Source organism: Vespula vulgaris, chromosome 11, assembly GCF_905475345.1.
Source record: "Vespula vulgaris chromosome 11, iyVesVulg1.1, whole genome shotgun sequence".
Lineage (NCBI taxonomy): Eukaryota > Metazoa > Arthropoda > Insecta > Hymenoptera > Vespidae > Vespula > Vespula vulgaris.
Window position 1 is genome coordinate 7,577,677 of NC_066596.1, and position 72,089 is coordinate 7,649,765.

The 72,089-nt window shown below is 41.5% G+C and overlaps 1 protein-coding gene and 1 long non-coding RNA gene across 12 annotated transcripts; one reads left to right on the forward strand and one right to left on the reverse strand.

Moving 5' to 3' along the window:
• Positions 1-2,536: 2,536 nt before the first annotated feature.
• On the reverse strand, positions 2,537-29,852 carry LOC127067542 (zinc finger protein Gfi-1b-like). Of its 4 annotated transcripts, none has more exons than XM_051002584.1 (6): positions 28,994-29,847; positions 22,856-23,161; positions 22,497-22,715; positions 21,090-21,307; positions 16,802-16,952; positions 2,537-6,577 (listed from the first exon to the last, which is right to left on the reverse strand). In XM_051002584.1, exons 1-6 carry the CDS (start codon positions 28,998-29,000, stop codon positions 6,177-6,179), a joined length of 1,302 nt encoding a protein of 433 aa, XP_050858541.1. In that variant the 5' UTR covers positions 29,001-29,847; the 3' UTR covers positions 2,537-6,176. The 4 variants fall into 4 exon arrangements, with proteins under 4 accessions (XP_050858541.1, XP_050858542.1, XP_050858543.1 ...); XM_051002585.1 differs by lacking the exon at positions 28,994-29,847 and adding an exon at positions 28,012-28,097; XM_051002586.1 differs by lacking the exon at positions 28,994-29,847 and adding an exon at positions 24,852-27,992.
• Positions 29,853-56,888: 27,036 nt separating this feature from the next.
• Positions 56,889-67,414, forward strand: LOC127067846 (uncharacterized). 8 transcript variants are annotated; one of them, XR_007782765.1, is made up of 10 exons: positions 59,221-59,361; positions 59,465-59,550; positions 59,719-59,869; positions 60,654-60,733; positions 60,816-62,123; positions 62,302-62,387; positions 62,486-63,537; positions 63,631-65,402; positions 66,877-67,083; positions 67,163-67,414. It is a non-coding gene; the product is annotated as an uncharacterized LOC127067846 (long non-coding RNA). The 8 variants fall into 8 exon arrangements; XR_007782764.1 differs by having other exon boundaries at positions 59,245-59,550; positions 62,486-62,771; positions 62,848-63,537; XR_007782763.1 differs by having other exon boundaries at positions 59,245-59,550.
• The last annotated feature ends 4,675 nt before the right edge of the window (positions 67,415-72,089 follow it).

Sequence of the window (72,089 nt, forward strand, 5' to 3'; positions counted from 1 at the left end):
TTCCGCGTTGTCGCGGATCTACGAGCACCTGTCATCGACTAGACGATTCCGATTGATTCTTTTCAGATTTATGCAGCAACTCCTTTCCGAGATTCCATTTTCTCCTCTGTCGGACAATCATGAGAAAAGTTTCGTTCGTTTAAACATACGTTACATCTATGCATTCCTATTACTTTTCTTCCTCTTCTTCTTCGTGGAAAAACATCGCAGGTGGATCGAAATTTCGGTCTTCCCACCGTCTATTAATTTATCGCATTATCCTTCGTATACATGCCGGTATTCTCACGCATCATCGATTTAAATAGTCACGGGAAAGCGAGGGGTATTTGACTCGGCTAAAGACGCATACGTACGTAAGTACGTACGTACATGCATGCATACGTACGAGTATGTTGGAGCGATCTAAGGGTGCACCTGCAGAAGCCTGCATGTAATTATAAACGTATCACTTGAAACGATCCTACTATAGATCTCTTTGTATTCCGTATGAGTGAGATCGAATCTCGTCTTTCGGCCAGTGTTCTCCGTTTTAGAGAAAGAGAGAGAGAGAGAGAGAGAGAGAGATTGACCGAAATCTCTCACGTCATAAAATATTCCTATTCGATCGAGGGAGTCGCTTGTATACGTTTTATGATTTTTCTTCTTCTCCTTACCAAGTTATTCAAACGTAAACAGATTTTATTCGTTTCTTATTGCGTATCTATGTACATTTATTATTGCTCAACGCGTTACGCGCGAGGATGCGACAATAGCGATTCGTTCGCTTTCTTTACCTCCGAGTCCTTTCTGCCCCCAATCTGCATATCGATTGAATTATCGTCGTAAAAAACAAGTACGGCGTAATTTCGTTATACGATGAGGATTGTAAATTAAAAGGTTTTGGTACAACTACCTGTTTTATTTAATTATTCTCCTCAAAAAAGAAAATATCAACGAATTTTCTCAGCGCGATCGTCAGACATAAATCCTCTATTATCTCAAGTATCTCATGGCAAAGCGCACGTGTTAAGGAGAAATTACTCCTTCTTGTCTATTGTCGATTCGTCGGACAAACTGGGGTGCATTTTAACCGTTAAATATATTAACACTATCGAAGACAAAGACGTTTCCTATCGTACTCGCGTATTAGTCTTCTTCCAAGCGAGGGTAGCGTTTCTCACGCACGTGTTTCCAAAGAGAAGCAAAATTGTCGGGCTTTCGTTATAGTTCCTCTCGTGCACCTGCGAATCCCACGCCTTCGAAGCATCTCCAACTTCCGCTTTCGACTTACTTTATTATCATATGAAACGAAACGAGAAGAAGAACTTTTTCGTGTAACTCAATTGGATGTAAAAGCGTCCGTCTAATTTATTCCGAACGACTGTCATGTTTCGAGCATTGCTTCTCTCTCTCTCCTCCCCCCCCCCTCTTCTCTCCTGTCAATCCAAATTTAAAACAATGAGAATACTTGTAATTCTTTCTACTTGAAATTAATTAAATCGTTATCTTCGATTGTTCCACGTCCTTAATTCGCCAATAGTCTTAATCCCAAAAATGTATATAGATACACATATACTACGTACTTAAGTACGTACATACCTATTTCGCTCGAAATTCCTCGGCATTTACCGTTTCTTAAATGCGTCCGGCTTGCGTTCCATTTACCGAGAAAGAGTAACATTTTGTTTTAAAATCAGGCCCGATTTGGGATAAACCGCACGAATCGTCGTTTATAGTAATAAAAATCTCGAATGCGAACCTCTCCATCGGGATTACTGTTTTCTCAAATAAAATAAATGACCGTCGAATAATGTACTTCTGTAATATATTCTATCGAAATCACTTATCGCCAAAAATTGCGAACGTGTACTACTTTCTCTCTTTGCATTTTTCTTTAAAGATTATTTTTCTTGGTATAATATAAATCAATCATATGTATAATCTAAATCATCCGTCTCTTTTGCAGATACCTGACTCATTGCAAGTAGTTGACTTATCTTTGAATTATTTTCATATATTATAATTTCAATCGCACTTGTGTATATGTATGTATACGCATACACGCGCACACACGCACAAGTGTTAAAAAAATATATGTATATGTATATGTATATGTATATAAATATATATATATATATATATATACAAGTATCCACGCGCAGAGTATATTTCTCTATACTTATATCCCTAAACTTATATCCCTATGGTAATAAAATCCCAATGCGATGATATCTAGTATTATAGTCGTTTATGTACTATCATTAGTTTCTCTGTCATTATTTTTATATATGCAGTTGACGTACATATATGTAAACATTTAGATCTGAAACACTTAAATCCTTTGAATGTTTCCTTTTTTTATTATTATCAAAGCATAGAAAGAAGATAGACATAAGATTACGTATGCGATTAATGCATACGAGAAATATTGAAAATCATCTTGATTGATACTTTATCCGTTTGGAATAATCGATTCGATATGTAACTTCGATTAAATAAACAATGGTAAAAGTTTAGGAAAAAAGGATATAAAAAATATAAAACGAGTATGCGGATATAATGGAAAACGGATATATAAGAAAACATTTTATTCAATCAATATCTTCTTTTAGCAATAATAAACATATTTTTGGTTTATCAACTAACGCAATTTTTCCATTCGTACTTGCACTTACTCTTTCATCTCGTAAAACTTGCTCATCTACCGTCTATTCCCTTTTTTCACATTTTCTCGCTCTCAAACATACACGCGTGCATGCATACATTTTTTATACGACAAAATGATATACTTATTTATCTATTGGTTTGATTTCTCTTATGTGTATCTTCTTATCGAGTAATTATACACAATCATTCGCATATAAAGAACGCGTATCAACACACGTTCGAATTCTCCTTAAAGATAAAGAAGGAAAAGAAGAAATTTCGAAGCAACGACGACGATACCGTACCTATTATCATAGATTCGCTCATAAACAAGCATGCGCGAGCACTGTACTAGATCGACTTAAGACGAATCGATTTAAGTCGATTCGATCGTAAATAATACTCTAATTAACAAACTACTTATACTAGCGCGTAAGAAGGACCTAAGGCTTTGATTTTTGTTTCGGGTTCTTAAAAGTACTTTCAAAGTACAAATAAAACCATCTTCTTCGTTTTCTCTGTAAAAACCCGAAGATTACCAATCAGCCGGGTCCATTTTATACTATCTTTGGTCCTCTAGCCGCTATGATTTTTCTCTTATACATCGAATTTCGAAATGTGAAGCTTTTCGCGTTTCGACTCTTTTTCTTTTTTATATTTTCTACAATCGATTTTAGAGAATTATTCGTATAGAGTAAATGTGTGTGTGTGTGTATCTTCTTTCGTTAATAAATTCAAAAGTACTTACATATATAGAAATTTTCAAATGTATCATACATATACGCAGAGATGTACGAGATGCTGATTATAGTGAAACGTGGACACAAGAAGAAGAAATGTACAGATGCGTAACGAGTTAAGTTTCGTAAGTTGAAATTCACGTATTTGTACGAATAATTGTGTATCGATCGTTAAAAGTACATTTGCACGCTTATATATCTATTTTATACATGTATTCTTTTTTTTTATACATTCTCGGTTTTATACAATCGACCATACGAAAGTTCTTCTTTCCATTTTTATTTCGGCGTAAAATTTTGCACTTGTTCTCACCAATTCACAAACAAGCGCGCGCGCGAGCGCGCGAGTGTGTGTAGTGTGTGTGTGTGTGTGTGTGTATGGTTTGTTTATATATATATATACCTATATATCGCGGAAATTTATTAGATCGTTGCATAATTTCTGACGTATTTCCTGCATCAATATCAGAATTGTTACGTCCAACGGATAAAACTTTATTCGCGTCCGTAGAAAATATGGCAGAAATAATGAAACGATCTAATATTTGTTTCATTCTCGTTGCTTCCAAAATTTAACTATTAACCGGTACAAAAAAATCTCTCTAACCGTACGACTTTGGCTTTGATAGACTATGACATGTAATAGATAAAGAGCGCTCTATGTTTAGTATTAATAACATTCATTTGCATTAATCACGTGCACGATCTTTCAAGAACATACTTATATATAAAGATAATAAAAAAAAAACGACGATTCAAATGAAATTTTGGTGAAAAATAATATCCAATGAGATTTTATAAGATGAAATCATAGCAATGCCTTTATCTCGATACCGTTAAACGTTTTATTTGAGAATATCTATGCGTTCAAACAGAAATTTATTTATGAATTGTTAGTAGCAAATAAATAATTTTCCGATATATGCGATGGCAACAGGAAAATCCTCATTTACGTATTTACGTGTATCGAATGAAGCGAAGAAATTAATTAAATGTAGGATAAGTTGTTTAATTCTTATTTAAGATTCATAAAATTTGTCAAAATCAGGCAACGTGCATTAATCAGGGCATTGAACGTTCTTGATGCCATCTGCGTACACATCTCGAGATGCGTGTCATACTTGTATAATAAATTTTCGCTAAAGCATAAAATACATATTTTATATGTATAACCGCACGTACGCACGCACGCATCCACGCATACATACAAATGAATCAACGAAACGAGTGGACGGTTCATGTTATTTCATTCATGATTAATCTTTGCTACATTATAATATAATTTTCTACAAATAGTATATATAAATTTGTATTTTATTCAAACTTTCTTTATATATGTATAATATTTCGATAGATATCTCGATACAAATAAAGTCATGAATTCATTATGGTGTTTACAATTTTACACGAATTATCGTCAAGACAGTAAATACGTATAAATTAATTGAACAAACAAAGCGACATTCGGGAATGAAACACCGATTCGATAACAACGTTCCTTTCAACACTCCTTATTTCAATTTCTCTTGAAATATTCGTTATTAGATAGATTCGTTCGCAGAAAAGATAAAGATAATTATAACGCTGCGACCAATAGAGAAATTTCTTCTTCCGTTATAGCTTGGACGTTAAGAGTACAAACTTGTACACTGATATACGATAATTGTTAACGCCGTTCTATATAATGGCAAATTTTGTGTGTGAAAGTTGAATTCGAAGAGAGAGAGAGAGGGGGGGCGGGAGGTGGAGGGAGAAATCTACTTTTTCTACTATCGCGTGTGTTCGTTTTCCTCGATGAGTTCGCGTCGATAGAGAAGAGACAAACGCAACCCAAACGCAAAGAGTCGTATACGCGTGATCCATGCTCTTCCCGTTCAAAATCAAACGCAGCGTCAAAGAAGAACACGGTGGTACTCGCGTGTTATTTCGAGCCAATCTAGCGTCCATCCATCACATCCAGTTGCACACGCGAATCTGCTTTTACGACGATTTCGTCGTTCGCGTTTCACGATAATACGCTTCCCTACGTACGTTCGTTCGTTCGTTCCTTTCCTTCGTATTAACCCGTGTATTTATTATGTAATACATACGAGTAACGTACGAAAAAGTAGTCTTGCGAGAAAACATCGTTTAAGAGACAGCATACGTTGTCCCTTCGCCACGAGAACAATCAACGTTAATGCGTCGATCGATATCAAAGAAGCGCTACGACGAACGAATGACAGAAAATCGGCCATTGTTTTTAAGATAATGGCACTTCCACTTTAGGGACCTTTGTTTTCTTTCGAGCTTTTTAATGTATTATGTTCGCCGAATACTTTCGTTTTCATTCATAGAGAACGCGTGTACATTTACGCGAAGAAACCGATGCATTGGACGATCGATAAGACATCGCTCTCTCTCCCCCCCCCCCCCCACCTCTCTTTTTCGTCCCTGTTTCCTTTTCTTTCTTTTTTTTTTTCAAAAAATTGTCATATATCAATGCGACGAAAAGATTGGGTATATTAAACTTTACTCACCAACGTTCGACAAGTCGAAAACTTTTCTCCGTCTTCCAAATATCTAAAACATCCTCGAAATATGTATGCTGTTGGATAACGAACGAAGGAATGAAATACCTTCTCGTAATCATGGTGTCTCCGTTAGCAGTAGCAATTCGTCGTGGATTATTTACAAGGCAGAGATTCGAAAGGTGTGAGACTAAGTAAAAAGTGTAGTCGAATTAGAGTGCGACGCTTGGCGCGCGTTCGGTGATCCCGTGGAATCGTGCGTACACCTGCAAGAAGGAAAGGACGGTCGGTGAGACGAATCTCAGCTGCTGCTGCTGCTACCCGGAACCGGTATCGTTCTGTACGGGGCTGTGCTGCCGCTGGCGGTGGTACCGGAGAGCGGCTGTGCTGGTGGTTGTTGTATCGCTGCTTGTGACGGTGGTGGTGATGGCGTGCACCGAGGTTGCCGGGTGCTGTTACGTTGAATGGCACTTTGTTCGCCGACACCAGCCGACGCAACCTGAAGCGAGCGATAGTCTAACGCCGGCGCCGCTGGATGCTGACCTTCTCGATGCCTTCGAAGATCGACCTTTCTTTGAAAGGCCTTGTCGCAGAGGCCGCATTGGAACGGCTTGTAGCCCGTGTGCTTGCGCATATGAGTGATCAGATTGCTGCTCTGCGAGAACGCTTTACCGCATACCACGCATTTGTGGGGCTTCTCACCTAGAACACGCGTTTAATACCGTGATTACGATCTCTCTCCCTCTCTCCCTCCATCCCTCTCTTGCGCCATCTTCACCGTCGTCGAGCATAAACGTGTGATCTATCTAGATACATACGTATGTACATACGTAGACAGACCTCTCGAATCTACTCGTAGATCTTACATCTTTCTCTTTTTTAATGACTAATCCGAGGGATAATCGTTGGAGGGATCGCACGATCGGGAATCGGAATTGCAAACTCATACTTTGCGCATCGGTCGGCGATCATAAATTCGATTATCGACGGAGAAGACGGGACACGGTTTGGAATAATGAAGCAAGGTTAATCAAACGCAGCTGTATAAACTAATAAATCGTACGGTTGGGCGCGCGTCGATGGCGCAACTCGTAAGATGTTGCTTTGCGTCAATGCGACGAGTAAAGATGCTAATTCGCTTGAGACGATCTTTCTCTCGATATCGAGTCGAGTCGAAAGATTCCATTGTGCGAGGATGGTACGACGACCTGCCGATTATATCTACTAATGTTGATTCACTTTCAAAACCGTCGCGATGAATCGATTAATCTTTATTCCTTTTTAATCGAAAGACCACGTAAACGAGACCGGAGCATCGATATCTTGGTAAGGACGAAAGAATAGAATTACGCGTCGTAAGTATAATCTTTCGATATGGTCAACGTAGAAGCGTACGTTGAATTAAATCGACTTCTCTTTGAAATTGGCGTAATAACGCTTAGGATGCACCCGATCGAAGGTATAGGAATAAGAGTTAGCGACAATGGCATCTCGAAGATAGAAATAGACCTACCAAATAACAATGTTATTTCCAGACGATCGATATAATTCGATGAAAAAAAAAGAGTAAAAAGAAAAGAGAAAACGTCGTCTTCCTCCGCTCATACATAAGAAATGGAGAGGATTGATCGGGCGATCGCGCGAGCCAATAGCTTTGTCTCTCTCTCTCTCTCTCGAAATGTGTGTCCAAGGTTTTCCCTCTAACATCGATAGCCACGAACGAACCGACGAAACGCAATAAACGATAGGGTGATATTAAAAAGTGTGCTTGCTAGCTTTGTCGCAATCATTTCGACGAATCTTGACGCACATGTATGTAGGATACTTGGGCCTACATATGATATATGTACCGGCATGTAGAAAAAGGAGGTTTCAGACGAGTCGCACGAGTTAATGACAATAAAAGAGAGAGGTGAGAGAGAGAGAGAGAGAGAAGAGGGAGAGTAGAAAGAAGAGGGTCGAACGGACAACTCGCAAGCCTTTTTCTAAAAGTCCTTCGGTCGGACGTCTAACGTCGATCGTGGGGTTGCGATAATAAAGGTAAACAGCTGTTCCTCCGTTACGTCGCCATCGAAATTCCGAGCAAACAGTTTTGCGATTATAAAGCGACGATAAAAACGTGTATCCCCGACGACGAGAACGACGATGGCGGTGGTGTTACACCGTCGTCGGAAGGCGTCGCCGTTAAGATTCTATCGAAAAGGAATTAATTCTGCCTCGACTCCACTTGCCACCACCGCCACCATCGCCGCCACCGCCACCGCCACCACCACCACTACCAACAACAACAACAACATCGCTTTGTACGTCCCGCTAACTGGTGCCAATAGTTCGAGTGCTTGCACTTTCAGTATAAACGTTTATCTCATTGGCGTTTAAGACGAACCAAGAGAGAAAGACGGCAGAATTATTCATCGGATAGAGTATATTTACGCGAGCGTGCACGCGCGCGCGCGCGCGAGAGAGAGAGAGAGAGAGAAAGAGGGACACTTTCTTCGATATCGCATATACGTACGCATACATAGCGGCAAGTAAATTTTCCACGTAAATTGCCCGAAGTTACGTGCCGTATAACGAGCGATATCGGCGAATAATATTCTCTGGAGAACACGGCCCCTTGGCTCGGGGAATGAAAAGTATACTAAAACGGTAGAAAGATACGCTACCCGTCAGGACGCACACGAGGATAAACTTATAACTCTGGTCGTACGACGTGACGTGCTCGTTGTATTTCACGATGAGCTCCTACGATAAGTCGTTCGTTTCTGATATCAAGACGATTCTCCATTTCCGTCGTAAATTTCGACGCTCCTCCGCCTATCGTTCGTTTCGTCTTACTTAAGATAGAAATTTTAACCGAGTTACTCGTTTCGCGCCATTGCCGAAACTCACGTTATTCTGACGAACGAAATATGTAAGTAGTCGCGCTCGCCTATGCGTTTCACATGTGTAGCGTATACCCGTCGATCGATGACAAATCGATATCAGCATGATTAGACATTCTCTCTCATCTTCATCCGTCTTTTTCGCTCTTACCGTCTCTTTTTTAATTCAGCGTATCGGCGATCATCGCATTATCGGATATACCATTACAATTATTATCTTTCGCATGACAGAACGAAGAATGGTAGAGTCCAGGAGGACTATTGAATATTGTTGTCGCACTGTTCCGCCACTTCGTTCCTGTCATCGCTCCTATCTACTCGCTTGCGCGAAGAAAAATACAATTATAGTAATTGCCGTCTAGGATTCGATCACCATAACTTTGTCGAGTCAAGGCAAAGGGAAGGAACGAAGAAAGGAACGAAGGAAGGAAGAAAAAGAGAAAAGAGAAATACGATACAATAGAAATTGAAGCTTTTCGTCGCGCGCTTCTATTTTCAAAGAGAAGAAGAGAGGCGAGCTTTACGAGATAAATTGGACGTAACGCGTGCACAACTTGGACGTGTTTTTGCAATCGATTTTAGCTAGGGAACCTCGCGTATAATCAAAGTAAGTAAAGAAAACGAAGAGAGACGTAGAGTCACGGACTACGGGAGGGACGGTGGGAAAAAATTGCAAATACCGAATTTATTGGGGAGAATCGCGTCGAGGAGCGCCGATGGGACATTTTTTGAAAAATCACGAAGAATGACCTCGCTGACTGGGTCCAGAAGAAAAGTATTTATCGAGTGTGTCGGCGAACGAGACGCGCGCATATACGTACGCGCGAACCAGTATATCGATCCGTCCCGACTCTCATTACCAGCCCCTTACCGACCGACTTAAATATTTACCGACCGAAGCGTTCACTCGGTGGCCGATTTTAATGATAGGAGAGGTAGAATCGTATCTGCGACCACGCGCGTGTACGCCTGTGTCGAGTCTGTGCGCGCACGAGTTCGCGCCTATCACTCGGAGCATGCGAGAAGCGGCGATGCGAGAAGCGGCGATGCGAGAGAGAGAGAGAGAGAACGGACGGACTGGGATGACCGTCGGGGGTGGTTCTCGCTTAATTATGCAAAACTCGCCTAACGAACTTGATGTAATAACGCGATGTCGTATCAACGACGATGGTGAAAGAGAGTCGGCAAATCGATCCGCCTTGTCCGGTTATTGCTCGATAGAGATCGCTCGGAAAAGACGATGCGACTTTTTTGTTTTACGGGAAATAAGGATCTTCCGCGATAGTAAAAATCGATCGAGCCTAGTGTGACTTGCCGCGTGCCTTCCCGGCTCTTCTACCTGTTTTCGATACGAGACGAGAGTCTTTAATATCGTAATACTTCCTGTCTCTTTGATGCATCGTTCCTGATAACGATCGCGTTTATAGCGCGACTCCAAAGTTTCTCGTCATTTGTCTTGGCCGTAGCGCATGTATCGTTCGATAGTAAAATAATTTTTGTCGCCGTAACAGAACTTATGCTCCCAATCGTTCTCATTGACTCGTTCGTGCTTTTGCGCCGTCGTCATCTACCACTGATAATGTACTTCGTCGTATCTTCGGTAAGCGAAAATAAGATGAGGATAAGTGGGAACGACGCGACGATATCCGATCGTTTCTCTTTCTCTTTGCGATAAACGATAAACGTTCCCGCCGTTCTTCTACCGTCGGCTAGATCTAACGAGAATTATTTGACAGGCTATCGTGACGACGTGGCAGAGGAGTAACGCGCGCTCGTTCGATCAAACTATTTCCCGGAAATGTTCGCCTCTTTCCCCTTACTTTTCTTTTCGTTTTCTTTTCATTTCTTCTACTTCGCCGTTAGTTCTTCTTCCACTTCGTAGCTGATGTGCCGAAGGACAAAGAAAAACGAACCGCGCATCCTCTTTCTCGTCATTCTCGATAATGCACATTTGTGAAATTTATTATTAACCCGAAGCGTCGAAGCGTAGGTAACGTAATCGTTGAAATTGCAGTAGACGGAGAACGCGCGTATATTCCGTCGATGGTTGCTTTCATTTTTTAGGTACGATCGCAAACAGTAAACTTAGCCGCGCGTATACTTTGCGGAGGAATTCCTAAGAAGAAAAAGAAAGGAAAAGAAAAAATAGCTCGCAAAAGGGAAATCAATTTCCGATGACAAAGATCGGTGCGCGATCGCTCATACGTGCCGATCCATTATTGATCGTTCGATGCCCGCAAAAATGTCGTGTTGTACGCAAAAGTAACTTCATAATGCATCGTGCACCGACGATCGAGACTTTGCTGGAATTTACTTACGACGAGGTTTTATTTGAAATTATATGGTTTCTCTCGTAACTACGCGGGATTTACACATTTTCGTTCGTCCTATACAATTTTACGCGACATCCTATGTTCCGGCGAAGACCGGCTCATCGCTAAAATTTCTATTCGACCGTGGCTGAGATATTATAGCCATGGTATCGAAAATCACAATAACGCGGATCGATTCGTGACCAGATTTCAGCGATAATTTACGATTAGAATGCGAAGGATTAAGGGTTTCGTGGACTTCGTTGCAATTCATTTTTCATAGCACCGTAGCGAAGGTACGTCGGACAGCTCGTAGATATCATTTCTATTTTTCAGCATAGATCGTACCAGCCTGTCACGTATTCCGCGAGAATTATTTATAGAGCACGGTCTTGCAAGGGAGGGAAAACTCCGCGGAGTGTCTACGAATGGATGCGCTGAAAACAATATACCGCCTCGGAGAGAATTGCAATTACACAGCGCAAAACCTCGAGGGGTTATTATCACGCCATTCTTCTCCACGGAGGGTTCGTCCCTTAGGACTCGCTACGTCGAGTCTATCGAACGAAGTGCATATAAAAGTGGCCGTATCGGTTAGCGAACATAGCGATCGCCAGGAATATAAAGAGGATCTATGCTGGCATTAACTTTTACGCGATACGAAAAATACGTCCTTTCGCGTCGAACTTGCTGTTTCAATAAAGTTGCACGAAAACTTTGATTTCTCGGTCCCGCTTCTTATGTCGGAAAAAGAGGAAAGCCATGTTGTTGTTCGTTCGCTGCTTCGTTCGCTCGCTGCTTTTAAAATGACGGATAGCGGTAGAAAGGGGCGAATGAAAAAAAAAAGAATCGATTCCCTCGCGTTTCCTTCTTTTTCTTCTTCTTCTTCTGCTCGATCTTTTTTTTTTTTTATTTTGTATTTGTAGCAAAGCGAAGTAACGATCGGAAATGGGGACGTACAGGAGGACGGTGGACAAAAGAAAACGTAATTTTCTAGGCGGAACGAACAAAGAAGGATGAACCAAGAAAAGGTATTTACGTTAACAGATGAATACGATGAATATGGACGAATAGGATGGAAATATGTGCCAATACCCGAGCAAAACGATTTCTACGGATTAAGGAATTTAACGGATCGCGAGATCGCGATCCCTCGACGGAACGATGAACGGATTGATTCCAAAGCAAAAAATCCTTCGAATTTTCTAGTTCTTGCCAAGAAAATACACGTATTTTGATCGATATGTGAATCGTTCTCTGTATCTAACCTTGTACGGTTAGAACATACGTTGTCATACGACGACGATATCAATGTAATTATCGTTCGCACAATCGTACATGGTACATACGTACGTAGATATGTATTGCAGAGAAAAGTATTTTTCCGCTCTTACGAACGGACGAGCGTCGTAAACGTCAAAATCGTTTGTTAAAAACGATAAAAATGTTACAAAGAATGAAAGGTTCAAGAGTAAGCAACGAAAACGTCGATAGACTTTTTCAAAGTTTCATCAAAACGATAATAAATCGACAAATCCTGTAGGGAGTAAATCATAGCGTAGCGCGTATATATTGTATATACGCGTATACATACGTAGGTATACATATACATATATAGGTCCCTGCACGTTAATTACCCGCATTTCAGTTTGGAACATTTATCGCCTGAAACGCCTTAGAGTTACCTTAGAGTTACGTAGGAACGTAGAGTAAAATGAACAAGACGGGGTTGCGTCACGATAATCGAGGTCGGAATCTGTCGAGTCATAAACAATAGCGATCACTTGGTCGTTATCCTTCGTTCGATACGCATGGAATAGTATAGATAAGACTGCGACGCACTTAACTGCGAGTGCAATCGTTCCTTCGTTCGTTTAGATACTCTAAGGCTTACGATTAGACGAGAACGTTTAAACGTTTAATTTAGATTGGTATTTTCTCCATATCTCTCTCAGTGCACCAAGAGGGAGATGGAGAGAGAGAGAGAGAGAGAGAGAGAGAGAGAGAGAGAGAGAGGGCTTCGAATCGGGCAGAGATCGCGTGAAAATAGAATTAAGCTCGGTATTAATCGTCCGTCCTCTCGCATTTAGCTACTTTACCGGTTAGAACCGTTCCCGCGCGGAAACGATGAAAGCAAAGGACTAGGGGTCCTCCCCACCTATTAGTAATTAGCACGCAACACCACCTCATTTCCCCTCGGTGGCTCGTGCCACGGTGGCGCGTGTCGTGCCGGAAACTCACTTAGTGCGCGGCAAACAGACCGTTTCTCATCGTACAAGCGCTCCTTCCCGTTCGTTCTCAGGAGAAAATGTATTCTTCGCGCAGCTGATTAAATCGACACGTTAAAGCGTAATCGACCTTATTTTCTACGTATTTCGAAAGAGAAAGCGACAACGAAGAAGCAAATTATCGAACATTCCATCGCGCGACCGTTCGATAAATAAATAAAAATTCCGAATCGAAACGACGCGGACGCGCTCGCGGACGAATCTCATGGGAGTTTCGTTCGGATCGCGTCAGCTGTTGAGCGGACGTCAGACATCGGACGTCATACTCGCATCAATAAAGACATGTGTCCGATTCGTATATAACCGTTATTAGGACACTGCGCGATGCATGACACACGCGCGATCCTCCCTGTGCCTGTGCGCGCGTTACGATACCTACGATATATTATATGCCTATCTCCCTCACCCTCTCTCTCTCTCTCTCTCTCTCTCTCTCTCTCTCTCTCTCTCTCTCTACGCACACACAGAAAGTTAGTAGGTACCTTCTGGCCGCGTGATAGCAACTTCCTAGCTCGTTCCCGGAAGGAAGAGATTTGGGGAAGTTTGCTATGCTCGTACTTAACAACGACGATCGATATCACGTTCCTCCCATTATTATTATTAAGCGAAGGAAAATATATCGCCGCTCGCGTTACTCTTCGATATGAATCAGATAGGCATTATCGTTAGTTTTTAATAGACATGCAGAAAAAAAGTATCATCCGGCATAATCGTACAAGATAAGGAACGAACTAACCAAGTTCCTTCAAAGGGGATCCTTTGGCGTCGCGGTAACCGTGTCTTTTAACCATCTCTCGTCAAGGATAACTACTTGCGTGCGAAGTGGATTACGTCGTCGACGCTTCGATACTTCATTCGTTTCAATTAAGTGGATCAAGTTGAAATTGGTCCCCGATATATCACGTTACTCAAAGATACAAATCTAATTGTAAGCGAAGGAATATGTTGGAAGGGCTGTTGGCGAAACTAGCAGAGCGTTTGAATTAACCACGCTATAAGGTAGCGTGGTTGCGGTTTAACCTTAGTCGTTTACGCTTCCAGTAGAGTTACCCTTCTAGGGAACATAGCTCGTGGCATAAGGGATCGTTCTTTCATTGGATACGAGTCGCGAGACGCTATCCTATTTTCTCGATAAACTCTAAGAGAGACTTAATTGCTTCGAAGCAGTAGCAAATCTCATCGTCAGGAAGGATCTTTTCAGTCGAAATTTTATACGTACGACGATTGATATAAAATTTTCTTAAAGAAAATCTCTTCTTTTATCCTTTTCGTTTATTTTTCTTCTTCTTCCTTTTTCCTTCTTTATATTTTCCACAAGATCATAATATTTTGATTTTTCTCTTTTTTTTTACTTTTTGTTTTGTTTCTTTTTTTTCTTATTATTAACAAAATATCGACCCGACAGTCGTGTCATACCTTCCTACCGTACCGTGCGTGATTCGTTTACGTGCTACGACGGACATAAAAGAGGCTATGCAGACAAGCGGCTACGGTGCCACGATCGCGAATCTAAACGTCCAATTAAGTACATCGATATTCGTGCATCCTTTTTCGCATTTGTCATCTCTTGCAACGTAGGCAACGTTGATTGCAACTTCAAAAATTCTTACGTTCGTACGCACAATCCTTGTTCAAGTTTAGAAATATAATGCGTAATTCAAGCATCGACTAATAATAAATGATTAAACAACGACGCGTTCAACCTCACGTATCGTCCAAGTCTGGGGTCATGCTCGGAGGGAGACTAAGGTAATATGAAAAGTCTCGTTAGAAAGAAATTAGGAAGTCTAATGGTAGAAATTATGAAGTCTAAAGGAAGAAAGGAAATGTAAAAAGGGGGAAAGGATCGTAGTCACTTTGGATCCCACTTTCCATATAAAGAGAACTATCGACTTTACATACTCGTATAGTACTTACTATTATACGCCGTATGCGTGATTCGCAAACGTGTGCTTACGACAGAAGTAGCCTAGAAGCATTATTGTGTATATAAATGCGCGCGCGCGCGTGTGTGCACACACATATACATGTATACGTACGTACGTACATATGTATGTATGTATTTATATATACATGTATGTATGTGTATATATATATATATATATAATACCGGACGGTGACCGCGACGATGTTAGGACGACGATGCGCTCCTTGTATGCGTCAACGTGCGCTAACATCGTGATATAACCTCGATTGTATGATGCCGACCATGATGCCGAACGCAAATGCCCAATGTTTCTTCCTCCTCCTCTCTCTCTCTTTTTCTTTTTCGTTTTTTTTTCCTTTCTCCTGTTCGGGCTGCATGTTCGACCGAGTAAACGCACGCGGCTCACCGTCTACCTAATTCCATTTGCGCGATAACGCGCACGAAACGGATTCACCTTTCGTTGCGATACGAGACGACGCGATGCGGTGCAACGCGAGCTCCTCTCGCTCTTTCGTCGGATTTTTTCCCGGAACGAAACGCACGCACTTTTTATCTTCTAATTGAAATTAATCGCAATTGATTATTCGCAACGTTTCGTTCGTCTCGATCGTAATTAAGTAACAACGAAGAAGAGGAACATCAACGTTATACCTCGACGTTGCGCGTAGGTGCGCGCCTATCGATAAAAGCGTATCCTTTTATCAAAAGAGAAAGTCGAATCAATCGAGAAGAACGTACACGCGCGCGCATACAACGTACAACGGGAGGTACCGAGACTTCGTAAAACTACGTCTAGGAAAGATACGGAATTATTTCTGTATTATCGGAAAACACGATAAAGAGTATCCTTTTTCTCATTTATTCCTTCGGTCGTGAAACGCACGGACTTATGTTGAAACATTTCGTCGATCGTACGGCAACAATAGGAACTCTGAATAATGTAACGTAGTGGCAACAAGCGGGCTTCGTAAATAATTCGTAAACCGCTCTAGCGACTCGATCGTCTTGAACTTTGTCGTTGGGCTCGTGCCTACGACGCGGGGTACTTTGGATACCCCGAAAACAATGAGCGATAAAAAGAGCGAAAATGGAGAAGCTCGTGCGATCGAACTCGAACGGTAACCAAGAACGGAGAATAGTTTGCCCTGTCGCTTCTCTCTTGTTACGAACCGTTGGAATTATTAAATACAACGGACAGGGCTGTGTGTGCGCGCAAGCGAGTAAGTATGTATCGACCAAAGTGGCAAGCTTTCGCAACGCTTTCGTCCTACGATAGAAAAAGCTTTCCAACTCGGATGAATATTAATTGAAAAATTATCCGTGACTCTTATCGGAAGATAAGTTTTCCTCTATAACGTTAATGCGCAATCGTCTGCATTATGCATTTTCATTATTTATTCGTGATATAATTCGAGTTATCGATTTTCATTAATTTCTCGAACCACTCTGGAACATCAATCGATCTGCTAACTCATGTACGTACGTACGTGCATATCGGTATATAGGATACTCACCGGTGTGAATGTACGTGTGCTTCTTCATGTCCGATTTTTGGTGAAACCTCTTGCCGCAATATTGACAGGGGTAGGGTCTCGTGTCGGAGTGAATTAGAAGGTGAGTGCTGAGCGTGCTCGACCGTTTGAATGCTTTCCCGCATTGTTTGCACTGTAACAAGGATTTCGTGGTTTTTCGGGTTAATACTCCGTTCGAAAAGTCGCGTTAAAACTTTTCTTTCTCTCTTTTCGCTTTTTACGCGCTCTCCTAACGTAACCTTTCTACCTCTAACGATCGTTATCTATGGACAGAGATAGGTATTACTTCGTCCAGAAATTGGAAGAAAAATCTACGTCTTCGTAGCCGGGACAGGTGCCTTTGGCACTTGCGACTCGGTGTACTTATCAAGCCAGAGAGAACAGGAATTGCGTGTCGAAGTAAGCATGCAATTATAGTTTTGTCGATTCATCCCCTTTGTTCTTATATCAATTCAAGAAGGAATTAGAGACAGAATGAATTTCCGTTCTCTTTGTACTCCATTTCCTTCGTTGCCACTCGTCGGATATCCGACGAATCGCCCGCGGCCCATTTTCGCGCACGTGGAAGAACGCAGTTTTACCTAAACAACGGAATTTTTATCCGTCCATGTGTGCTCCATCGCTCGGAGAATAGAGCGTGTAACGATCTTCAACGTTCGCTTCGTCAAATCTATGTAGCTTCTCGCGTATCGGGACTGCGTGTCCTCGCTCTCTCCGAATGTGTCGTTCAAATATCGTCGATTCTAGAGACGCACTGCGAATCTACGAGGAAGCGTAAGCAAAGACCTTTCGGATTGTAAGATGAAACCGATCGTCGAGTCGAGGAAGGGAACGAGAAGAGAAAAAGGGAGGGGAAGAAGAAGGAAGGGACACCTTCAAGAGGGCCGCGCCGCGCCGAGACGGGACGGCCGACGCACCTGTGCTCATTTTATCTTTCTCGACTCATTGTAGCGGAGGCGCCAGTCGTCACAATGCTACGCGCAACACGCGTGTCTCTTTCCGGACAATATACGTAAGTAAGTACATATGTAGGTTTGTAAGCGGCTGGGTAGAATCGTGCGTGATCGTAACCAACTCGAAACACTACTCCCGTATGCGCGCGCGCGCGCGCGCGCGTATCCTTTTGCGTTTCCAAACTCCGCTTTTTTCAATTTCCTTTCGTTCGGTCCCGACGATCGATTTATGGATTGCGCTTTTAACGCTAAGCCCCGAAACATCGACAGGCACGAGGGGATAGCTTAGCTGATACTTCGGCCCGATATCTTTCGGACGTAATCGTGGCTCAGCCCCTTTTGATCGCCCACCGTGCAAATACATTTTTCCCGCTTGAACGCGAGACGGGACTCGTCCTGCATCGTCGGATAACGTTCGATGCTGAAACACCAAAACCCGTTCTCGCGCGTCCCCGTGGGACGGGAGCGTTGTCGAACGTGAAACGACTCGTAAAGGGATGGAGGCAGGGGGTGTCCCCGATTTTGATCGTTGCTTTCATACGTGCGTCCTCGACGCAAAGGAGGCAAACGGAGGAAAGAAGAAAAAAAGAAGAAACAAAACGAAATATAAAGGGAAAAGTCGACAAAGCCGGTTCAAAGTCGACGAAAAGCATCCGAGTCTCGTCCTTGCTGTTCGCTTCTTTCGTCACGAACGCATCCTTCCTAAGCAGGAAAAAGAAACTTCCTCTCGGTGGAAGCTTTTGTCAAAAGCCATCGTTTCTATCCCGTCGCGCCGAATCGATTGCGGTTCTTCGACTTATTACGAGTTTACGATTCTTTGTGATAATCAGCGATCGTCGTCAACGACCACCGCCGTTGGAGATCGTCGTTCGTCGATTCGTTAAAATTTATTAACATCCGTATTGACCTCCTGTTGATTTTCAAGGTCGATAATAATCGCAAGACAATGGCAATTACGTTGAATGATAACGGAAAGGTGTACGGTATCGATAACGGTTGGACTGTTTTTTTCTTCTTTCGGAAGAAAAGGAAGGAAATAAATACCCCGTTGCTTCGGTACACCGCGGAGAGGAGTCGCTTCGGTGAAAACGCCCGTCCCGTTTGTGGATCAGCGGCAAAGCTGGCGGGGACAGGGGGACAGGATTAGAGAGAGAGAGTGAGAAAGGAGGAAGGACGAAGGAGGTAAGGGAGATCGTTAATAAGCACCGCGGCACTTCGTTCAAGAGTCGCAAAGGAAGCGATGGATTGTGGGAATGAAAGCGGGTAGGGAGTGGAGCACGCCATTGTAGTCGCACGACACGAAAGTGTTCGCTTCCGGTGGCGCTTCGAGACAAAAGGGAGACGTCCGCGAGCGTTACGAGATGCTGCTGCTGCTGCTGTTGCTGCTGCTGTCGCTGCTGCTGTCGCTGCTGCTGTCGCTGCTGCTGTCGCTTGACCTGACCGAGACTTTCGCCAACGATCGACATCGATACCTTCCGTGTGAATTTTCCATTTTAGTTTCCTTTCTTTTTCTTTCCGTTTTTTATCCTTTCTTCGAATAACACAGTAGACAAGGAGCCAGCGTGAAAATTCGAAGCGTTGACCTTTCGAGTTTGACCTTTCTTTGCAGAATCAACGATTTTCTTAATCCAACTCTCATACCGTCACGGCTATTCGACGCGATAGAACGGATATGAGTTTATTTGAGAAGCACGCATTGGAAACACTCTTTGTCGAGCGAAAAGCGGTAAGAGGTCGCGTTTCGTTCGCCGATCGGGAAAGGCCCAGCACTCGGCAGGCAACTCGGGTCGAGTTTGGAAAAATAAAATCAGTCCTCCGAAATAAAAACGACGTGACGCGTCTGGCCCGCATATCCTAATATGTCCGCATTACAGTTACGTGTCGGACGTAAAACCACTGCTGAGAGAGTTCGAGAGCTCCCATCGAATCGGGCGTAATTACGACGTAGCCTCACCGATACGTACGTTCCTACGTATGCACACGTATCCATACGTACGACGTACGTACACGTCAAAACGTTTGACCCGTTTCCTCGGCACCGACTCCTGGGGGGTACTTATATACTTTCGCAGGAATTTCAGATCGCGTGACTCCTGAAATCGGCGTAATCAAAGACACGTCGTTTCTTCTTTCACCACGAAATCGCGGATTTCGTTTGTTTCGTTTACGCTCGAGAATAAGATGAGAAAGGGAAGTGGAGGATGGGAGGGAGGAGAACTTGGAAATTTTCATTTTCTCTTCCTTTCCCGTTACCACGGATTTGCCTGCGCTACGTTTTTATCTTAAAAACTGTTCAAAACCGTTCAAAGGTACATAGTATAGAACATATTGGTGTAGACATTTTTTAGCGTGCAAGTCTTGCGTCAGGTCGATATTTCCGCGCGGAAGCGATCGAGTATCGGTTGTTTCGCGACTACTTGGAGATGTAAGAAAAGATGCTGGAGGGAAGCTCGCGCGCACGGGAGAGAATTTATTCGCGCGGCTTCGCAAATTGATCGTAAAAAGAATCAGGTACGGCGATTAACCTCGGCAAATCGGCGTTGCGACGGAGTCTTCATTTTTTGCGGAGGACGCTCGGCGTGGAAGATCGGGAGGGGGAGAGAGAGAGCGGTTGCACGCGCACATACATATGCAATGCTACGCCGAGGGTCTTGATCTTTGATCGTCGAGATCCGCGGTTGCTCTCGCGGAGAGTCATGTGCCGCGCCGTGCCGGATGGAAATCCAAGTTGCTTTTTACGTTCGCGCGAAAGAAGAGCGCGCCGATAAAAGTCTCGAGTCGAGTGTCCCAGTCGAGCTCGTAAAATCGACTTCGTACGGTAAACCCACGCACGAGCCACCTAAAGGTGCACATTCGCTACAGAGAAAGAGGGAGCGAGAGAGAACCCGTGTGTCTTTGTGCACGTGTACGCGCGCGCGCGCGCGCGCGTGTCGTGGAAGGTAACTTCGAGATTTCCAGGACCGATACCACTCGACTTCCTCGAAGGCCTATCGTCGATCTTTGGCGTTCGACGATTCGCGCTTCTCGGCTACTACGACGTTCGTTTCTCGATCCGGATAAGTTAGGACGTTTCGAAAATCCAATCGTATCTGTCCTCGTAATCGATTAGAGAATATACTTCAAAGTGTATCCCTTCCTAATCGAGATGTGACTTTGACGAGTAGTTACATGCGCTATACGTACACTGCATCACATACACGTACTCGAGTAATGTACATCCGTAGATTTTCAGTTTGCACTTGTTTGCTAATTGATTTGATAAAGCTCGATGAAATATATCTACATAAAAGATGATATAGAAAGAGAAAGCGACTTACTTGAAAGCTTCTTTCGGACGACGACGATGGAGTGAGGGGTGAATGATGAATTTGCCTGTTGATTATAGAAGTCGCCAAAGGATTTTTAGAAGACGGTGCTTTCGTTTCTCTGGCCTCTCTTTCGCAAACTGATCCAGGCGACCAAATTTCATTCTTCCTGGTGATGTTCGACGAGACGTCGTTTGGTTTCGTGCTAAGATTCAGAGGTACTTCTTCCTCTAAAACACGTGGTGCAAATTGAAATTAGATGCAACCTTAACGCTGCGAATACCGCGCGAGCATCCAAATTCTCTCTCTCTCTCTCTCTCTCTCTCTCTCTGATCTCACGTTTAAAGTCGTTACCAAAAAGTGCGCGCATTCTAAAAATAGAATTTCTAGAATTTTAAAATTTTCAGCTACTAAAAATAGAATTATCGCTTGATTACTGCGCGTATACGCTCACGTGATAGTGCAATCTTTTAGCAAAAGAGTATCGTCCTAACGAGTCACCAACAAACACAAAATTTGCCGTGCTTCGCATCGCATTTCCTCTTCTTCGTCCCGTATTTACGTATAAGGAAAAAGTAGTAGAAGAGTATCGGCCGTTTATTCTTATCGAGTTGGGTATTTAACTATTTGCTATCTTTCGCGAAGACACCGTAAACACGTTGCTACGTCAGGCGCGTTTTCTTGAAGAACTTTCGAAACGATCGCTACCAAAACGAGTTATCAAAATTGTACGGACGAGTATGAAGGACTCAAAATAGATAGATGGGTAGATAGAGGGAAAGAGAGAGCGAGCGAGAGAGAGAGAGAGAGAGAGAGAGAGAGAGAAACGCAAAGGACTCGCGTAAATGAATTTAATCAGACTCGTGAACGTATTCGCAATTCGATAAGATTGAATTCTGCCGAGATACCGAGACTGCTCGAAATGTCGACTTGTCTGTAATAGCAAAATGGAATATTCTATTTCTTACGCGATAAAATTCGCACGCCTGAAACCGTTTAGCGACCTAAAATAAAGCGTAATACCGCTTCGTCAGCTTGAAGAGCATTATCGAAAATAATTGATGACTTGTAAGAACCTCGTCTATGTACGTTCAACGAAAAATGACGCTTTTAACGGTAGCAGCTGCGCGATTAGCCTTTGTTCTAGCCTCTTTTGCCGATCGTTTTTGTACGACCATTCGTCGCCATTTACGAGCTTATGTTTGTTACGGAATTGTCCTCCTACATATCGTCTCGTTATCCGATTCCTCGTAATCACGCGACGATAGGTCGAACGATAGGTAGTCGTGTCGTCACAACTCTTAATTATTCCTATTTGAAGCGGTCGTAGAAGAATTTCAAAAAAACATATATTAGGAAATTTAGAATTTACGGAAACGGCAACAGTCGCAAATTACAGAATCAGGTGTAGTCTCTCACCGATTGCAGCTTTTTCCGTGGTGCATCTCGGCGAGCCTGGTTTGACCGGGCTTAGAGGTTCCGGATGGATGGGCGAACAATTGGCGACCGGTGTCGTTTGCTGAGCTGGAATTCTTAACGGCGGCAGAAGGGAATGCGGCAACAGAAAGCCTACGTTTCGGGTCCACCAAGTGGTCCCGGACGTCGCGTAACCACTGTACATCAGACCGCAACGCATCTCTAAAATAAAAATATCCTCTAAATCGTGAGAAATGGTATATGTCGTAGTTCGAAAAATTTCTTATCAAGTTATACACCGATCGACTCGTGGAGAAAGAAAATGGAGAGAGAGAGAGAGAGAGAGAGGAAGAGGGTCTTACCTCGCGTAGCTACGTTCGCGGTATGAGGCAAATTTTGTAGTCGCAGGTCCGAACCATATCCGGACACGAGAGTAAAAGCGCTGAAACGGTCCGGAACAGGTACGCAGAAGTTAGAGGCAAGATTCGAGAAGGCAGCGCTGCTCGCGCTGCTTCCCGGAGCGCCTGGGCTCCAAGGAGAGGGTGGTAACGTCACGTTGGGGCTACTGGGAGGCGATAGGGTGGCCGGGGGCGACAGCGCTCCCACCGGAACTCCTACAGGATCGCTGTGAAGTTCCGGTTTCATGTGCCAAGTTCGTGGAACCGCTTCTGAAATTTCACACGAATGCGATCAACTCCCTGCTAAAATGAAAATCCAAAGTTTTCTTTCTTTTAAGAGACGATCGCTTGGCAAAGATGGCTGAAATTAACGTTACCTTTAAACGTGCTTCGTAGTTTCTTATCAGACCGTAATTTCGGTCGATATTCCAAGTACTTACCTATTATGTAATTGCATGCGACGAACGAGGATGATCTATCGAGTTATTTCGTATTACGCGATCGTGCTCGCATTTATTTTACCTCTACCTCATTGCCGATGATCTCCACGATTCCTGAACCTTCGACCACTTTTACTACTTTTACTACTTTTATGCTCGCGGTAATGTCTGTCATTCACGCAGCTTTTATAATGGCTCGCGCATGAGCCATTATTGCGAGAGATAGGAGAACGAGCAATTTTAACGATTTGCTACGGAAACTAATTAAGATGATAACAAATATACAATAGTAAACGTAGAACGAGCTCCGACTAGAGCTCCTTCCTTAGAGCAAAGCTGCTTTTCGTGACAATCGCGTTTCGACAGTTGGGAACGGAGAAGATGGTTAGTGCCATATCGCTTGCTACTTAATTACGATTATACCCGATTCGAAAGAAAATGTTTCTTCTTTTCAATCGGACATGTTTCCCTCTGACCGACGACTGACCGAAGGCGGGTAGAAGCGAATGTGTGACGTCACGCATGATAAATCGACGGAAGACAATCAAACTGGGCTATCTTCTCTGGGAAGAAGCACCGAAACGTTGCTCGATATACGAGCCGGTTAACGATAGTCGAACGTTCGAAAACCGGTATTGGATACGCTCGATGACACGAGCCCCGCCAAGTAGATCGTACGCACGTACGCGTACGATCGTTAATTCCGCGTAACCCCGAAAAATTCGAGTTCGGTAATATCTGGAGCGGTAGTAATTATCGATAATTCGAATATCTCGAGGAAGAAGTGTCAGCGAAACGGAGAAGATGCCAAGAGAAAGTGGCGCTCGGAAAGTGAACGAGGGAAGTACTTCTCGCGCTCGGCTCTGCTCGAACGTACTCGGTGGTCCTACCGCTTTCGATATCGGAGCTGCCCGAAAATATGATATATCGTCTCTCGCATAGACGACCCTTTGGCTTAGCCTACTCGCACGAGCGAGTCCCTTCTCAGTCCCTAAGTATTGAAAACTCGGCCGACCTAAAGAGAAGTGGAAAAATCGGGTGCACGCGCGATCACTCGCAGATTCATGACGCACGACGTTCCTTGCAAATCCAATCCCAATTTCAAAGGTTCGACGTGTACGATCGCTCGTCGCGTCGTCTCCGAGAACGAGTCTCTCAAGCTTTCCCTCGGACGCGCCGCCTTAATTCATCGGCCATCGTAGAAATTCGTTTCTCTCCTTCTCGCAAGATGCTTCTCTCCGCGGAAGCGAAATGGCATCTATCTTTGATACTGCGACACAAGTCAGTCGATTTCTTTTTCTCGAAGGGATAATGTCGCACGTCGACGATGAAGAATCACGACGTTGTACGAGGGCCGTCTTTTCGAATTTAAGAAAAGATCGATAAAAGATATACTTTCGAATGGTTTACTTTACAAACGGTGTGTCTACGTACGTAAGCACATATTTCTATTGTCTTCGCCATGGACCTGGCTAAGTTTTTCGTATCGCGCGTATTTAGGTAGTATTTTTCGTTCTTACCAAGCCTACCGTCAAAATCTCACACCATGCGTTCCTTAGTTTGCCATCGTTTCGAAGGCTGCCAGTCAGCCGACGATGCCAGTCAGCGTTTTTACAAATAAGGACTAATCCGTTGGTGCGAGGTGTCCGTTGAAGGATGGGTGAAAAATGATTTCAACGTTCGAACTGTTCGAACTGCAGCATGAGGTCGAACGTTGTCGTTCCTCGAAGACGACGTGGGCGTCCCAGTGGACAGTGACCCACGTCTTTCACGTGTCGCGCCCGTGAGCCCGGCAACGTTGTCTCTGAATTTCAGTTTAGAAAACTATTATTTTTTACTAACGAAAATCTGACGATAAGACGAACTTGACGGTAGACGAGATTATTTATCGCAACGCCCCTTGTAAATTATTGACAGGCGTCGATGACAAATACGAATCTGACCAAAGACATTCGTCGCCGACGGCAATTAAGGAGAGTTTCTCTACTTCGTAAAACGGACGACGTTTAAAAAACACGCCTCGTACGCGTAATACATAGCACTCGGATATATATAAACGTTCCGCTTGGAAAAAAGACGAACGAGCGAATGTTTTGTTTTCTGCTGAAAGATATCGAACAGGTAGAATATGTATTTAGCATAAATCGGATGACGGCGATTAAACGAGGAGTGTGGTATTTAAACGTTGCTCGATGCGTCAACGGTTCTCGCGTATCTACCCCATTGGCACAGTCGGTCGAAAACAAGGCGACACGTAAGTACTCGCTATATCGGCCAAAGAGCGGAATGAATTATATATGTCGCATGGTGTGCGTGCACATCCTGTATCGTCCTAGCTGACTCGTCGGGAGACGAGATTCTAATCTTGGGTCGACCAGGCGTGATTGCTCGACGAGTGAGAGCGTAATAAAAGCAAGTGAATACATACGTTTCACGTGCATGCGTGCGTGCGGGCGACGTGCGTGCGTGCGTGCGTGCGTGCGTGCGTGCGTGCGTACGGACGACAACTTTCGAGCTCTCCTAGGGTTGCGTCCTGATCCTAACTTCGTAAAAAAAGCGATCTCGAGAATTTTCATTATTCTCTATCTCCCTACAGGAACTTGCTCGTATGTCCTGTTTCGTTTTTATAAATAAAACTAGGCGAATCGTCCGTAATAAACGATTTTTATGATTAACGGGTACCAACGGGAAAGTCTCGCGTGCAAGACGGGATCTATGACGTTTCATGTGATTCCGGAATATATTTAAAATACTGACGTTCGAGATGATAGGTATCGTGAGCGTGTTCGCGTTCAAACCGAGTTAGTCGTTTAACGGAGACAATAACGTTCGTTCGATGCACTATGCGCTTCACGATTTATAATCTTATACAGTTTCAAATTTGAAGACAGAATATACGTACGTACTTACACACGTATGTATGCATAAGTATCGTATAACGCGAAACGAAGGACGTTTTCAATAGCGTCGTCACATTCTATATACGATGAAGGCGATTTTTGCATCAATTACACATCGATGCTCTTTCTCTTTTAGTTTAGTAGTTCGTAAGTATTTATATTCATAAGTATTTAGTTAAGCAAAAAAGCAAAGCGAAGGCAAGAATATACGTGGTCACTTTCAAGGTCTAATTAGACTAAAATATTCAACTAGTCGATTCTCTATGATTGCGTCGCATCGCGTCGCATCGTTTAGAACGGTCTGATAGCGAATGTGGTGAAGTGTCGTCTTTTGTTTGTCTCTCTTAGGAAGACGCCTGAATGTAAGCGGGGCGTGAACAATGAAAGTAAAATAAAGACGACACTCGAAATATCAGAACGTGTTCCTTACTTGAAAATGTGTTATCTACACATTGTCGAATCATTTCTCCAATCAACAAGAATGAATTTAATTATCGCCGATTCGACGATTGTGTGTGTGTCTATATACATACACACACTCACACACACACATGTATGATGTATGCATGTATACGTATATATACACGCGCGCGCGCACACGTATTTATCTAAAAGATGCGTAAAAGAATCTCTTTAAAGATTCTTTAACCTTGTTCCAACTCGACATCGAAAGATGTTTGTATTGACTCCATCGTGATTCAAATGTTTCGTGTACGTACGTACATATATTTGAATTTCTTCCTTATCTTCGCGATTACTCGCGACCTGCGTAATTTGTTTGAATTTCGGTCTGCGCTATTTTTACATTTGGAAGATTTTCTTTGTTATTTTTTGCAAGCCCTGTTCACTAATTATCATAAGACTCGCGACGAGTGTTACTGCCTTGCGATAATATCTGTTTCGCGAGAGTGTTATGGCAACGATTATCATCGTCGTTGTCATACGACATCCAATGCGATATTTACGCAATCGCAATTATTAATCCGCCGACCGAGCATGTTACAAGTGTTTATATATAACTCAATTACGGTTTACAAATAATTACTACGTCGGAAAAATTGTAACAACTGATCAAACACATCGCTATCTGCATAGTTGTAAATGATCGAGCATGATCGAGTAGAAAAATAATAAGACTTTCAAGGTTCCTCGATAACAATCGTGTTCTCGGCCCTTTTATTCGTTCATGCATTCGAAATAATTCTAATCGCAATTCAATATCATCACGTCGAATAAATCTGTAAAGATTTGCGCGTAAAATTCTTGCATAAAACATAGCCCGATAAAATGGCATAACGAGTCGTCGATTGGTTTGCATAGATAAAGTGTTTAATTAATACGACTCTCGCATTGTTATTACCGGATATGCTAATTATTTATGAGATTAAAAACACATACACTTAGCCCATTGCGACGTTGTTGGGTCGAAAAGTATATAACATAGGTAAGGTAACGACCAAGGTATCATACGAGCGGATTTCATCGTTCACGAACCACTACAAATTTTAATGTAACTTGTTATAATCGTAATTATCATTCATATCATTCATATAGTCGCTACAATCTTCCGACGTTTTTTGCTGTTGCATAATGCACAGTACAAAGCGATAAGCAAGAGAGAGCAGAGACGAAAAGAGTTCGTTCCGCATTGAATATTTCGAAACCATCGATCAACGGCTAATAGAGAATCCGTGATCGTTCTAACAAGTACTAAATACTCGACCAATTGCAAGAGAGAAAACAAAAGAATATAAACCAAAGAATGTACGCGTGTACTTACGTGCGCGAATCTCGAGCTAGCTCATCCCATACTTAAGTACGTGTGCATTTACTTAATTAAACTTATCGCGATTGGCACGAGTTCGATGCGCTTGAAGAAAAGAAAAAAAAAAAAAAAATACTTGAAATAAAAATCTGGATAAAAGAGAATGTAGCGGCGAAATCGACCAAAGCGACGTGTGGCTCCGAGCGAAAAGAAAAACGGAAACGTCCTCGATAAATGATAATAACGAAACGATTGCGTTATCCGTCCAATGAATATTCATGGAAATCTCGAAATAATCATGAATCGACTGCGATTGATAGGAACGTATTGACATTGCGACGTCGTTAATAGCCCGAAATATGTGTACTCAAGTGTTTCCGATCGCTTTTCGACAACTTTTCGGTAAAGTTACGAATACACGGAAGAATCGAGAAAGCAGAAAGCAACGATACGATGAAACGTTACGTATGATACCTTCAAAGGAATGAATTCTACCTTGTGGCATAATCCGAATATTTTTTACAATATCTAAACTACACAAATATATACGACAACGAGCTATACTAAACGTTACCAGTCGGCGATGACTTGCTTTCATCGACGTACGTATAATTTTATTCGTTAATTATCTCAATAATTGCTGCCACCACTTTCGATTCTTAAAAAACGTTAGTCGGGTCCTTTTTTCATATTTTCCTATGTGATCAAATTTTCTTCCCTACGAGAAGTAACTCAATATCACTATCTTTTTCTAATCAAACGACAAATTTACCATTACGAAGTTTGGAAAAAATCCCATATAGTTTACGCATTGATATAATTAGAAGTAAATCTATTTTCGTGCAAAACTTTAATCTTTTTTCTCTAATAAATGTGCACACAAAAGACTTCAATGTACGCACGTTTGACCTATGACGATTTCTTCGCTAGCTATCTCATTATTATTCATTTGAATGTAATGAATGCGCGTTATCGTTCATAGACGTTCATTACTCACCACACATCACGTTCCTAATCGCAATCTCAACGGCAACGGCAACGGCAACGGCAACGGCAACGGGATCAGGGTTACTTCTCTCCGCTCATGTATAAACGTTGAACGTTCGTCCAACTTCTAGCTCGCACTCTTCCAGAAATTGTAGAAACGTGTTCCCAATGCGCTTGTATTATCAAGTATCCTTTCTTATCTCTTCTTCGCGATCCTTTCCTCCGGAGAGAAGCGAGCTTCTATAGAGTTATCACGTGGTTGACCCAGGTCGGGCTGCTAATTCGTCCGGTCGATCGGAATTGATTCGCCGAACCAAGACGAAAAGGTATAGCGAACAAACACCAAAATTATACCATCGACTGTTGCTTTACTACGTCGCTAAAAGTGCAGCAAAGAAAGCGAGAGAAAGGCGTACAAATTTTTAACGAAAAAATGCAAAATTTTCTTTCAATTTCTCCCTCTCTCCCTCTCTCTCTCTCTCTCTCTCTCTCTCCCCCTTTCTTTTTCCTTTACTGGCCACCCGGTGTCGTCCGCGTGCGCAAGGTCTTGGAGCGTCCTGGCTAAGAGCAGGACCCTGACTGACCCCGGTGTAGTCGCGGAGGGTACGAACGGTCTCGCGTAGTGGCGTGCGCGCCGTATAGTCGGCCCACCGCGCCGGTAGCTTCCCCTTACCTGGTCGGGTTTCTCTCTTCTCACCTGCGCGCCCGTGCGTGCCTTCATGCGTGTGCACACGTATAGATACGTAGACATGTAAGCGAACGCCACACGAGTTATCCAAAGACCACGCCTACCACTCCACTACGAGCTTCTCAACGGGACGAGACTTGTAGTAGAGGGGCAGAAAATGTTTTTGTGTGGATGCATCAACGTTTCGGTCGTGCACATTTGCATGCGTGTCCGTGCTCTATCGGGCGCACGATTAAATGAGTCTCACTAAATTCGTGAGAAGAAAAAAAGAAGAGAGAGAGAAAAATGTATCATCGCCTACTCACACCTCCAGAATCATTTTCTCAGCGTTCGTGCTAGGAAAAAAGTTGCTACCACCGCGACTTGCTCGTTCGATCGATCGTAGATGGATCGACTTCATTCTGATTACTTTTTTCTCCGATGCGTTCTACTTGCAAACGGGCGGGGAAGGGCTAGGGGTATACTTTGGAATTTATCTCAATTCTCTATTTCTCCTTTCTACGACTCGAAACGTTCCGCGTCGTTTCAATATCATCGAAGAAACTGATAATAACAGTCGCTCTCATTCTTTCGATAATATATGCGATTATCTGTCAAATTATCTGCTACTCGCTCTTTAAAAATCAGCGTGAGAAAGAGATAGGAGACGAAAGATTAGAAATTTCAAATTCATCGAGTGCGAACCTCATTTAATATCGATTTAGAATTGTTGACCGTAGAAATTACCTATTTTGTTTTTTCTTGTTGTTTTTACTTTTCTTCGAGACTCGAGAGAAATTGATTTCGTTTTTAAAGAGACGGTTGAAAAATGAACGTAATCTTGATGATTAATCTACTCTGTCGTTTGCGTTAATCGCTTCTTGGTAGGTACTGATTGATTCGAAACGGTACATTGGATGCAATGATCGTTCAATTACGTTTCAAAAATAACATCGCGACGGAAGCAAGCACCAAGCACTCGAGAGAGCGCCGACTCATCGAGATTCATCTTGAGCTCTCAATCGACATATCATATCGAAGAGAGATACGTCCGGACGGTTTGGGAGATCGAAATCGTGAGCACCGCCGCTGGTAAACGCCGATCGTCAGGGGCAAACGGTTGTCTCTCTCGCTTATCCTTAATAACGCTCTACGATTACATCTTTGGACGAAACGATCGAATTGTTTCATCGACGATTCCCAAATAACTTTCGTAAATTTGACGATTCACCGGTAGTGGATGAAAAGAAAGAAAATAGAAGAAAATCGGAAAAAACTTGTGGCGGATCTATCGGAGAGTTCGCGCATCCATCTTGAATACGTTTCATCTCGCGAAGCTGATCGGCCCACCACGCCAATGAGCACGAGCACGAGCACGAGGCTCTAGAGAGTCTCCGAGTGCGCGCGCACTCGAGATCCGCGAGCAGATTTGATTCGGCGCGGCGCGGCGGCGCGGCGGCGCGAGAAGTAGGAGAGACGGGAGTGCGTCGGCGCCGCAACGCGCAGCGAAAGAACCGCAGAGACAAGGCCGCCTCCTCGTTACCGGACCGCCTAGTTTTAGATTTAGATCCCACCTTCCTTCGATCGAGCGCCCCCCGTATCACCTTCTCTCCTATATCTAACACCGACACTTACGAAGTAGTAAGCAATCTATGTATTATATCTCAGTAGTACTCATATCTCAGAGTACTTACTTACTCAACCGCGTAGAGTCGGCGCTGTTCGAATGGTGTCTTATTTACGGCGTTCTTGTTATAGAATTCCATTGGGATTAAATTAATTCGAATTAACGCCTCGGTACCTCCCTCGATTGCTACCTGCTTGATATCGAACATAGGTATAAATAGATATATTTATGATACTGTACTTACGCGGATCGTCGATCATTGATTTTGCCATTGAAAATCAGCTAACGGTAATCTTTGCACGACCTCCTACGAAAAGTCGTGCTCGTTCGTCGTTATTCGGTGGACGGAGATATCGCCAGAAGCAGTAGCTACACGCTCCGACGTAGCCGACACAATACACCGACGAAATTACCATCGCAATGGGACGAGCTGTTGGAAAACTGGGTGAAACAGCTGTGCGAACAATACTCGTGTATAGCTGAGCTCTTTTTCTTGCCCTCTTCCAGCCGTCCAGTATTGCTCATGGTCTAACTCGTTTCATCTGGCTTTTTTCTTCTTCTTCTTCTTCTTCTTCTTCTCCTCCTTCTCCTCCTCCACCTCCTTCTCCTTCTTCCTGGCCTCCTCCTCTTCTTCCTTCTTTTTCACCTTCTTCTTCGAGGTTACTTTACATCGAGGTTACGCGATCCATATGTGTGTAGTTATAGAAGCACTGCAGGTGCACTTACCTACCTGCTGGCCTCGCTTATGCTTCATCGTCGACTTTCCGACGACGACGACGACGACGACAACGTTCGTAAATGATTGTGCAAGTTTCACTTATCAAAGCTTGCCAGGTTGGTCGATGCTACCGCATCGTTATCGTTCGATAAAAGAAGCGTATTACGGGATTTGTCAAAAATCTCAGGTCAGCGTTATTTTCCTAAGGAAACTTTTCCTTTTTAGGAAAGAAAAAAAAGGATTTACTGGAATGAATGGCGTGGCACGTTACGAAAGGAAAAAAGAGCGTTCGGTGCTAATCTTTAAAACGTTCTAATCTAAAGTTACGTAAATCATGGTTATCGGTGTTTTTAAATGACGCTTTAAGCTCTTTAACGGACTAGATCAAAGATTTGCGATAATTTTCGTCGTGTCCCGTCAGATAGCTTCTGACGTAGTAGTTTACGTTAGTAGACAATAAAAGTATGCTCGCCCGCAGTGGCCCATTTCTAACAGGAAAGAATTTCTTCCTTCGAACATCTTGTAAAAACTGTTATTACAGTTTGCACAAAGTCATTAAATTATCTAATTATGTTCGTATATTTACCTATATATGTATATGTATTAATTGAAATCGTTTAAAACCATTTGTTTCACCGTCTTGCGTCGGGGAACCATAAACTGTCTAGCCATGAGCGATAAGATGAAAAAAAAGAGAAATGGTGCGACATTGGCAACTTTACGGGGAATATATTTTTATTGTTCGAAGAAATGCGCGAAGTGCTATGATTTAGAACGATTTAATGATTTTTACTTCGTTTATTCGCTCGAACACCGTGTCGTTAAAAAAAAAAAACGTATCGTCAAACGATAAAAAAATTCCCGTAAACGAAAGACCATAAGTGTTTCTTTATGCGAAGGACAAAGAATTATAAATGAGAGCAGAGAAGAAAGAAAGTAGGGAAAAAAGAGAAAGAGATTGACTCTCGTCTTTTCTGATATCGCACGCACGTTGCTTTTATACATACCTATAGGTACCAAATGTGTACTTAAAAAGATTAAAGGTGGTTAATATAGAAAAGAAAGAGAACGTCACGAAAGAGAAGTTATCGGTACGCCGCAAAAAAACTTTCTCGCCATTCAATCGAACGAGAAAGGATACGAAATCTCTCTCTCTCTCTCTCTCTCTCTCTCTCTCTATCACTCTTTGTCGAAGAAGTCTACAGTTGCACGTAGTATTTCATACAAGCGTTTACTTACACACGTACTTATGTACTTACTCGCTCCGCATAGTCGATCCTTCGTTCAACTTTATCTACATACGTTTAGAACGTTTCGTTAATGCGTTGTCAGATTTTGAGAGCGTTTACGTTTTACTTCGTAATTGTAAGGATAAAAATGTTTTCTGATTATATTTGTCGACTGCACTCATTCAAAATCATCCAAGTTCCCTTTTTTCTCTATAAAGAGAAGTCTCGATGTTTAAAAAATCGGTAATTAGGAAGCACGCCTGTAAATCACGTTACATCGATCGTATTTAACTTTAAAAGTTTTTAATTCGATCGACTCTTTGTTCAGTCTTAAGACGAATAAATTCATATAAATTTATATCTACCTACGTGTAGATACGTAATTTTGCGAAATTGGACTCCTGCGGATATGAGAAGAACACAACGTATCTCGCGAGCTATGCGTGATCCACTTGGCCTGCCCACCTTCCTTCGACGTCTTCGAGATCGACCGACTCGATTCCGGCCCGTTTTCGTAATTCACGGGAAGTTTCGCAATCCCCAGAAACGACTGTAAAACGGCCGTAGACGCCCACCGTGCTGATTCTTTAGACTCTTTACCCTTCGTCTACCTTCTCCGGAGGATGACTCTCCCTATAATCGCCGGAAATTACGGCAGGGAGATCACCTTTTGTTCCCTCTTCTTGCTCTCTTTTCTTTTTTATATTTATAGAGTCTCTCACCTCTGATAACGCGACTCACACGCGCATCTTCTTTTCTCTTCGGAGAGGTATACAAAGATTTCTTTTCTAAACAAATACTTTTCTAAATATATTTAAACTTGGAAACGAAGAGAGCTTTGTTTCGATCCCATCTTATTAATATTGCATAAAAATTCAATTTCCAAATTATAAAATGATTCCCAATTCATCTCTGCTTCGCAAAGCTAACGAGAGAAAATCGATGAGTCCTATTCTGCCCAAGTAGCTACTTACTTACGTATCAAAATATCAAAGCATATGCTTGTAACATTCTTGTTACGTCGATCATGAGACATAACCAAGGAAGGATGCGATTAATCGTGCAAGAGGAGGGCGCAGAGGTATGAACGCTTAGCCGCTTTTGCTCTCGTTTCTTCGTGGCACGAGCCGTGGGTCGTGCACGTGAGAGCATGCTTTCTCTCTGTTGCTCCATCGCGTTAAAAATATTTTCTTTCGAGCGAGGGCTAAAATCGGTACTCGAGCGCGATCAAGAAGAAGAGGATCTCTCTCGAACGAAACTCCAATTGCAGGTGCAAGTAGAAATGTCTAATAAGCGAGGGTTCGAGGAGCGAGAGAGGTTGAGAAGGTGACGCGAGGCTCGGTCAAGAAAGGGCCAAGAGGGTGCTTTCACGAGGAGGGGAGTAATTAACAAGAACGGAGTAATTACCGGCAGACGGGCGTTCTGGCGGCCGGACGGTCGGGCGAATGGACGGGCCAAAGATGCTGACACCAAGAACTCGAATCGCGTGTCGCCTTCGCCGTTTCCCATTGAGAAAGACGGCATCGCATTCGATTACATCGAAGTATGTACATCGAAGATCAATTTCCTGTCATCGTCAGGGGATAGGTGCTACTTACGTACCTAAATAGTACGAAGCATGGCCTTCGATAATTATATGATACAAAAACGATTAGAAACACGAAATGCTAACAAGCCTTTAAAGATCAATGATTTTCATAATAGAAACGCGTTGGCTCCGCCATCGAGTTCGTTTTTGACCAAAATTCGATCTCGAAAATCGGTCATTATGCAAAGAAGAACGCTTTACACACAGATGGGTTTATTTTTAGAGGAAGTTATCTTCGGCAACGATCTCGAGCGTGCGTTCGTTACACTCGCGCACTGTTCTACCGGGTTTGACGAACCGAGAGATCCGCCGCACGAAATCCTTTCTCCCTCATTTCAATTTGTAATTTTTTATTTGTGCACGAACCCTCGGCGGGGGCTGGCCACCTGCGCTCCTCGTTCGTAGCCAAGATTAAGTGGTTTCGTTAATCTTAATCCTTAAGAGCCGCGCGGCCGTAAGCGAGTGCGCGCGCACGAGATCCCGCCGTTCTTCGATACACAAATCCTTTTCGAAATTGTTCGTTGAATTAGAAAATTAATAGGAACACGAAGCTCTACGACGATCGAGCCGCAAGTTGATCCGAAGGCGGTTAAACTATATTTTTTTCTTCTTTAATCGCCCGTTTCTTTAGACTCCTTCGAAACCGCACAATAGGACGAAATAGAAAATGAGCCCAGCCACGATATTTCTTTCTGTCTTATTATTTATATCACTTCGAAATGTAGCTAATAGCTGTCCATCTCCGATCGGGAAAAGAACAATATTTATTGAAATACCTAATCTTACCTGTTTGACAATTAAACATTCAAGCGAAGAAACATTTGAATCGTCCACGGTAACGATCAATTAAGCAAACGCATCTTTTTTGTTGTATTTTTCCTATCCTCTTTTTGCTTTTTACAGTTCCGTCGATAATCCGTAATCGGCGCCTTTCTTTCGCAGTACCTGTAATTTCGTGACTGTCCTCTTTTTCTTCCTTGGTGTAAATTCCTGAGGATATCGGAAACGAGCATTAAAGTCATCTAAGAGTCGTGTTCGGTCAGAGGCGAAGGTGTACCAGAGATGCACCCACGGATGCATCGAGCGGAACGCGGTTCCCTACGGGCGGCCGAGTTTGCGCGCGCGCCCTCGCGCCACCACGTCCGCCTTCTCTTCTTCCCTTTACGGGCAATAGGCGGATCGTCCATTGGCGTACAACGCCAATCTTATCTTTTTTCCTTTCTTTTCGTTTCTCTATGATGCCGAGCACCACATGTTATCGCAGAAGGTTAACTTACCTACGGTTCCGTTTACCGAAATTCTTGCCGAAATCCGAGATGAATTTACTTTCTTTTATATATTTATTTCGCAACGCGTACGGTTTCATAGAAAACTAATTACCAATAGAAAGTGTGATTAGAAAGTACGACTAGACAGTATGATTTGGAGGGATAAGAAAAAAAACACAATACCCATACTAGAAAAATTGTCTATATACATATACACGCATATGTATGTATCTGCCCAGGTATATATATGCCATGTATAGGTATATATCTGCCGTTTCTACGCAACACAAGTTCTTTCATTTTTAAAAATGAACTCGTAACACGAACCTTTTAGATTTACTTCGTCGTTACTGCGTAGTAAGTAAGGCAGTAATCGTACAAACGTGTCTAAACGAATATAGAAACGTGACGTGGAGAAATTTGAAGGCAACGGAATATCAGCCGGATCCTTGTGCGATATCATTTTAACCAAGATAAAAGAAAAGTCGGCTAAGATATAGAGTTAAGAATTAACTTGTACGTAACAACGCTAGGATGTTCACCAGCGTATAGCTTTCGTTGTTTCCCCTTACGCCAATGACGGCAAGGAGCACGTGACTTTCGGGCACGTGTCGGCACGTGCCACCTTTCCCACGGAGAGCACGCGCGTCTCTCCTTCTTTTACCCCCACCGCTCGGATACGTTCTCCACTTTGCACGAGCGCACGGGCGCACCTTCTTCCTCTCTTTCTCTCTCTCTCCTCCTTACTTGGCGCGTTTAGCTCCTTCTACTATTAACCACCACAAGCACCAACCACGGACATTCTACCCTTCCCGAGTTCCACTTACCCCCACCCCTTCGATCGTAGTCTCCCTAGGAGAGAGCGAGAGACTGCTCAACGACTTTTCCCGCTCGCGCAGCCGAGCGTGCTACGCTAAAACGAAGATGCGAAGCCTCGCGCCGTGCGGCGCTCTTGCTCGTCTCTTTCGTGCAGCAACGCGTAGGGGCTGAAAACACCTGTGCATTGTCGTAGCGAGTAACGATACTCGGCCTTAAGCGAACTCCGGATACTTGTTTCTTTTCTTTCTTCTTTCTGCTTCTTTCTCCTCAACGCTGGAAGTAGATACATATTTTCGTTAGTTTACTTTCAAAACGCGCATCTATTGGTTCGTCTAGGTATACGTATGTATACTAATAACGAATGTAAATCCGAGCGTTTTCTTATAAATCTCCGTTTCCCAAAGAACTCGGGGAGGTTAGGTAAAAAGTAATTTTCCTTCGAAGGTGACGAGTAGTAACGACGTTCGATTCTTGATAAAAGTTGGTCAACTTGCCGTGCGAAAATCTTCGATACGCACACTCGGTCCGCGATGCATTATTCAGTAGCCGAGTTCCGGAGCAACGCGTAACACGTTCGCTAGGATTGTCTACGTATGTATGTAATAACCCGTCCATCCGATCGTTCTTTCGTTGCGAACTCTCACGTACAAGTGACTTTGTACATAATTCAGACGGAAACATTCGATACGACTGGCGCGCGCTCGCCTGCGTGTACAGGGACCGAGGGAGGGAAAGAGAGAGATGCAACGAGTGAGAGTTTCGTTTCTTTAGATCAGTATTGGTATAGTGCACGTACAACATCGACACAGCGCAGCGCGAAGATGCGTGCGTGCGCGCTCGTGTATGAAAAAGCGAAGCAGCTGCACCAACGGTCGTATACGCCCGCACACGCTCCGCCAAAGAAGGACGATTAAAACGACCGACACGCGGCGAGAGCTCGAAGAGGAAGAGTAGGAGGAAGAGGAAGAAGAGTAGGCGACGCGCGAGGACCGGTTTTCTTCTCCGATGTACGGGACTTGTAGAAAATATTGTATTTCTTCAAATTACCAACGATGGCATCATTCCGTTTTAGTCACCGGTCAATGGTTTTAAATCAACGACGACTGAGGTTGCAGCGATTTGTAGATATTGAGTAAGGTATGTTCCGTCATGGACATGTTTTTCGGATGACATGCGCGATAATACTTGGCATTATTTTATACGATCTTAATGAACGTATACTTTTTTCTATTTCAAGTTTATTCGTCCTTTCTTCTTCGTAACGAAAAAGGTGTTGTAGGATTTAACGTAGCCTCGTCGTAACAACGAAATGGCAAATTAACGATGAGCTGTTAAGTATTGTATAAACCAGAGGGATTCGGCCTGTGAAATTCCAGGACGGGGGAGACAGTTGTCCAATTCAAAACGGACTTTAAGTCTGTCGAGTTAAACCACTTATAACGTCGCCGGCAGCCGGTTAGAGTCAGTGTCGTTGGCCGAACACCTGGTTTAAAGCCTGCGGGAGGAGGATCTGGTAAGCGTGTATGGTGGCCGTTCATCCCTTGTAGGCTGATCAAATGAAGCACTACGATTCATGAAGGAGACCGACCGTAAAACACTGTTGCGCTCTCCCGCTCTCCACTTGTGAAACTTTAGACAATCGCTCGTTCTCGGTACGCGTTTGTCAACGGCTCTTTTAACGGCTGATTTAACGAAGCCTACGAGCAAGCAAAAAAACACTCTTTGCCATCTTCGTCGCGTTAAAATAAGATTCGCTATTCGATGTCTTGGCCCAAAAATTTCATTATACGTGTAATACATGTGCGAACGATCAGCGACTTTTTTTTGTTTTTTTGTTTTTTTTTTCAAACGAGACGCGCATTTCCGGTGCTGCTTCCTCTTATCATTTATTCCAGATATATAAATGTGAAAGTGCAGCAAGTAGTACGACTCAAAGACAATGCCTTCGGCTATGATTTTAACTTACGACTAACGTAGCGTTTTAAACTTGTATCTTTCGATCGAACATCGAAATGTATCAGTGTCATGACATTCAAAGTCCGATGGGTTTCGATTTGGTAACGAGGGCAACCTGCGCATTAATAACGCGTAGATCAAATAAAGAGCGTCTCGGGGAGAAAGCGCATGCATGCCTCGTTAAAAGCGGAGGTGGCCGGAAGAGAGAAAGACGTCTGTTCTTTGCCTCTCGAGATACCTTTGTTCTTACCCTTGCTGTCTGTCTTGGTTGAAATCGATTTCGAAATCGATATGTCGACGTACGAAGCGTCGGTTCGTTTCTCTTCGCGAACTCAATTACGTTTTTATTTATTAAACTCAATACGTAGGAACACGAACATCGCAAAAATCCTATGTTTTTCTTACGCAATTACGCAAATATTTTATCCAACCGTAAGTTAATGCATTAGATTTCATTTCGTTGTAACAAATGTCACATCGTTTCGATACGTTTGACTAATTTGTACGTGATGACGCGACATATTTGCGTAGTACACATATCGCATACGTAACGCCCTGTCGTTTAACTGCATTCGCAAACAGCATCGGCCTCATCGAGAGACCTTTCCACGGGACGAACGAGGAGAGATAATCGTAGGAATCGTCGATGGAGCGTACGAAAAACGCAGATTCCATTCATCCGTTGACTGCACCGAAGAGAAAAGACATAAATGCGTGATACGGCGACGTTTTAATACAGAAATAACGTGAATCGGTAAGCACGGTGTCGTGTGCAGAAAACGCGTACTACGTTGAACGTACGTATATATACGTAACATGTCGTACTCGGCTCGGTGTATTCGCAGGCAATGCATTTTGCGGGCACGCTTGAACGCACGAACGACGAAAAAGCTGCTCGCAAGTCTACTCGATGCGTTCGCGCTTGTCGCGAATAAACGAGACCGTCTTTTATACCGAGTCTTTTTTGTACGTTGTACGTAAGTATGAACCTCGCGATATTCGCGCGTTGTCTCTTAAACGTTTCCGTATCTGCTTGCATCTTTTTTATCTTACTTTATTATGACGAGTTAATGCGAGGAAAGTTGATACCATCCGGTCGTTTTAAGTTTCGTCGCTCGATGCTCCTTTTCTTTCATTTTCTTTTCTTCTTTTTCTTTCTTCCCGTTTCTCTCCGTTCTTTCAATCTATATAAGTATGTAGGTACCTACTTACTTAATAATTATTACTTGGTTCAATTAAGATTTAACCGCAATTACATAAGATGTTTGTCAAGCGGTCGATATACAATCAAATTGTTTGTAATCTTCGTTCATACCAATACACGTATGTATAAGATAATCAAACTGAAAAGGACGACAGTAGAAAGCAAGCGATGAAGATGAAAGCGAAACTTTGCAAAGTATGTACCTATCTAATATGAAATTCTAATCTCGTAGCTCCAACTTCCTCGCTTCTCTTTCTTAAAGTCAAAGCAGTTTAGTTTCACTTCAAAAGGATAGTCCCAAGAGGATCTTTTTTTATACGTATAGGTACGATGCGACAGGCTGCGATCGAACGAGTTCTTGGCGCAGTTGGTCGATGGTTGAAATGTCTTACTTTTTCTTTCATCTTTATCAAAAATTCAACCAATCGTAAATCGAATTCACACTTTTCGTATACTTTTAGATACGTCCTAGACGATCATCATTTGGTTATCGCAAATCTACGATCGATCGTAAAACTGGCAGTGATGAATAGAGAAAATGATCCTTGATAATAAGAACGAATCAATTAGCAGTAAAAGTTACTATAAAACCTTCAATAGTAAGATCTTACAAAGATAATTATAATAAAATCAAATAAAATAAGTAGATAAGATCGGAATAGTATTTGTCACGTTGTAATTATCCATTTCCGATCTGTCCATAAGTTATGCCGACAATTAGCGATCGTTCTCCTTTCGTTAATCTCAAACGAGACCACGATGGAGAAATCCTGAAAGGGCGAATCCCGTAAGGAAGGATTCGAAAGGCACGCGACGGACACGCGCCACGTGCTGCGAGGGAGCACCCAAGGTGGGCTCTTTTTTACCTTTCTCTCTCACTCTCTCTCTCTCTCTCTCTGCGTATCTATCTGTTTCTATCTATCCCTTTCTCTCCTTTTCCTGCTTTGCGCGTTGCGCTCGTGCGTCGTGGTATTCGAAACACAAGGATAGCTACGATCGGAGAACGGTCGGATGGTGTCATCTGGCAAGCAGAAAGGCCTGCAAAGCCGAAAACACATGGATGCTTCGGTTTCCTCCTAGAGTTCGCTCTCTTTCTCTCTCCTCTTTTTAGGGCGTTACCGTATGCCCCCTGTATAACGGTCGAATGTTTTTAGTGGACGTATGTCGAATGATGACATTCAAAATTCATAGAGTTTTATGCATTGTCAAGTTTCTATGATGTTCGTACAATATTAGCAACTTTTGAATAATAACAAATCTTGATTTACGATTGTTAACGCTAGTGTTTTTATTTTAAATTGTTCTAGTTTTCAAATAATAATTCTTTATTCGTTTACCTAAATTATTTCTTTTGAGAATGTTTGTAAAGATATAATTAAAAATCGATAAATATGATTCAGTTATTCTTTTTTAAAGAAGGATGCTCTTTAAATATTCGTACGTATATACTTACGTAGATAGACTTTTGGTTGAATTCCATAGCTACATGGACCATATAAAGATCTCGATCATCGATTCGAGTGAAAATCTTTTCAAGCTTGCCGATGGAACCGGCTTAACCGGGAACGGATTCGGGCAGTTCCGTGCTTTTCTTGCTCCACTTGAGAGAAAGTTTTTGTACACACGCGTAAAGCAGAGCGGGTTCTCTTGGCGTGCCAGCACTTCTCCAAGGCGGCTATCAGCCGGAGGCAAAGCCTCGAAAGAGTTAATGCGAGTACATCCCCGCGAGTAGTCGCATCGATTCCACCAAGTAAGAACGTGAACTACTTTTGCTTGATTCTGTTTTTGGTATCATCGAGAATCCTGCTATATTTCTTTTTCTCTCCTTCTCTCTCTCTCTCTCTCTCTCTCTCTCTCTCTCTCTCTCAAGTACTCGTCCCACCTGTTGTCCCGTTTTACGAGAGTTTTGATTTATTTTTCTTTTTCCTTTCTCATCGTGAATTTTTTTAATTTTCTTTTTTTTAATCTCGTTAAATTTATTTTCTTTTACATTTATGGGCGAATAGTTGGACGATTGTAACAGTTTGAATACAATAGAAACGAAAGAGAAATTGTATTAAAATTGACGATGACACACACTAGAAGGCTCGATTTAATTTCTTCCGTATAAGACGTCTACGTTCGAGCACCATTAAGAGGGTCACTGACGTATTCTAATCTTTATCCCTCGATAAAGCACGTGTCTCTGCCTAAAAACATCGTGAATGTATATATTTATGAGAGGATTAGGCGAATAACATCGGCGTGGAATAGGGAGTTTTAATTGTTAGAAAGTATTGAAAAGATGTGGTACATAATAATAAGTAGGTAAGTAGATAATCTTGAAAAGTATGACGATCGATCGATGATCTACATACGTCAAAAATCCCTCCACGAAGTAGTACTACCTACTTGTCTTCTTAAGAATTCGCATGCGATGCCACTCGGATTGTTATTCTTAAAGGCAGAGTCTTGCGCTTAAATATGGAGTACGGATAAAATTATGGAAATTGAGGATCACGCGGGAAATTCTACTGAATAGTCTCAGTGCGTGGTGTAATATGTATGCGTGTGGCTCGACAAGAAAGGTAGAAGGTTTGGGCTTTTGGAAGGATAAGACCAAGCGAGAGGATTGTACCGATCCACCAACCAGCTATCATTTGCCATTCGGAATCATTATACGAGCACGATCGAAAATGCGGTTCCATGCATCACGTTCGTCTACTTAAAGTGATTTCACCTCTGATTAAGTCCGTTCTGGTCCTTCCAATTCCACTGGCGGCCCATTGACTCTCTCTCTCTCTCTCTCTCTCTCTCTCTATCTCTCTCTGTCTCCCATTCTCTCTTACTCTCTCACTCATGGCATTGGACTCCATTTCTCCGTTTCCTCTTAAGGAGGTCCTCGTGCGAACGGCATAATCTTTCGAGAGAGTAATCGGATGGTTTCGATGAGATCGATACACATTTTTAAATTTGTTATGGATAAGGGATAGATAGATAGATCGGATTACGTTTTTAAGTAACTCCCGTGAAATAAGGATATTAGCAATCTCATGGTTGTTAAATTCGTTACATGATTTCATTTTAATATGAATTATTTATTACTAATTATACGTAAAGAAAGGTTTTTTAGCGGATCGAACTACTCAAAGTTCTTCTCAAAAGTGAATCGAAGCAACATTATAAAAATTTTCTCGATTACACGAAATTGGAAGTCAACTTCTTTTGTCGTTGCCGAGATCGTCCTCGAGATCTTCTCGTTGAGGGCTTTCCCTCGAAGAACTCGACAAGTCGTAGTAAAAAGCTTCCTCGTTAAATTCCTCATTGAGTAAAGAGAGAGACAGAGGAAGAGAGAGAGAGAGAGAGAGAGAGAGAGAGAGAGCAGCCGGCTGCGAAGAAGTATGCGTCGTGCGACCTTGCACCTGACGATCTGTCCACCACTGAGCTTCTTTTCCAAGCGTCGAGTAGACGTATCCGTGCAAGTCCCGAGAACGGGAACGTTAATGAGGCGCTACCTTTCCTTGATTCCATAATGAGAGATTTTTCTTTTTCGAATCGTTACCGATAGATTGTGATCTACTCGAAGACAGCACGGTCAAGCTTTTGTATTTTCAATACGATAACAAAGACTTACGATGTCTTACTTTGACTTCTTTCAAACGATTTTGCAATAAGACAGATCAATGATCGCCTTACGATTTTATATTGAAAAAGTCAAGTATTGTCTGATAATGCTGAAAAAGCAGCGATACTAAGAGTGAAATTACATTCTCCTTTCGCAATTCGAAGAGACCGAAGGAAGTAATTGACAAAGTAAAGAAAGAAGCGTATTCGAAGAGTGAATGGGGAAATATATAAAAAAGGAAGCAACACTTTCGTCTCTCACTCTACGTTCGAGAACTTGGAGTAGTGCGTGAATGAAGTCGTAAAAGTCCCCCTCGGTTAGACCCATGAATGAAGTCGCAAAATATTTCAAGCCTAATCGAAAGAGAAGACTTCTTAAATGACCAAAGGCTTGGATATACCTACGTTGAATCGATCGAAATACGAGTACGAAGACAAGAATTACCTACGTATCGAGCTATCGACGGATTAATTTCCTATTAAATAATACCCATTCCCTAATACTGAACTCAATAATCTTGCATGTCTCTTTATAATTTCATCGTGATATATCTTGACGATCGTACGACGTTTATAGAAAAAAAAGAAAAAATAAGATGAAAGAAAAAAGAGAAAAGGAAAAAGATAAAAACGTGAAACAATCATTAATGTCAGGAGAACATCGCAGTCATCGAAAATAATTGAAATAGATCGAAAAACGAAGCTAAGAGGTTAAAGATCACTAGGCTGGTGTATCGACGCGACGGCCAGGTAGTAATACGAGAGCGAAGCAGGTAGGTACAGGTATTTAATAAAGGAATGCAGAAGGACTACTATTGACGGAAGTATCAGCTGTTGGTCGGGCTCCTTTTCGAAGGAGCGCGTACAAGACGGAAAAACACTCTTAAATCTCTGTTCCCGCGCCAAGAGCATAAAAGACGAATTGGACGATGATGGACGATGATAAACGATCAGAAAAGATCGGGAAAGATCTTAATATAATGCACCTCTTAACGTATTGTCACGCTCCTTTGCGTACGTAGCATTTGAATTTAAGATCAGGATCGACGCGTTAACGTTTTTCGTAATTTTTCTTATATACCGTCCAATCGAATAAAACGATACAATTAATTCGTTCACGTAAAATTATTGATAGTTGGTATCTGCGTAATGATTTTGGCGAGGAAAAAGATGGCAATCGACGATATTAGACACACGTATTTAGACATTTTCTCTTTGACTTTTCGAGATACATATTATGAAGGTCCCGGCAAAGTACGATCGATAATGTCCTTGAGGAGGCAACGATACGCGCTTGTACGATAATCATCCGCAAAGTAGTCACAGGCGGAATACGTAAACGAGCGGTGGCTCTCATTCGAGCGCGTCGGGAATGAGCACGCTTCTCTCAATCGGTACACGCCATGCAACGGCATCGATTTCCATACGCTATCCGTGCGTATATAACCGAGAGAGCCCATCGCGTAATGCCCAGGTGATTCCCGTGGAATTATTAACCGCAGATGCAAGTGCAACGAATTATTGCGCCCCAATTTTTCAACCATTAAAGAAACCGAACTGAAACTTTCTTCCTGCCTTATCCCTCTACGAGTATATAAAGTATATACGTAAAGGGGACAGGAAATTTTTCAACGACATAGTCCGAAATAACGTCGAGAACTGAACATCGTACGTTAAATAAATAAGTCAACGTTGAAATTTATACGAAATATTCAAGTTTTATTGGGCGTACAAAGTTTCATCCAATATCGTGCCACGTGACTCGAATTTGGCATAGTCCGTTAATTCGATGAGAAAGTATACGATAGTCGTTAGTACCGACGCCGTTAATTCTTTTAAAAAGAATTTCGTTTTTTCCTTGATTAAGAATTAAACACCCCATTCTCTCTCTTTCTCTCTCTTTTCTGTGATGATTTAGGATTATCATATTGAAAGATATGCGAATATAATTTTCAAATACACAATGTTCGAGACTTTGTGTTGAAAGACAAATTGGTGCAATACATTCGTGGACAGAGCATATGTTATGCAAATGTGCGTGTAAATATCGCACGTGGCCCGATGCATGCGGATGTATCGAGGGTGAACGCGCGCGCATTCGCGAATGTGTCCTCGCGAAATTATTTTTCCGTTCAAGCGACGAGTGTCTCGAGACGAGAGTCACGTGCCTCCTGACGATATTGCAAAATATTGCATTCTCGTTACTTTTCTGCTTATCCGACTAACGATATTGTACTGGAAGTTTTCCGTTGATTTCTCCTTTTTGATCGCTTTTCTTTATTTTCCTTCTTTTCCTAATTGTATATTAAGTATACATTATCAATGGTTACTTTTTATTAGTTTGAGTTACATTGTACTCCAGTTAAGGATTGTCAGTTAATGTCAACTCTTTATTTCCATATCACTTTTACTTGACTTCTTTAAGAATATATAAACTGTTTTCTATAATTTATTTGTTTAAATTATTACACCAGATTTGTAATGCGTACATACAATATTACGATGTCCTTGTTTCTTTATTAAGCCATGCATGGATACAATTAAAGTCTATAATTAAATTATAATCGTCGATCATAACAACAGCAAGATTTACCCTAAAAAATATAATAATGAACTTTTCTGTATATGTGAACTTAAAGAAGCTTTAACAAAACCGATCAACGTATTAAATTCCAGAGCATTCAAAATATATTTCATCAACTTGAATTTGTTATCGCCTTCGTAGCTAAAGCGAACTGTAAGAAAACTAATTGCTTCTCTTCCTCTCTATCTTTTTGTTCTTACGTTGTATTTTTACGGTACTTTTTTTAAATTAATATTTGAGAGAGAGAGAGAGAGAGAGATCGTCCAAGTTCACAACAGCTTCGTACTAATTTGATGGAGAGCAATTGGGATTTAATGAAGGAGACTTGCACCACGCGAGTCCTTTTGATAAATTACTTGAGCGGCAACTCTCGAAGAAAAAAGAATGAGGAAGAAGAAGGAGAAATGGAAGAGCGTAAAAAGACTTTCTTCGTTCGCATTTGTTAAGCCGCAGTGATTGGCCCTGTGACAGGACAGGTGCGTGCTGCAAGTTACAAAGGGCTGCAATATTTCCTGAGATGCTAATTTTTTTTCGCGCTTGTATAGGTACCTTTCTTGTTTCCTTACGATATATTCGTGTATACCGGTGAATTTTTTAATTGAACAAATTTGATACAAAAGAAACAATCAAATTAACCGAATCAACAGCCTTTTTAGCGTGTTTTTAATGTGTCAAGTGTCGATCTTGGTAGAAATGATTCTAAACATTCTTTTTTTTTCACACCGATATCATTATCCATTTGTGGTGAGTAGAAAAGCTTACGCCATGTAATCAATACATAGCGTGTCGGTAACTCAATCGACAGGCGCCCTATGTCAGCCGCGTTTTTTCTAAGTATTTTTATGGCTGCCATAGTTACTACACACATAGTTTGACAGTTGCGCGCTCACAAGTTGCACTTTATCCTTCTTTCAACTAATTCTTCCGTACGCGTACTTGCAATTCAATACCAAGACGTTTCGTCTTCTCTCTCATCGATCGAATTTGCTGTTTTGTGCAAATTTGCCGTTTCGTTACCCTCACGGAAGTTGTCGCAGTCACTTCGTTGCTTCGTTCCCTCCGAGTTCGAGTTTCAAAATACGATCTTCCGCTAATCGATTTTTGTTGTTTCCTCGTGTACGATAATTACCTTGTAGTTAATTGGCAATGAGTTATAAAATTGACATTTTACATACGACCAATGAGCGAAAGTTTTCTCGCTTGATTATTATATTTAATAAAATTAATAATAATCGTTTATTAAACGACACGGTATGCTCGTAAATACACGATGCGAGGCTCGTTATTGATTTATAACATTTTATAAAGGGAACGCGATTTAATTGGCGATACCAAAATGAACAAAGTGGAAGAAAGTTGAGATAGTCAATGTAAGAAAAGCTCCAACGCACTGCGCGGAATTTCTTCGTACGTTCAGGGATAAATGATTATTACATTACTTTTAAATACGCATTAACGATGAAATATCGAAAGCCGAAACTGCAACTCGGTCGCAAATTTTTTTGCGATAATTCGATAACGAATCTTTAAAGAACGGCACGTTGCTGATTAAGGTTGACGACCACATCAATCGCGAGCCACGTTCAAAATTAGGTTAATACAGTGATCTGCATAATAAGGCGCGCTAAAAAAGAACCGGAAAAGTTTACGGGTGACTGTAAGTATTATCTTTTCATTTGGGGTCACAAAATTTGATGCGATCGTTCATTATACGAAACCTAAAAATTATCTTTTGTAATATCGCATGTAAAATATATATATATATAATTATTTAAAAAATTTTTCATTATATTATTCGTATAAGAAAAGAATAAATTTGTTTAACTTATTGACAGATAATAAATAATATCTTAAATAATTCGTCTTATTTAATATAATAACTATTTATAAAAGATAAAAATTGCAAACACAAGATTTTTAGAGGGAACTAAATGCGTTCATAAGAAAATATAGATAAATAGATAGACAGATAGACAGATAAATAGATAGATAGATAAATAGATAGGTAGATAGATAAATAGATAGGTAGATAGGTAGATAGATAAATAGATAGGTAGATAGATAGATAGATAGATAGATAGACAGAGAGACAGAGAAAGAGAGAGAAAGAGAGAATTTTCATTTATAAAAAGAACGGTACTCAAAACGACAGATGTTCCACCATTTAAAAATAATGCGGATACATCACAAGGATTACTAATTAAGAGTTTTTATCGCATCTTTAGAGAATATTTACACGGGACCGTCGAAAATTAATACCTAATTTCGAAAGGAATTGTAGGTTCCCGCGTTCCGACAAAAACGTGTTTGCATGCTACGAAGAGGAAGACTCGAACCAGGAAACAGGCTTACATTACCGGATGGCGCATTAACTTTTAACCGAGACAACGCGCGTATTAGCATCTGATTAATAAGTATACGAATTCCCATTATCGTAACCAAGAAAAAAGAACTCGAAGAAAAATGGATAATAATACTTTTTCGCGCCTACGATAGATTAACATCATCCTGTTCGGCGCATTAGACTAGGATTATTTAAGATTAACATAAGAACGACTTTTCGTCATTGTTTATAAGCTTGTCATATCTTGTCGTATGTGTTATCCTAAGAGAAAATTAAAACTGTAAAATTAAGATGCAGAACAAAATAAAATAAATAATTTAACCAAAAAAGGTACTTTTACACGGGTAAAAAATACCAGTTACATATAATAATTGTATACAATAATAGTGAAAGTCTTAATAAAAACTTATAGTCATTACAAAACAAAGCAATGTTTATAATTTAACAATTGTAAAAATACTACAGATACTTTTTTCCCAAATTATGGAAACTCAAGGTTAATATAATTTTGAAGGGAAGAAGGTTTCAAATCATCCCCTCAAAGTGAAAAATATTTAATGCCAGATCGGTATAGGTTTATCCATTGTCATGCTGTCTCCTGTCTAGACTATTTCTAAGCTAGAATCGGCTACTATTCTATTATTATTCTAGTGCCAACTCCCTGCCATTGATACGGTATTATGTTTGAGAAATGTGTCTTACCCGAAAAACGACGTGAAAATGACTGGTTAAGAATTAAAAGAAAGAAAGAAAAGACGAAAAAGGATATCCACTTCTCGAATCCATAGAATAAAATACGTAAACTTTCTCTCGCTCTCTCTCTCTCTCTCTCTCTCTCTTTCTCAATTCAAATATTTTATAGCATTTCGAATGGGAATTTTAGTAAAGATAGAATACTGCCATTGGTTTGGAGGATTCGTCGCGGAGTGCGATCACGTATACCTGCCAAACACAAAGCGACCTGATGCGCAAACAAACCGTTTAACGAAGCTAACTGACATTCTTCGATATGAGCTAATCTAAATAACTTTTGAGTTACGGATTATTACGAATTAGAAGAACGAAATAGTATTCTATAGAAGATTGTGTAAAGGATCGCGACCGTTTACATGAGACATTTAACAGGTAATTTTGAAAAATCTTTAAATAATTTATAGGCCTCTATTTCTTCTCGACTTAACTACTCTTCTAGATTAATCATAGGTTAAATAGGTTAAGTAATAACCTTAATGATTATTGCGAACGATCATAAGTAGATAAGTATTTACGTAGATTATATTTGTCTGAAAAACAAAGAACATTTTTATCCTTTTTCCCGGTTGTCACTTAGACATTCTTATTATCATTGGTGGGGCAACATCGTCGTAAATGTTTGTAAATTACAAATTAGAATGAACTATTAATGCATTAATTAAATAAATTTTATGTATGTAATTCCAATATACTTACGTACGAAGACAAGTAGCACTCGACTCGAGGGTATATCAATCACAGCATCCTATACTTACGTACGGGCATTTACATGCCTGCATGTACATTATGCATGTTTAAATAAGTTCTTACTACCTACTACTGAAGTATCTGCCCCAATGAAAACGCGTAAGAATGCAATCGAGCGTGAACAGTTGTAATGCATCGGGTTCGGAGAGATGCATCGAGTTTATGTCCTTTTACATTTTATAATAAGCGGTAAAGTAAACAGATACTTTTGGTATGAGATTGATAAATCTCGTATATGCATACAAGGACTCTGTCTTCGCTCACTTTCATATCGTACGAAGATAGATTCGTGAAGAAAGCGCACACAGTTCTTCTCGAAAGTCTCTTGTCATTGATTTATTAAGCTCTGGAACAAGATTCTCTTTTAACGATATAACTAACGACTAACGTGCATCATCAAGTGAGCGTTTTGAATTATCTTAAGTCGGATAAGATTGATTTCTTATAGATATTACTTTTCTTCCTTATAGATATTATCTAAGTAAATCTAAACAGATGCGGACGAGCCAATTCCATTATGTAATTGTTATCATGTATTTATACCTTTATTGGATACGTAAGTTGTAATACAGAGGGAAATCTAACAGGGTATTCTAGCACGACAATGGATCCTGTATATGCATTTTGTTTGCATCTATCTTATATTCTGCTAAACGGTAGAGTAACGTAGCCAAGCAAAGAATAGGTATGCATGTATATTGAAAAATCGGATCATCCGTATCCGTATTATGTAGTCATTTTTGTCACGCCTCGTACACGCTTCGTTCACGCTTCGTTTGCATTCTTTCTCATTGTCAGGCAAAAATCGAGACTCGTAGAATAGATTGTTAGACGCAACCCAGATCCCGAAGAGGGTCTCGTTCTATTTCCTAAAGATTAAGGCAAAAGCTATGATTCGAAGATGCGCACATACCTGTTGGTAGATCTTTCGAATGCAAATGAATTCTCGTGGAAGAGGGTTTCTGTCAGAAATAAATTAGAACGAAATTCCACGAAATTTCTTCGAGAGTCTCAACGACGAGACGTCGAAAGGATGATCGATCGGTATATCATTACGGCCCACTGTGGCAAAAATACACACCATTATCGGGAACATTTTTCATTTATTTTGGGCGATTAGTAGGTAGAATCGAAGAAAAAATTTTAATGCAGTCTTATGATCGCTTAGATTTGTTTGATCAAGCCCAAGCGCTCGTTCGGTAGCGCGTTTCACCGATGTGCCTTTGAGCGAAATATAACGATCGCTTGGCATATCGAGGCGAGTATAAGCATGTCCATTTACATTTAGTCGTCATTCACGGCCAAATGAAATCGCTTTGCCTCTCTTTAAGCCAATCCACAAGAGCGTTCGTACTCGTACATCGCGCTGTCCATCTCGGTTAAATTTATGGTGAACGCGGGCTTGTAGAAGCCAACGACGCCAGACATTGATCGATGAACGAAAGAAGAGAACGAAAGAGATTACACAGGATAGACGTATACGCTTACGGTGAAAAGCGCAAGCTTTTATCGGAAGATCCGCGCCTCGACGCACTTATGGTTCGGTAAAGAAATCAAAATCGAAACGATGATCGCACGAGAAAATCGAAAGATCTTAATGACCTATCAGTTTCCAATGATTTATAACAATTTGTAGGTAAAAAGAGAAAATGGTTTTCTCAGTTTTTAAATTCTTCGTCATTTGATTCTCCGGATAAGAGGAGAAAAATTTATCGAAAATCGCGTAGGTGTGCTTGTGTAACGGCAAATCTTTCTTTATTTTCTCCTTTTCTCCCCTCTCCCCCTCTTCCTTCGGTCCAGCGAAAAAAGAAAAAAGAAGACGTTGCACTCCCGGCAAAATCCGTTTATCTCGGTGGGCACGCGACGTGTTCCCGTTAGTGACGATCGCTCCGGTAATTGGTGGCCTCGAAAATTCTCTAGAAAGTGAAAATTGAGGTAAAAGCGGTAGCCGGAAGGTGGCCTCTGTGTGCCGGCTACTCTGTGGGTGTACAAAATCGTGGAGCACGAGCGCGAGCGATGATTACCAAGATAATTTCCGCGATTATCATGTACGAGAGAGCCACGGCATAAGGAGTAAAAGATGAGAGGAGACCACCGAACCCATATCTTCGGAAAAGTGGACTCGAATCGAAATTAGCTCGTTGCGCGCGCCAAGTGATCGATACGCGCGTAGTGGAACAGAACTAACATAAAAGAGATATCATATGATCGATCTCCTTTCGAAGTAACTCCTCCTCTTTCCTCTTTTCCTCTTATTCTCGTTTGTTATTATTCAAAAATAAAAAATCAAGCATGTTTTTCGGTATGTAGATCAAAAGAGAAAAGGTAAAGACTAATCGTCTTATTCGATCGGAAATCGATGGCGAGTTCGGTTATGCTTTTGCTCGCGTGGCCCGGAAACGGCGAGGAGATCAATTTTTCTCTCTTAATCTTCGGCGGGCATCGGTCGATCGCGGAGAAAATCGGTCAGGCTCGGCGCGTGCTCGTCGAGGAGGGACGAGACATACGCGTGCCCATCGCGAGTTCTTCCACTTGCCGGTAATCGGCGCGTGCCCTCGCCGTACACTTAAATAAGGATGGTGTACGCTCACTCGCAAAGAGGAGAGAAAGGAAAGGAAGAAGAGTGGTAGTGAGAGAGAAGGGAAAGGACGTAAGTAGGCGCGCACTTTTCGGGGCTATCGCGGCAGCTGTCGGAGACAAGCAGTCTTTCCTTATTAATTAAAGCGACGCACACTCGTTGGTAGGCTCCTACCTTACCCGTTGGTTAGCAAGCTCAGTCAAGCAATTGAGGCTTTTGCCAGGTTGCCTTTAGCCGCATTATATCGCGAGGAAAATTATCTCTTGGCGGTCTTACCTCTGGACGCATCTAATTACGATGAGAACTCTCGCCCAAGCGAGCGAGGCTGGTTGCTTTCGCGTAAATGAACGCTCCTCTGCAGAAGGTGTAAACGCCCGTGAGAGAGTACGCGTTAATCGACAGGCGATACGTACCAACAATGCGCCTACTCTTGCGCTTTAACGATCTGGATTAAATGCATCAAGGTCGGCATCATTGAATTTACCGTACGTTAATTTGGCTGCATAACGGTGGGCCTTACATACACATGCACGCACACAAACTGGACATAATCTCATTTTCTCTTTGCTTTCGGATAAAAATAATACATATTGCCAAGAATGCGACCTACTCGGATTCGAGTTTCTCTCTCTCTCTCTCTCTCACGCACACACTTTCTCATCATCTAATTATCTACGAAAAGATAACAACGAGATAAATGTGGGATACGTGGAAGACATAGATAAGAATTGCGAAGATGAAGGAAGAGCTAAAAGAGGAAGAGGAAGAGGAAGAAGAGACCGAAAGAAATATGCATCTGTGTAGGTATACGCATGCACGTCAAACTTGTATACTCGTCGTATGCGTACGAAGCTAAGAATCAGAAAACCGGACGGCAAGCGGATAAATATTACTCGTCGGTGCTCTTCCCAACGCGTAAAGCTGTTATTACGTGCAAGCTGCGGATTCCGGAGGCCTTCGATTCGGTTCACCGAGAAAGTGTCCACCGTCTGTATATATGATACGATATGTACTCGATCGTTTGCGCACGTTCCTCTTTCACGGCCTCGACGAGAACGTCGTAATTATCATTGCACCTGTGAAAATCGTTATGCCGTTACGCAGTCCTCGAGAGACAGGCGGAAAAGTATTCCGAGACGACGTCGATCCTTCTCGCTGATCCTACCAACCGATCTTACCAACCGATCCTACCCTCGAGATAATACTCATCGAGACTCGATCTTACTTACGTAAAGTATGTACATATATATGCGTGCGCGTGCTCCTTGCTCGTGCTCGTTCTCATGCTCGTCTCGTGTTTGTGCACGCACGCTCCAGACAGACAAGAGTCCATCTCCGACGATTCGCATCTCTGTGTGCGTTGCGCCTTTCCAAAAGGCACAGGTGCATCCCGTGATAGATGATGAAAAGTGTTTTATGGACTCGAACACAAGCTCAATTCATCGTTGACATGCCCGTCTAATCATTTCCCTTCGAGACTTTTCTTTTGTTATCCACATAAGGTTTTTTTTTTATTATCGCTTCTACTCTCTTCTTTTTGAATGTTGCATACTACTTTCGTATTGTATTTCGTGCTAAATAAGACCGATCTTTGCGTGCCATCTTTTTGTATGATTTTAGGAAATATGGACGGTTTCGTTCGTTAGATGATGAATAATTCTTTCATTTTTACTTGATCACTTTTATCTAACTAATAATAATAATAATTAAATAACAATAAATATGGCCGCTTATTTTTGCGCGCGCATACGTGTATATGCGTGCGCGTGTATGTGTATGAAAGGAGACATATCATCAATTATGCACCATCACTTAACTTAAGAATAATTTATAATTTGACAATGCGAAGGTTCTTCAAATACGTTCTAGTCGATACTCTACCTTGTCGCAAACTTCCGATTAAAGTAATATTTTTCATGATTTATTGATTATGAGTCCTCTAGCTTCGCATAAAAATGACACTGACGCAAATCGAAACGTCTTTGACGACATTTGGTATGTCGAGTATGTAGGTCGTTCCTGTCGAGGAAAGATACGGAATCGTTTTTTATTCCAGTCCAATGGACATGCATTTTCGAACTTCTATCTCGATCTCTCCAGGTGCACTCTTCCATCGTGATCGAAATTCTCCTGTCGCTTAATCGCGCTTTAAAGACATCATACCGATCGCGAATTATATGTTCCCCGTTGGTATGTTTTATCCTACTTCGCGCTTACTAAGCACGATCGTGCTTTCTACTTTTTCTTACCAATGCATGTTAAAATTCTTATCGTGTAATTCATTAAAAAGAAAGTAATCTCTATAGTGGTTTAAATTCGATATTTTTATTATTATAAATGGCGATTCAATCATTCGATCAATCACGAATCGGAGCTGATTTTCCATTTAAAATGTTGCTTATTCTCTATAATTCTCGGTTATCATACAAGATTTAAATTTTAATTAACAAGTACAAATTTAATAACAATTTACAAATTACACTCGCTTAATGCATGATATCATTCCCGTAACATTTTCTGTAATCGACTGCCAAGACTAATATTGAATAAAATTAAGAGAATTTATTTATATAAACGTGCGTACGTGTATATATAAAGTGAAAATATGATGTACATATTCAACATATAATGCTATATATATTATTTTAATGCAATAGAGTGATGTTCAATGCGATAGATATGAAATGGGATTAGTAATCCACAAATGATTAAATCAAACTTATAAAATATTATATACGTATAACGTAAATGAGAAATTAGATGAAATAAAAGCAACGAAACAAGAGCAGGACTTGACACGTCTTGATAGTTTGTCAGAGGAACGAATACTGCGTACTAATGCATTAATAAGAACGACGAATGGGTGAAAAATCATGTCAAAGCTGATCTCTCCGATCGTCCTTTAATTATTTACAAATACTTTTTCCGGCAAGTACTTTCCAAATTCTCAGAATAGTACGATGTATATATACGCAGATATATATACCAGTAATAACATTTTATCACGCTCAACTCGATTTTTTTTTTTGTGCCTGCCGGAAACAATAGATAGAGGAATCTTTAAGCTATTATTTATATACTAATGTTATCTTTCTCTTTCTATTAAGAGCCTCGTTGTATGTATTTAAAAAGAGACAAACTTACGTATATATGTTAAGCAACGAGAGACTTTGCTATAACGACAATTTGTATGTTTTAAAATTAACCTTATCCTTTATTTTTATGCATGAGTTATCGTCGGGAAAACATCATTTTTTTGACACGATTTTTTCAAAGAAAATAAAACGTGTATTCGAAAATTCGAAAAAAATCGTATTCTCACACGAATCTTCATCTTTAAAACGATCTCGTTCGTTAAAATCGTTAAAAAATTATACCTGTGCTCATCGTTGGCGTAAACAATCATAAAATAATGAGCGATGAACAGCCTTAACCTTAAATAATTTATAATTTCGATTATTTTAGATTCGTTTAGACACTGTACGGTGTATATGGAGTATATCTAATCTTTGAACAATAGTATATATAATCGCGTGATATTTATTACACGCATTTTAATAAGATCTTTTATATATATTCTTTAATACATCTCTTCTCATAACCTCGTCACGTTTTATTACTTTTTATATCGATTTCTTTTTACATGGATTTATCTTTATTTTGTGTAAATGTAATATCGTTCTTCTTTTGAACTTTTTTTCTTTTATTAACACTTTTTTTGCTGTCGAGTGTTTTATTAAAATAACCTTAACTTAAAATTCCAATAATTTATAAATTCGATCTTGCGATTTTTGTCTACGTGTACTATCAACAAAAACGGACTTTTGAATGAATTGGATGGTTACACTCCGTTTCTAAAAGCAAAAATCTCAAAATTAATATTTTCGTCATAATAACATCGAAAATAAAAGATATTTATATGGAAAACAATAGTATGCAGGCACGTGAACATTTTCCTTACAAATATATTTTCACGCTTACGAGCTTTATTTCTACAGATATCAAATCGAAATGATTAATTTTCACAATTGGGAATAGCAAGGTATCCGTTTAAACAATTTCTAAGTTCGTATGTCATATCCTTAATGTTTCGATATTTTCATACAAATCGAAACTTTACAAGCACGTGGGAAGCCATTGCACAGATGATGCAATATGCCAGCGCGGTGGTCAACCTAGTTTTCTTGTTGCCGCTGAATCCGCCATTCTTAGTTATTTCATCCTCTCGTTAATTGCAGGTAATTAGAATATTTTATCTAATATACACGCTTATTTTATATACCAATAGATTGCCAAAAATGCGATTTTCGTGATTGAATAAATTAACATCGATCACGCTTAACTGCAAAATGTAACTTATTTTACTGCATTCCTTAACCTAACATAATCATATAAGCAATCCTTATTTTCGATTATAGAATGGAAGAGGTACGACGTCCAGAGTTTAGTCATCGGTTTTACTTGTCTAAGATATGAATAAGAAATGGTATTCGAGACACGATGATGACTGGTGAGTAATAGTTGACAAATATTGTTATGTATTAGTACTATTTTTTATGAAAGTGTTTGGTTAATTCTATGTTTATCTTTTCAGGACGTATGCGTACTGATTTCGTTCGTTATCGTTAACAGTATGGTGTGGCATATGTACTTAGAAATATGAAAGATGGATTTGGTTACAGTTAACAGAATTGACGTCTTCTCTTTAAGTTAGTACGTTCTCATTCTTCGATTCAGCAGTATTCTTTTATTGAAATTTTCTTTAGTCCTTTTCTTTCACTTATGTATTTTTTACTGAATGTGTTGTACATATATCGAACAGCTGAGGATTCTGAATTCATTCTACCTTCATAGTATTCTCGTAACTTTATTTCTTTAATTTTGCATTAATGAATTTAATGTCGATTCTTCCAACATTTATTGTTGACGTGTGATTAGTAATCGACATTATCGGAGTAAGGAAGATTGGTGCATAAGACTTTTATTTCATTCATTGATAAATATTTATTGAAAATCGAAGAGGTTAAGTTTTACATAATCGTATAAATTGCATCCTAGAACTACGTACTCTCCTCTTGTCAAATGGATATCATTAGAAATTTATATGCGCGGTAAACGATCACGAATATCATAAACTAATTATATTTTAATCTTTAGTTTTTATCGAATACACAATTACAATTAAGTGTATAAACTGTTTACTTTTTTATAAAATTTAAATATAGAGCACATTTAGTATCTTTTAAATAAATGTTTATTATAAAAGCTTTTTTATTTTTATTTATAATCTATACATTAAAGATCGATAAGAAATTCAACAATTATATCATGTTTCCATCTTTCTCTTTCAATTTCATTGCATAGATGATGTACGCGCCTATGTGACAGTCTACTAAATTACGAATGTCTTGCAACTTGAGTTTCATTACTAGCATAGCTTTTATCATTTTGAGTGAAGTTATATCCAGTGCCAATTTGATTATCAATGTAAATTAAATTACGAGAAATACTTAAGAAATATAATACTTACACGATGCAAGCGTTGTTAGAATCACTCGTTGTCTAGATAAAACACGTCTAGATAGCTGCTTAGAGGAACGAATACTGCGTATTAACAACGTGTTAGTAAGGACAACGAATGGGGGAAAGTCGATCTCTCTGATCGTCCTTTGATTATTTACAAATATTTTTCCTTACAAGCTTCCCAAATTCTCCGAATTATACGACGTATATATACACAGTATATACACGTAGTAATAACAATACATTATTCTCGACTGGTTTTTCTTTCGTTGCTTGCTGGAAACAATAAGCTATTGTCTATATACTGATGTTATCTTTCTCTTTCTATTAAGATTCTATATATCTAAAAAGAGACAAATTTACGTGTGCGTAAGCAACGATACTTTGCAATAAGGATCATTTAAATGTTTTAAAATTAACCTTATCCTTTATTTTTATGGATGAATTATCGTCGAAAAAACATCATTTATTGACACGATTTTTTCAAACAAAACGAAGCGCGTATTCGAAAGTTCGGAAGAATCGTATTCTCACTCGAATATTCATCTTTGAAGCGATTTCGTTCGTCAAAATCGTTAAAAAATTATATCTGTATTTATCGTTGGCGTAAACCAACATAAAACAACGAGCGATGGACTGTCAACAAAAACGGACCTTTGAACGAATCGGATGGTTATTCCCTCTTTCTAAAAGCAGAAACTTCAAAATCAATACTTTCCTCGTACTAACATCGGAAATAATATACATTTATATGAAAAATAATCGTACGCGGGCGCACGAACATTTTCCTTACAAATATATTTTCACGTTTACGAACTTTATTTCTACAGATATCAAATCGAAATGATTAATTTTCACAGTTTGATGCAGCAAGATATCCGTTTAGATAGTTTTTAACTTCGTATATCATATTTTTAATGTTGCGATATTTTCATTCAAATAGATCGAAACAACAAGCACGTGGGGAAGCCATTGAAAAGATGACGTAAGGCGTACGCGCGACGGTCCATAGCTTCCTCCTGCCGCCTAATCCGCCATTCCAAATCGTTTCGTGGCACGCGTCGCAACCGAGCTTCGTTCGTTCGTTAATTGCAGTTAATTAGAATAGTTTATTTGACGTGTACCATTATTTTACATACCGATCGAACGTCGAAAAAGCGATATCCGCGGGTAAATTTATTAACATCGATCACGCTCGACTACGAAATATAACTTATTCTACCGCGTTCCTTAACCTAACAACCATACAAGCCATCGTTACTTTTGATTATAGAATGGGAGAGATACGACGTCTGGATTTTCGTTTTCAATTTTACTTATTTACAATGAGAAATGGTGTTGGACACACGACGACGAGTGGTAAGCATTAGTCGAAAAAGGTTCTTATTATCGCTGTAATCCTTACTCGAACATTTTATCAAATCGTAACGATTAATTTTCATAATTTTATGTAGCAAGATATCCGTTTCGATAGTTTTTAACTTCGTATATCATATTTTTAACGTTTTGATATTTCTATACAAATAGATCGAAACAACAAGCACGTGGGGAAGCCATTGCAAAGCTGACGTAACGCGCATGCGCGACGATACAGCTTCCTTGTTGCCGCTTAATCCGCCATTCTGAATCAGTTCGTGGCACGTGTCCCAACCAAGCTTCGTCCTCTCGTTAATTGCAGGTAATTAAAATATTTTATTTAACGTGCACCATTATTTTATATACCGATCGAATGCCGAAAACGCGATGTTTCCGATAAAATTTGTTAACATCGGTCGCGCCCAACTGCGAATCGTAAATTGTACCGCGTTCCTTAACCTAACATAACCATATAAGCAATCGTTATTTACGAACGTACAACGGAAGAGCTACGACGTTCGCATTTTCCTCATCAATTTTACTTATTTACAATAATAAATGGTGTACGACACACAACGACGACTGGTAAGCGTTAGTTGAAAAAGATTATTTTTTATCGTCGCAATAGTCTCTACATGAACGTTTAGTTATACAGGCGTCAAATTGAAACGAATAATTTTTACAGTTTGGTGTAACAAGATATCCGTTTAGATAGTTTTTAAGTTCGTATATCATATTTTTAACGTTTCGATATTCTCATACAAATAGATCGAAACAACAAACGCGCGGGGAAGCCATTGGAATGATGACGTAATGCGTACGCGCGACGGTCCGTAGCTTCCTTCCTGCCGCTTAATCCGCCATTCTAAATTGTTTCGTGCCAAGCGTTGCACTCGAGGTTCGCCCTCTCGTTAATTAGAATTATTAGTTAATTAGAATATTTTATCTAACGTTCACTCAGATTTTATACAGCGATGAATACCAAAAATGCGATTTCCGCGAGTGAATTTATTAATAACGATCACGCTCAATTGTGAAATATGACTTATTCTACTGCGTTCCTTAACCTAACATAATCATCTAAGCCATCGTTTTTTCGATTATAGAATGGAAGAGGTACGATGTCCGGATTATCAATTTTACTTACGTACAATAAGAAGTGATATTCGATACAGGACGACGAGTGGTGCGCATTAGTTAAAAAATATTACTATTGTCACTGTAATCTTTTTGGGAACGTTTAGTTAATTCTATATTTACCTTTTCAGGACGTAGATTCTGTAAATTTGTTCGTCAGCGTTAACAACACAGTGTGGCCCATGTTCCTAGAAAAAAGCAAGATGGATTTGGCTAGAGTTCAACAGTTTATACATTCATTCTTCGATTAAGCAGTGTTCTTTCAGCGAAACTTCTTTTAGTAATTTGCCGTCAGAGTATATTTTTTGTTCGATTGTACATTTTTTGGGAAGTGCGTTTTATATACGTGGAATAGTTGATAATTCGGAATTCATTCAAATTGATTAACGTTGATGTAACATTATTTCTTTAATTTTACATTAGTGGATTTTACATGGATTCTTTCAACCTTCATCGTCGTCATGTGATTAATAATCGACATCATCAGGATAGGGAGGAGTTGTGCACGGTCGTCACCGCGCAGTTGAATCTTTCTAGACGCAACCCACTTTTTATCGAGCACTTGTTTATGGTCGAGATTTGTCTCGTACCATATTCTGTGCATTTACGCTGGTTGCTCTGCCCTCGTCCAGCATTATAAAATAACCGAGGACATTCTACTCTCCTCCTTATTTTTTAGACCTGCTTCAGATGTCGTTAATTGATCTCACGTCGAGGACGATCGATGGGAAAATCTATGTACGCGAACGCGCTTAATCTACATTATTTTAACGAGTCGTCTCGTCCGTCTTGGAATATCACTGCGAAATAAAAATTGTAGACTTTTCGTCGATAGTACATGACAGAACGAATACTGCTTAAATCACGGAGTGGATGTATCATTCGACGGATCGTTTCCTGATTGCTGTAATGCGGTTGACAGTTCTTTAGCCATAAGATATTTTTGAATTATTCATACTTTTACTGCAGCTGTATTTCGTTTTGTATTCTTCAGTTTATTTTATTGTGGGTTTCTCAGAAAACCGATCTTCTTGATTTCATTCTTTTTTTTTCTTTTTTTCGACCATTAATAGTGCAGACCTGCGCTCTACTTAGATATGATCTTAGAAGAAATTCTACAAGATATTATATAGAAATGATCTAGGAGAAATATGTAATTGCATGCAGGCTTATGTACATTTTCCTTAAAAATATAGTTTTCACGCCTAGGAGCTTTATTTTGAGAGATATTAAATTGAAAAATTTATATCATATTTTTAATATTCCGATATTTTCGTACAAATAGATCGAAATGTTACAAGCACGTGGGGAAGCCATTGCAAAGGTGACGTAATGCGCAAGCGCGGCGGTCCACAGCCCCCTTGCTGCCTCAGAATCCATCATTTTGAATAATTATTGGCACGTGTTACGACCAAGCTTTTTTCTCTCGTTGATTGCAGGTAATTAGAATATTTTATTTAACGTACACTCCTATTTTATATACCGCTAGAATATCGAAAACAATTTTCGCTGGTAAATTTATTAACATCGATCACGCTCAATTACGAAATATAACATATTTTACTACGTTCCTTAACGTAACATAACCATCTAAGTCATCGTTACTTTCAATTATAGAATGGAAGAGGTAGGACGTCCAGATTTTCGTCATCAATTTTACTTATTTACGATAGTAAATGGTGTTCGACACACAACAACGACTGGTAAGCGTTAGTTGAAAAAAATAGTTATTTATTGTCACTATAATATTTAGTATAATATTTATTAGAACGTTTACTTAATTCTATATTTACTTTTTCAGGATGTAGACGTGATTTCTTTCGTTATTGTTGACATTACATCGTGGCTAATTTTCTTAAAAATAAGCAAGATGAATTTAGTTACATTCAAACAGAATTGACATCTTGACAGTACGAACGCTACTTAAATCGTGGAAGGAAGCGTTCCTTGATCTAACAACCAGCTAAGGAATCATTATTTTCGATGATAGAAAGAAAGAAGTATGAAGTTCAAAATTTTCGTCATCAGTTTTACTTATCTATGATAAGCAATGGTATTGGACACAGGACGACAACTGATAAGCAATAGTTGACATATATTATTATTTATTTTCACGTTACCCTTTACGATAACGTTTAGCTAATTCTACATTTATTTTTTCAGGGTATAGGCATTGCGATTTCGTCCGTTATTGTTAACAATGCATCGTGGCCCGTGTTCCTTGAAATAAGCATGGTGAATTTAGTTACAGTCGAACAGAATTGACATCTGTTTACACATTCATTCTTCGATTAAACAGTGTTCTGTTAACGATACTTTTACATCGGAGTATATTTTTCTTCCGATTACATTTTTCATTTAATATACATCGAGTAGCTGATAATTCAAAGTTTATTCAAGTTGGATAACGTTATCGTAACTTCATTCCTTTAATCGATGAAAAAATCTATGTAAGCGAACGCGTCTTAAATAACACTATTTCAACGAATCATATGGTCTCTCTTGAAATATCGCTGCGAAATAGAAACGATAGGCTTTTCGTCGATAGTATACGACAGAACGAACACTGCTTAAATCGAAATATATGTGTTAATTGGGTCGTGGATTCCCGGATAGCAGTTCCCAAGTATCACGCTCGTTAGAGCAACATGGTTCTTTATTCTCTTGCCTGATGAGGAATACTTAACATTTTGATATTTTTATTATAACACTATTTTTATTAACTTTGTTAATTTTTTTTTTTTTTTTCTTTTAGGAAGCCTATGTTGCAATTTCGTTCTACTGTTTGGATACGGATAAAAGAACAATTCAACGCTCTAGTTGGAAATGGTCTTTGTAAAATTGCGACTCATGGTTAGCATTGTTTAATGATATTTTAGTATTTTTTATCGCCATGTACTTTATTATAGGTTTCAATACTGCATTTTTATTATTTTCCTAAAATAGGAAAGCCTCCTTCCTCTAGGATCTATCATGAATATGAAGATGAGAAAGGAAAGGAAAGGAGCCAGGAAGATGCGATGGAAGCAATAACGAAGGATGGAATCTTGAAGAATCTTCCATTGGGTTAAAATCAGCAGGAAAACAACGCTTCCTTCATTTTACCGAACCGAAAGAAGACTCGCCTCTCCTTCGTGCGTATTGCTTCTTTAAATCTGCTTAAGCTCCAACGTTCTACGTAATTCTCGGCGATTTTGCGCACCCCTAAGCGTTTCTGCGTGACACCCTAAGCGATCCTGCGATACCCTGAGCGTTTCTGCGACACCCTCAGCGTTTCTGCGACACCCTCAGCGTTTCTGCGACACCCTGAGCGTTTCTGCGACACCCTCAGCGTACCTGCGCAATCCCTAACGTCGTATTCTGTTCAATTCTCAGCGTTTTGCGTAACCACCAGCATTTCAAACGATTCCTCTGCTTTAGTCTTGCGCATAATTGCGATGTTTTACGAAAAATTACAAGACAGAAACAAATTTGTTAGAATCATTGTTATAATATTGTTGGAGTTTATAGAGCGTTGAAAAAAAGAAACTTCAATTGGAAGGTAGTACATCAGTTGATTTTTTCTTTCCGGAATGTTAACATAAAATTGTTTTATACTTCACAAGATATTACGTGCGGTGCAACGTTTAAGCGGTTGTATTATTGTTTAAATCTTATTTTATATCGACCAATCGTATATTATAGATTCTTTAAATAATTGTAAAGTGATAGAAAGCATACATAAATTTGATGCGTTAAGAGAATTTTAGACCACCGTCGGTCGTATCGAAAATCGTCGTCCAGTATTTATCCGTAACAACAAACATCTTTTTAGACAATTCTTAGGATATCGCGTGACCCCAGCTTCGCGAATAATTGAAATGCTCATATACTAAAAAAGAAAAAATATTATTTTTATCATTGTAATAAGAAAGCGTCGAAAAAAAAGAAGCTTAAATAGAAGGCAGTATGTAAGCAGATTTCTGTTCTGCGAAACGTTCGATTAAAATTATTTTCTACGTACTACGTGCGGTATAAAACTTGAGCGGCGGGGTTGTATTTTGTAAATATTAGTTTGATACTACCGAGCGTACATATGTAGCGTACATTGCTTAAATGATTGTAAAACGACAAAAAATAAAAATGATCTAGGTTTAGCGCGGTTCAACGCGGTCCAACGCGTGTACCGGAAATTTTAGGGCATGGTAGAGCGTTTCAACTACCGTGAATCCATTCGTGCGTAATTAAGCGTGTTGCGTAATTCCGAACAGATTGGCGTAACCCTTAGAAATATTGCGTAAACCCCTAACCCTTATTTAGGTAAATTCTCTGGCTCTGCCAGACGCAACCCAGCGATTTCGCCCACTACGTGGTTTGGTGTAAGTATCCATTTGGCAAGGTATGGTTTTTTTTACACGTAAGTCCTGTCGATTTTTCGCAACGTCCAACGTGGACACCCAGAGTTTTGTCTTTTTCAGGTTATCTGCAACCTCGGAGTTATTTATTTACCTACATACTATCGAGATTACTGAAGCGATGGTATTTTTTTTTTGCATAATGTTAAGGGCATTGCGTCGTTTTGAACGAATGCTCGTAATCAGTTTTTTTTTTTTTTTTTTTTTATGAAGCCCACCGTATCTATATAATCCTTACAGATTTTGTGTAAACCTTGGCGTGTATTCAGCCGAACTTCTGTGGTCTAACTTCGGCGTAATCCAGACGCGACCCAATGATTTGCAGTAAGTATTTTTCTCACTTAATGCCTTTATGTTTGTTCCGTAATTCTACGCGTGTTGCGTAAATTGCATAGTATCTGCAACCCGCAGCTCATTTTCCTAGATACCAGCGAAGTTATTTAAACCGGCATTTTTTTTTTTTTCATAGTTCGGGATATTTTCGTTTTATCCGAAGAATCCGCGTTTTTATATAGCCTAACGTCTCTGTGTAAACCGTGGGGTGTATTTAGCTTCATTTTAGCGTGTCTACTTAACTCTAACGTTTCCACATTATCACTTGGTTATCGACCGTATTTTTTTTTTTACGTGATTTCTATTCGTCGCGTAATTCGCGTATGTTGTAATTTGGAGGATATTTAGAACCCTAGCTTATTTTCCATGATATTAGATGGGTTACTTACCCAACAGAAAATTTGCATAGTCCCAGGGGTACTCCTTCCGATGAATCGTTGCAATGTCTAACTTCTTTACAACGCCAAACGATTTTGCGAAACCTTTGCACGATTTGAAAGCCCTAGCGTAACGTAGCGTAACGTATTTTTACATAACGATCCCGAGATTTGTCGAAAGTACTTCTAATTTTTCTTTTTTCATAATGCTTGTCGGGGGTTTTTCTTTTTGACATTCTTAACAGCTGCGTTATTCGTAGAATACTCTAAGCAGCTTATTTTCGTAGATACTAGCTAGGTTACTGAAATGACAGCATTTTTTCTTTTTTTTTTTTTTTTTTTTTTCATAATCTGTGGGGCACGCGTTATTTCCGACGAATCTGCGTAAATACTAGGGTTTTCAGGAAATGCAGCGTTTCTGTGTAATCCTTGTAGATTTGGCGTCGGTAATAGGGCGTATTTAAGTGGCCTCCGAGAATGCGGCGTAATCCGATTGTTTCCGCATTACCACCCTGTGATTTCGCGTAAGTACTTGCCTTTGTACGTAATACTTGTGTAAATTCCTGTCGGTTTTCGATACTCGTAGATGACCGTGTAGTTCCCGTGTATTTACAACTGTCGGCTTATTAATCGAAGATATTACCGAGGTTATTTAATCGACTGCATTTTTTTTTGCATAATCCGCGGGGCACTCGTTATATCCGACGAATTTGCGTAACTACTAGCATTTTCATAAAGTCCGGCATTTCTGCGTAACTTACAGATTTTACAAAAATCTAAGTACGCAATCTACAGCGTGGGACATAACCCCACTGTCTTCGCTTTACCATCCGGTGATTAGAAGTATTTGTCCGTTTTCTTTTTAGGTAATCCCTCGGTTTTTCAATAATTCCTAACGTACCGACGTAGTTCCTAGGTTTATCAGCAATACCCAGGTTATTTTCTTAGATACTAGCGAGGTTACTTAAACGACATTTTTGGCCTCCGAGCTTTCTCCGTAATCTCATTTTTTTCCGCATAACCATCTCGTGATTTCGCTCAAGTATATTGTTTTTCCGTAATGGATGTCGATTTTTCCTAACTCCTAGATGACCGTGTAATTTCCAGGATATCTGTAACGATCAGCTTATTAATTCTAGATATTAACGAGGTTATTTAGTCGATAGCATTTTTTGAATAGTCCCTGAGGCGGTTGCATTATTTACGTAGACTATACGAACTACCAGCATCTTTATAAAGCTCATCGTTTCTGGGTAACCCTTACAGATTTTGGCTTATCCGACTGGCGATTTGAAGTAAGTATTTGTGCTTTATTTTTTATTCTTATGTTATATCTGTCTTCAATAATTACTAATATACCGACGTAATTTCTAGGTTATCCGTAGTACCCATCTTATTTCCCTAGATTCTAGAGAGGTTACTTAAACGACAACATGGTTGCATAATCCCAGGGGCATATTCGTTATTTCCTACGAATCAAGTAACGACCAGCGTCTTCATAAAGTGCAGCATTTCTGTATATCCTCATAGATTTGTCGTCAATCCTAGAACGTATTTAGGTGGCCTCCGAGCGTCAGGCGTAACGTCATAGTGTCCGCATAAGCGAATAAATTTGTTTCTACCTAATGCTTGTCAAAATGCTTGTCGATTTTGCATAATTCCTAGATGTCCGTGTAATTTCCACGGTATCTTCATCCACCAACTTACTAATCCTAGATATTAACGTAGTTATTTAATAAACAGCAATTAGCATAGTCCGTGGGGCGTTTGCGTTATTATCGAAAAATCGGCGTAACCACCAGCATTTCCATAAAGCTCGTTTCTATGTAACCCTTACAAATTTTGTAAAAATTCTAGTACGTATTATGGTGGTTTACAGGGGTTCGACGTAATTCCACAGTAATCGCATAAAAACCATCCAGTGATATGAAGTAATTATTTTTCTTATGTTCCTCTCTCTTAGGTAATCGATTGGTTTTTCATAACTCCTAACGAGCATGCCCAATTTCCTGTTTATCTGTAATGCCCAGCTTATTTTTCTAAATATTACGTAGAATCGATAAATAACAACATATTTGCATAATCCCAGGGGCACCGTCATATGGGTGTGAACGTAAGTGTGTACGTACGAATGAGAGCGTAGAGTGCCTCTACCGGCCATTTTCTAAAACAGATAGCAGGCCTCCGTAATTTCCGTGTAATCAGTCTCAGACTGATTTTACTGTATAATATTTGTTTCATTTTATTGTATACTATTTGCCTGATTTTATTGTATAATATTTGTCTCATTTTAATATATACTATTTGTCTAATTTTATTGCATGATATTTGTCTGATTTTATTATATAATATTAAACAGAGGGGAAACTATAAGTAGACATCAGAATTTGAATGTTTGTGATTGATCATTTATACGACGCCTTTGAATAATCGTCTAAAAAGAAAACGGTTACATCAAGCTAGCGTCTTTATTGAATAAGAGACACGACTGAGCTTCAATGACATTCCGCCTGCAGTACGTCTGATTTGCGTTCAGTATTCTATCAGACTTCCTTCTGTTTCATGTTAAATTATGCGGCATAAGCTGTGGAAAGATTGTAAAAGAGACGTATAAGATCTGTATGAGAGTTGTGCAAAAGTTGTGTGAGATGTCCAAAATGTGTGTAAAAGTTGTGTGAGACTTACGTAAAAGGTGCGTACAACTTATGAGAAAATTCTGTAAAAGTTGTAGAAAAAGTATTGTCTGAAGGTTGTGTCTGAGGTTGAGTCTGAGGTTGTGTCTGAAGGTTGTGTTTGAAGGTTGGGTCTGAGGTTGTGTCTGCAGGTTGTGTCTGAAGGTAGTGTCTGAAGGTTGGGTCTGAGGTTGCGTCTGCAGGTTGTGTCCGAAGGTTGCGTCCGAAGGTTGGGTCTGAGGTTGTGTCTGCAGGTTGTGTCTGAAGGTAGTGTCTGAAGGTTGGGTCTGAGGTTGCGTCTGAAGGTTGTGTCCGAAGGTTGCGTCCGAAGGTTGTGTCCGAGGTTGCGTCTGAAGGTTGCGTCCGAAGGTTGTGTCCGAGGTTGCGTCTGAAGGTTGTGTCCGAAGGTTGCGTCCGAAGGTTGTGTCCGAGGTTGCGTCTGAAGGTTGTGTCTGAAGGTTGCGTTTGAAGGTTGTGTCCGAGGTTGCGTCTGAAGGTTGTGTCTGAAGGTTGCGTCTGGGTTGCGTCTGGGTTGCGTCTGGGTTGCGTCTGGGTTGCGTCTGGGTTGCGTCTGGGTTGCGTCTGGGTTGCGTCTGGGTTGCGTCTGGGTTGCGTCTGGGTTGCGTCTGGGTTGCGTCTGGGTTGCGTCTGGGTTGCGTCTGGGTTGCGTCTGGGTTGCGTCTGGGTTGCGTCTGGGTTGCGTCTGGGTTGCGTCTGGGTTGCGTCTGGGTTGCGTCTGGGTTGCGTCTGGGTTGCGTCTGGGTTGCGTCTGGGTTGCGTCTGGGTTGCGTCTGGGTTGCGTCTGGGTTGCGTCTGGGTTGCGTCTGGGTTGCGTCTGGGTTGCGTCTGGGTTGCGTCTGGGTTGCGTCTGGGTTGCGTCTGGGTTGCGTCTGGGTTGCGTCTGGGTTGCGTCTGGGTTGCGTCTGGGTTGCGTCTGGGTTGCGTCTGGGTTGCGTCTGGGTTGCGTCTGGGTTGCGTCTGGGTTGCGTCTGGGTTGCGTCTGGGTTGCGTCTGGGTTGCGTCTGGGTTGCGTCTGGGTTGCGTCTGGGTTGCGTCTGGGTTGCGTCTGGGTTGCGTCTGGGTTGCGTCTGGGTTGCGTCTGGGTTGCGTCTGGGTTGCGTCTGGGTTGCGTCTGGGTTGCGTCTGGGTTGCGTCTGGGTTGCGTCTGGGTTGCGTCTGGGTTGCGTCTGGGTTGCGTCTGGGTTGCGTCTGGGTTGCGTCTGGGTTGCGTCTGGGTTGCGTCTGGGTTGCGTCTGGGTTGCGTCTGGGTTGCGTCTGGGTTGCGTCTGGGTTGCGTCTGGGTTGCGTCTGGGTTGCGTCTGGGTTGCGTCTGGGTTGCGTCTGGGTTGCGTCTGGGTTGCGTCTGGGTTGCGTCTGGGTTGCGTCTGGGTTGCGTCTGGGTTGCGTCTGGGTTGCGTCTGGGTTGCGTCTGGGTTGCGTCTGGGTTGCGTCTGGGTTGCGTCTGGGTTGCGTCTGGGTTGCGTCTGGGTTGCGTCTGGGTTGCGTCTGGGTTGCGTCTGGGTTGCGTCTGGGTTGCGTCTGGGTTGCGTCTGGGTTGCGTCTGGGTTGCGTCTGGGTTGCGTCTGGGTTGCGTCTGGGTTGCGTCTGGGTTGCGTCTGGGTTGCGTCTGGGTTGCGTCTGGGTTGCGTCTGGGTTGCGTCTGGGTTGCGTCTGGGTTGCGTCTGGGTTGCGTCTGGGTTGCGTCTGGGTTGCGTCTGGGTTGCGTCTGGGTTGCGTCTGGGTTGCGTCTGGGTTGCGTCTGGGTTGCGTCTGGGTTGCGTCTGGGTTGCGTCTGGGTTGCGTCTGGGTTGCGTCTGGGTTGCGTCTGGGTTGCGTCTGGGTTGCGTCTGGGTTGCGTCTGGGTTGCGTCTGGGTTGCGTCTGGGTTGCGTCTGGGTTGCGTCTGGGTTGCGTCTGGGTTGCGTCTGGGTTGCGTCTGGGTTGCGTCTGGGTTGCGTCTGGGTTGCGTCTGGGTTGCGTCTGGGTTGCGTCTGGGTTGCGTCTGGGTTGCGTCTGGGTTGCGTCTGGGTTGCGTCTGGGTTGCGTCTGGGTTGCGTCTGGGTTGCGTCTGGGTTGCGTCTGGGTTGCGTCTGGGTTGCGTCTGGGTTGCGTCTGGGTTGCGTCTGGGTTGCGTCTGGGTTGCGTCTGGGTTGCGTCTGGGTTGCGTCTGGGTTGCGTCTGGGTTGCGTCTGGGTTGCGTCTGGGTTGCGTCTGGGTTGCGTCTGGGTTGCGTCTGGGTTGCGTCTGGGTTGCGTCTGGGTTGCGTCTGGGTTGCGTCTGGGTTGCGTCTGGGTTGCGTCTGGGTTGCGTCTGGGTTGCGTCTGGGTTGCGTCTGGGTTGCGTCTGGGTTGCGTCTGGGTTGCGTCTGGGTTGCGTCTGGGTTGCGTCTGGGTTGCGTCTGGGTTGCGTCTGGGTTGCGTCTGGGTTGCGTCTGGGTTGCGTCTGGGTTGCGTCTGGGTTGCGTCTGGGTTGCGTCTGGGTTGCGTCTGGGTTGCGTCTGGGTTGCGTCTGGGTTGCGTCTGGGTTGCGTCTGGGTTGCGTCTGGGTTGCGTCTGGGTTGCGTCTGGGTTGCGTCTGGGTTGCGTCTGGGTTGCGTCTGGGTTGCGTCTGGGTTGCGTCTGGGTTGCGTCTGGGTTGCGTCTGGGTTGCGTCTGGGTTGCGTCTGGGTTGCGTCTGGGTTGCGTCTGGGTTGCGTCTGGGTTGCGTCTGGGTTGCGTCTGGGTTGCGTCTGGGTTGCGTCTGGGTTGCGTCTGGGTTGCGTCTGGGTTGCGTCTGGGTTGCGTCTGGGTTGCGTCTGGGTTGCGTCTGGGTTGCGTCTGGGTTGCGTCTGGGTTGCGTCTGGGTTGCGTCTGGGTTGCGTCTGGGTTGCGTCTGGGTTGCGTCTGGGTTGCGTCTGGGTTGCGTCTGGGTTGCGTCTGGGTTGCGTCTGGGTTGCGTCTGGGTTGCGTCTGGGTTGCGTCTGGGTTGCGTCTGGGTTGCGTCTGGGTTGCGTCTGGGTTGCGTCTGGGTTGCGTCTGGGTTGCGTCTGGGTTGCGTCTGGGTTGCGTCTGGGTTGCGTCTGGGTTGCGTCTGGGTTGCGTCTGGGTTGCGTCTGGGTTGCGTCTGGGTTGCGTCTGGGTTGCGTCTGGGTTGCGTCTGGGTTGCGTCTGGGTTGCGTCTGGGTTGCGTCTGGGTTGCGTCTGGGTTGCGTCTGGGTTGCGTCTGGGTTGCGTCTGGGTTGCGTCTGGGTTGCGTCTGGGTTGCGTCTGGGTTGCGTCTGGGTTGCGTCTGGGTTGCGTCTGGGTTGCGTCTGGGTTGCGTCTGGGTTGCGTCTGGGTTGCGTCCGGGTTGCGTCTGGGTTGCGTCTGGGTTGCGTCTGGGTTGCGTCTGGGTTGCGTCTGGGTTGCGTCTGGGTTGCGTCTGGGTTGCGTCTGGGTTGCGTCTGGGTTGCGTCTGGGTTGCGTCTGGGTTGCGTCTGGGTTGCGTCTGGGTTGCGTCTGGGTTGCGTCTGGGTTGCGTCTGGGTTGCGTCTGGGTTGCGTCTGGGTTGCGTCTGGGTTGCGTCTGGGTTGCGTCTGGGTTGCGTCTGGGTTGCGTCTGGGTTGCGTCTGGGTTGCGTCTGGGTTGCGTCTGGGTTGCGTCTGGGTTGCGT

Excerpts from the sequence above, each read along its gene's own strand:
- LOC127067542 (XM_051002584.1), bottom strand. Across the intron at positions 21,308-22,496 it reads CACGGAAAAAGCTGCAATCG|AGGAAGAAGTACCTCTGAAT; the intron begins GTGAGAGACTAC and ends CACGTGTTTTAG. Across the intron at positions 16,953-21,089 it reads CGTCCGAAAGAAGCTTTCAA|TGCAAACAATGCGGGAAAGC; the intron begins GTAAGTCGCTTT and ends TCCTTGTTACAG.